This window comes from Vigna unguiculata, chromosome 3 (assembly GCF_004118075.2).
Source record: "Vigna unguiculata cultivar IT97K-499-35 chromosome 3, ASM411807v1, whole genome shotgun sequence".
Classification (NCBI taxonomy): domain Eukaryota; kingdom Viridiplantae; phylum Streptophyta; class Magnoliopsida; order Fabales; family Fabaceae; genus Vigna; species Vigna unguiculata.
Genome location: NC_040281.1, coordinates 56,735,834 through 56,795,283, shown reverse-complemented (window position 1 = coordinate 56,795,283; position 59,450 = coordinate 56,735,834). Strand labels below are relative to the sequence as shown.

The 59,450-nt window shown below is 31.9% G+C and overlaps 7 protein-coding genes across 9 annotated transcripts; 4 read left to right on the top strand and 3 right to left on the bottom strand.

The window, feature by feature from the left end:
- Nucleotides 1-17,988: 17,988 nt before the first annotated feature.
- LOC114176107 (protein NUCLEAR FUSION DEFECTIVE 4-like) lies at nt 17,989-21,247 on the top strand. The gene is made up of 3 exons (XM_028061038.1): nt 17,989-18,646; nt 18,990-19,894; nt 20,314-21,247. Exons 1-3 carry the CDS (start codon nt 18,323-18,325, stop codon nt 20,798-20,800), a joined length of 1,716 nt encoding a protein of 571 aa, XP_027916839.1. The 5' UTR covers nt 17,989-18,322; the 3' UTR covers nt 20,801-21,247.
- A 125-nt stretch (nt 21,248-21,372) lies between these two features.
- On the bottom strand, nt 21,373-22,564 carry LOC114176108. The gene has a single exon (XM_028061039.1). The coding sequence runs from the start codon at nt 22,486-22,488 to the stop codon at nt 21,580-21,582; it is 909 nt and encodes a 302-aa protein (XP_027916840.1). The 5' UTR covers nt 22,489-22,564; the 3' UTR covers nt 21,373-21,579.
- A 2,091-nt stretch (nt 22,565-24,655) lies between these two features.
- LOC114177414 (calcium uptake protein, mitochondrial-like) lies at nt 24,656-28,235 on the top strand. The gene is made up of 7 exons (XM_028062742.1): nt 24,656-25,236; nt 25,890-25,957; nt 26,086-26,309; nt 26,423-26,506; nt 26,852-27,059; nt 27,371-27,667; nt 27,754-28,235. Exons 1-7 carry the CDS (start codon nt 24,903-24,905, stop codon nt 27,958-27,960), a joined length of 1,422 nt encoding a protein of 473 aa, XP_027918543.1. The 5' UTR covers nt 24,656-24,902; the 3' UTR covers nt 27,961-28,235.
- A 766-nt stretch (nt 28,236-29,001) lies between these two features.
- LOC114176282 (protein ALP1-like) lies at nt 29,002-30,761 on the bottom strand. The gene has a single exon (XM_028061264.1). It carries the CDS (start codon nt 30,693-30,695, stop codon nt 29,433-29,435), a length of 1,263 nt encoding a protein of 420 aa, XP_027917065.1. The 5' UTR covers nt 30,696-30,761; the 3' UTR covers nt 29,002-29,432.
- A 5,198-nt stretch (nt 30,762-35,959) lies between these two features.
- Nucleotides 35,960-38,723, top strand: LOC114177892 (UPF0051 protein ABCI8, chloroplastic). Its single transcript, XM_028063482.1, has 2 exons — nt 35,960-37,482; nt 38,128-38,723. The coding sequence occupies exons 1-2, from the start codon at nt 36,082-36,084 to the stop codon at nt 38,344-38,346; spliced, it is 1,620 nt and encodes a 539-aa protein (XP_027919283.1). The 5' UTR covers nt 35,960-36,081; the 3' UTR covers nt 38,347-38,723.
- A 3,462-nt stretch (nt 38,724-42,185) lies between these two features.
- Nucleotides 42,186-46,614, top strand: LOC114175723 (protein PHOX1-like). Its single transcript, XM_028060506.1, has 3 exons — nt 42,186-44,753; nt 44,841-45,080; nt 45,758-46,614. Exons 1-2 carry the CDS (start codon nt 42,776-42,778, stop codon nt 44,987-44,989), a joined length of 2,127 nt encoding a protein of 708 aa, XP_027916307.1. The 5' UTR covers nt 42,186-42,775; the 3' UTR covers nt 44,990-45,080; nt 45,758-46,614.
- On the bottom strand, nt 46,433-56,269 carry LOC114175724 (F-box/LRR-repeat protein 14-like). 3 transcript variants are annotated; one of them, XM_028060508.1, is made up of 16 exons: nt 56,084-56,269; nt 55,281-55,581; nt 55,055-55,183; nt 54,733-54,940; nt 54,232-54,378; nt 53,815-53,889; nt 52,813-52,884; nt 52,502-52,573; nt 52,161-52,232; nt 51,972-52,043; nt 51,050-51,121; nt 50,394-50,465; nt 49,551-49,694; nt 48,280-48,351; nt 47,394-47,540; nt 46,433-46,970 (listed from the first exon to the last, which is right to left on the bottom strand). In XM_028060508.1, exons 2-16 carry the CDS (start codon nt 55,476-55,478, stop codon nt 46,786-46,788), a joined length of 1,737 nt encoding a protein of 578 aa, XP_027916309.1. In that variant the 5' UTR covers nt 55,479-55,581; nt 56,084-56,269; the 3' UTR covers nt 46,433-46,785. The 3 variants fall into 3 exon arrangements, with proteins under 3 accessions (XP_027916309.1, XP_027916311.1, XP_027916310.1); XM_028060510.1 differs by lacking the exon at nt 56,084-56,269 and adding an exon at nt 55,963-55,984; XM_028060509.1 differs by lacking the exon at nt 56,084-56,269 and adding an exon at nt 55,667-55,936.
- Between the last annotated feature and the right edge of the window lie 3,181 nt (nt 56,270-59,450).

Here is a 59,450-nt window from a genome sequence, read left to right as displayed (position 1 = left end):
GGACCACCAAGTGAATTTGTCTTATCTCATCTCTCACCCACCAACTTAACTAGTCAAGCAAGACAGAACAAAGCAATACAAAAGTTATGTTTTAATATATGATAATTTATGTGAATATTTTTAAAATAAATAATTTTATAATTCAAAACTTTAAAGTAAAACTGGGATTAGAACATTATTTTTGCAACATTAAATTAAAAAAATATGAAATATGAAGTGGTATATAAATGTAATTTTTTATAAAAAATCGTGTTTGTGAATAAGGAGTAAAGAAACATGCAACAAACAAGAATTGGTATTGAAGATCTCACATCGACTCAAGATACAGGTAGATGCAAACCTCACCTTACAATCTGATTTTTGTAAAGTTGAGTTAGGCGTAAAGTCTAATTCTTAACAATTGATAGTAATATGTATACTCTCACTTCACACCATGAAGTTCTAAACTCTTTTAAAAAATATATATTTAGCTAGTTGAAAAAAAAAATAATGTTAGTGGTCAATTTAGAGACAGATTCTTAATAGAAAGTATTTTAGTTACAAAATTAAAGAACAATTATAACTTTTTGAAACTATTTTAGTTACCAATGACTTTTAGTTCACAATTTGGTATCTAAATTAGTTACTATAGTAACTAATTATTTTTTGTCATTAAAATTGATCATTATTCAAGGATTAAAGTGTGATTAATAGGAATGACGATTGTAGTTAATACTGATTGTAGATATCAAAATGGATTTAAACCCATAGGTTCAAGTCGGGTTGGGGTGAGAAAAAAATAATTTTTTTTAAAAGTGGGTTGAACTCAACTTGACTCACTTAACCCACGGGTTAAATGAGTTCGAGCAGGGTTGAAGGTGGGTTAACCCACTTAACCCACAAACATTTTTTTACAATTTTTTTTTTAAATTAATAATTATTTACTACTCTTAATTATATAGGTTTACAATTTCATATTTTTAAATGGTAGAATGTTGTTCAATAATATTTGAATAATGATTGTCATCTCATGGATTGTTTAAATAATTATTTAAATATTTGAATATTTAAAAATAAATAAATAAATAATTGTTTTTTGTGGGTTGATGAGCCAATTCATTTAACCCGTCAACCCATGGTGGGTTGAGCCGGGTTGTAAAATTTCTGTCTCACCATAAAGTTAGTCAGGTTTGGTTCACTTGTTTTCAACTCGGCTTGTGGTGAGCCAACCCTTGTGAGCCGGGTTGACTCACTTTGACATGTCTAATTGATTGAATACTAAGTTCAAGGCTAATTGGGTTAGTGTTTGAAAAATATTTTTTTAGCCTTTGGCCTCTTTTAGGCTAAGGTTAAGGAGATTATGTAGTGTTAAGCTCAATAATAATTGGATCCTAGGTTCAATATCGATTGAGTCTAAATTTAATATAATAGAATCATTATACCTATATAATGATATAATAAATTAGTGGTAATCGATCAAATAATTGTTCAAGACAATGAAAAAGAAAAAGAAATTAGAGGGTTGAAAAAAATATGATTAAAAGGAACATTGAGGAAAGAAAAAAAAAAACAAAACACAATTTCAACTTTTTACCTTTTGACTAGAATAATGATATTAAATGTTCAAATTATTGATCATAATTTGTCCATTATATACTGATTTTCATAATAAAAAAATATATTAGGAACATCGAAGTTCATTATAAAATGTTATTTTTCAGTCTTCTTTAAATTAAATACATTTGCAGTAAAATATTTATTGATATCTAATTTAATTTTTAAATAAATTATAAGAATTAGTTCGGAAAGTTTAGAATAAGAAATCTATTAATAAATTATTTTATACTGAGGTTTTAAATTAAAAATAGCATTATTATTATAAAATAACAAAATCTAAATGTTGATATAGTTTTTAAATTATTTGATTTTTGTATATCAACAATCTAAAGGAAACATATGTCATTTTACTTTTTATTTTATGCCTTTGTTACCAACAATTAAACGAAATATAGAAAATATTTATCCCTATATTAATCTCCAATATTCTTTTGTTTATATTGTTATTTATTTTGTATCATTATTAAATCTACGAGCCGAAATAACCGATAATAGATTCTAAATTTCATAAAAAAAATGAAGGATTTTTTACACATATTTAGCAAAACAGTTAAATTATGAATATTACAAACGGGAGGTAATATAAGTAGAAAAAATTACATTATTTGAAAGACTTATCGTTTAAAAATTACTTTTAATCACTATTATAATTTATTGAGTTCGCTAATTCGAGAAAAATTTCATATTAGGAATGTCAAAAAAATCTATACCTGTGGGTATACGTGAATAAAATCTGCAACGGGTAAGAGACGGATATTAAAAATAGATACCCGCTACCCGCAAGTACGAGTATTTTTTATACCCGCATGTTAACGGGGCGGGTATAGGTATCATAGTATCCGTACCCGCTAAACTTTAATTCAGAAAAAAATATCCTTATATATATATATATATATATATATATATATATATATATATATTAGTAAAAAACATTTTGAGTCTTCATTCAATAATGGTGGTCAGATTCTTATCCTACATCGGAGTATATTACTTCCAGATACTATGGAGGCATTGATGTGTCTCCAAGACTAAATATGGACCAACATGGAAGGTAATGAAATTAACACTTTTACTTAGATATTTTAATTAAGTGATTGTTATAAATTTTTAATGAACTTCTTATGTTTCTAGGCTCTTCTAGATTAAAATTGGACAACATGAAACTTTATACAATGTTGTAAGATGTGGACATTGATGAAGTTAGTAATTTCTTTAATATTTCATTCAAAAATGAACTATAATATAAATCGTTAATGATTTATTATTTGTTTGTTTTTCAAGAATCAATCGGTAAAAATGGAGTGGTTGATCCAAACACTAATTATGGTTAAATATTTGTTTTTTAAAATATTTTTGTAAATATCAGCGGGTACTTGTGGATACCCACGGATATAAAAAGAAATAGATGGATACCCGCATAACGGATACCTAACGAATATGGATACAAGTACGGGATGAATATTTATCCGACGAATAGGGTACGGGAAAACTATTACTCATACCCTACCCGCCATGTTCATACTCCTTTTTATTTTAAGTTTCATTACCATAAATACCATTTTATAGAAATAAAAAAATAATTACAAACACTATTTTTCAAACCTTGTCCTCATTTTTCTCTGATTCTTTGAACTAATTTCCTCTTTCCATCATTTTTCTTTGTCGAAGGTATGGAATTTGGCCTTCATCTTGTTTCATACAATCTTGTATTGAAATTAACCTAATTTTTTTATCAGATTATTATTTGGCGATTAAAAAAAAAAACTTTGTATTACTACTTTAAAGAATAATCATAATGTTGACAGAAAATACTTTTCAAAGTAGAGATAAGTGTTTTCCAAAATCCTTTTAATAAAATTTGCATTACATATTTGTTTCTCTGTAAAAAATAATCAAAGACGCAAATGATTGAAGTGAAATCATTATAGAAGTGAACTAATGTAAACACTAATGAAAGAAAGTGAAAGAGTTGGATATTAATAATCTACAAAACAAGATGATGAATATATTTTAAAACAATGTTATCATAAACAGAAGAAGAGTACCAATTATTAATGTCTCTCATTTTGAAATTTAATAGTAGATATAAGATTCCATACGACTGTTTATATAATATAGGCAAAGAGTTGAAATTTAGTGCATAGTTGAAACCACTTAATTTGATAATAAAAAATACCAACATATTCATGTAATGATAACATTTTTTTTTCTAAAAAATTATGATTCATTTGAAAATAAAAAAAATATAAGAGAGACAAATAAAAAGAAGATAAATGAAATTTATTTAAATAAAATAATGTAGATTATATGAGAGAATTTCTACTGATTCTTTTATATATAATCTAATTTTAGTTATTTTTTTCTTCTTTTCTTTTTTTACAGAATTGCTTCCTGTTCCTGAATGCTTTCTCTAAATATAAATAAATAATAAATTGAGAATAAAAAGATTGGATGATATTGGAAAGAGAAATATTAGGTTTAAGTTAATAAAATGAAATTTGTATGTTTGAAATAATTAAGTTGGGGTAGAAAAAAGGGATATAATATAATAATAGTGACGCCGATTGGTACAGGAGTCAGCAACGGCAATGTGAAGGTATTCATTCATTGATTCATTGATCCAATCTCTTTCAAAAATAAATGCGTGCCTTCTTAATCACTTTTTCTTCTCTTTGGTTTTTATTTTTTCTGTTCGTCTTTTGTATTTCTTATCTAAGTTTTTGTCTTTCACATTTTATATTTTTCAGAGTTTAATTGTATTTCGCAGAGATAGAGGAATTAACGATATTTTTATCTGACTAAAATTTTAAACCGGTTTATCCATTTGCCACTGTTATGATTAAGATGTGCAGATTCGACATTCCGGTTATGTTCAGCCTATGACTTCGGTTTACTATGACCCGAGACAGAAAATCAACCTTATGGCTTCGGTTTTTTTACAACCGAGACTAAACTTTTGGCCTCGTCCCAATATGCCTCGGTTCCAAACCCGAGGCAAAATGAGGAAAATAACTGCTGTCAAATCTCCTTCCTGTACTGGTGTCTCTCTCTTCCGCAATTCAATCTTCACAAGTGAACACATCCTTAAAATTTTGGATTAAAGGTAGTATCGATCCCTTATGTATGGGTTAGACTCATGTCTCATTGGTGTTATATGTCATTGGTGATCCTTTATAAAAAAACTCAATAATAGTAGAGCTTGGGTTGTCTTGGTGGTCGACTCAGACCAGCTTTTGTATTGAAAGTCTTTACTGTGAGAGGTTAGACAAATATGTCTTTTTATGATAAAGTGTGATTGTTGTATTTGAATGAACTTGAATAATTAATATTTGTTAACTAAAATGTCCATTTTTCTTCTTATTAAAAATATGTTTAAATAAGTTAATCGATTGTGACGGTTGGGAATATAAGTGTCGGTCTAAGTTCCACATTAAGTAAAATTAATAAAGTTGAGCATCATATAAGGATGAAGACCTATAAACTCATTATCTTAAGATTTTTGGTTAAGAGTGATGTCATCTCTTATGTATGAATTGAACTTATCTCTCATTTGTATAGATTGTATCTCCTCGGTAATCATTACTCGAAAGACCAACAATGTTAGCAAAAATTAAGTATAATTAGTAACTATTTATTTTATAATAATTTGTAACAATTTATAAAGAGATACATATTTTAACAACTTTTTTTATGTACATATTTTATTTTTTTAATTTTATATTTAACAATTATTTTAAAAAGGCTTAAATACTTTTTTGGTCCTCATTTTCGTAGTGTTTGTTGCGGATGGTCCTCATTTTGACAGAATGTTTAAAATGGTTTTCATTTTTACAAAATGTTTAAAATGGTTCTCATTTTCGCAATTCGTGTTTTATTTGGTCTTTTTCTGTAATGTCGTTTAAATCATTAACGAAGCATTGTACATGTGACACGATTTGTATTTGGGTGTGTTATGTGTACTGTACATACAAACTGTGTCACTTGTACAATGATCCGTTAATGATTTAAACTGCGTTACAGAAAAGGACCAAATAAAACAAGAATTGCGAAAATGAGGACCATTTTAAACATTCGGTAAAAATGAGGACCATTTTAAACATTCTGTCAAAATGAGGACCATCCGCAACAAATACTACGAAAATGAGGACCAAAAAGATATTTAAGCCATTTAAAAATTAATTATATATTTCTTATTAATCTTAACTCAAATTTCTAAAAAAAATAAAAAAATATGATTTTCCCTAGTTATAATAATTTGTTTATTTTTTATTGTTAACTAAACTTACAGATAGTTTACTTGAATACACTACTACCTACCATTAATAGTTAATTTGATTCAGTCTTGCAGAATTATTTAAAATTTTTATTTAGTTCGATTTAGTTTTTTCTTTTAATTTAAGCAACGAACAATAAGTATTCGGATCATAATCATACTTTTGAATTTAAAAATACTGAGATTTTCATTATCTCCAAATGAGTCAAACTAACATTCTTTTTTAAATTCATATTAATTCTCCATTGACAAAACACACCAAGTTAGATAATCTATATGAACTAATTAATATTTAAAATATTTGCAGTGAAAACTATTTTAAATAACTTTTATTAACTACTGAGAATGGATTTACGAAACGGGGTTAAGAGTTGTTGGTTTTGAAAAGAAAAGAAGGAGGGTCCCCATGGGCATGCATGGCACAGTAAAAGTTGCAGAGGGAAGAAGATGATCTGGAACAAACACAAGTGGATAAGCTGATAAGGTTGAACCTCTCAAATACGACATGTCTTTATGGACATCGCTTTTGTTTCCTTATTTGGATACTTATCTTTTCTGCTATTTCTCTTTCAACTTCTGCATCTTTCTATTATCTTCATTTCCTAACTTTCAAATCTTACTATTTCAAACACCATTCTACCAAGATCAATTCACAACTTCTAATTTTTTATATCATGAGAAACAAATGTCATACATTGTTAGTTTTACAAATTTATTTAGTTCCACATTGTTCAGTTGTGGCATTGTGAAAGTGTTTATATACAGTGACTCTCAAAACAATTACAATCTTCCAAAATGCACAGTAAATAAGCCTTGTGAGGAAGACTGTGCAAAAACGTTGAGGAGGGCATTTTGGTCTCTCAATAATTGAGAGTACATGACAAGCTTCACCATCATTTGCTTCGACACGAACCTAATTAACAAACTATTTGTCGTACTATGCTTAGAATGGAACCCTAAAACTGAGTTTCGTATGTGGTAGTGTTTTTTTTACATGGTGGGGGGAAGGTTTAAAACGAAAGGTGGAGTGGGTCCCTTCCAATGTATATGTTTTGGGATTTCATGGGTCACTATGTGACAAGGCCATGTGAAGATATGAGTAAGTCGGTTTGGATATGATGTGCAGAAGAAGACGGTGTTTCTGTCTTCTTATTAGGCCTCTGTCATTGCACACACACCATGTTATAACAATTTTCTTTTTTTTTTCTTCAAAACAGTTGGAGATGCTATTTATTTTACTAATGCAACCAGTTGACGCTCCTAATACTTATTCTATTTTATTTTATTTTCTATTACATGATTGTGTTAGGGACTAAGTATCTACTGTAAAAACTCAAATTATTCTTTAACCTTTTTTATCTGTGTTTTTCTCAATTAGCTCGTCGAATTCCTCGTCCAATGTAACCTTTTTCCTCCACCGTTCGGTCACTCAGATGATCGGTGTACATGTCTAAAAGACTCTGATGCTTAAGTTACTTAAGGTCGATCGGTAGGTAATAATAACTATGGTAATAAATGTGAGTTAAAAGATCCTCACCAATCTACCTTGAACCCCTATTCATAGTTTTTGGTGTAAGCCTATGATTAAGATTTCTTAATCATGACCCAATTACTTTTTAAACTTGATTACTAACTTGTATTGTCTTAACCTCTGATCCAGGTTTTGGTCCAGATGCTCGACCGAGAAATGAAGATAAATGAAATTTATTTAAATAAAATAATGTAGATTATATGAGAGAATTTCTACTTATTCTTTTATATATAATCTAATTTTAGTTATTTTTTTCTTCTTTTCTTTTTTTACAGAATTGCTTCCTGTTCCTGAATGCTTTCTCTAAATATAAATAAATAATAAATTGAGAATAAAAAGATTGGATGATATTGGAAAGAGAAATATTAGGTTTAAGTTAATAAAATGAAATTTGTATGTTTGAAATAATTAAGTTGGGGTAGAAAAAAGGGATATAATATAATAATAGTGACGCCGATTGGTACAGGAGTCAGCAACGTATTCATTGATTCATGAAACTAAATAAAGTCGCTGCTGATTGATCCAATCTCTTTCAAAAACAAATGCGTGCATTCTTAATCACTTTTTCTTCTCTTTTCTTTTTATTTTTTCTCTTCGTCTTTTGTATTTCTTATCTAAGTTCCTGTCTTTCACATTTTATATTTTTTAGAGTTTAATTGTATCTCGCAGTGATACACGAATTAACGATATTTTTATCTGACTAAAATTTTAAACCGGTTTACTTTTTTCTTTCTTTGTTATAACTGTCATTATTGAAGGAAAGATTTCGGCAAAGAGTTATTTTAGTCATTTGATTTTATTTAAGACATGAGATATATTCATTCGAGACAAAAAATGGTGAATTTTCTGTTTCAATTTATAACTGAGACATATTTAACCTTTATTATCTCAGTTATGAAAGTAATCGAGACAGAAAATCGAGACTTATTATCTCAGTTATAAAATAACTGAGGTCAAATAGGCATTAAAAGTTAAAAAAAGAAAATAGATTGCAAGTTTTAGTCATTTTATAGTTTTGTTGTACCTCACTTTTCGAAAAATTACAACACACAATGAAGGAAATTCCATCCACAAAGAAATTGAATCAGGTAACCAATTTATAACGTCTAAACAAAAACACACCACGACTCGCTTCATCTTAACCAACCAACCAAATGAAGAAATTTCATACTACTGAATCTTGTTTCTCTCATTTTGTTCGAAATGAATCATTTGTGCAACTTCATGCTATAAACGACCAAGTGGCTTGAATCATCATTTCAACTATCTTCACCACTTCCACAGTTGTTCATGCAGATGAACCCTCCGAAATCAAGGACAATTTGATAATTTTACTTTTTTTCATTTAAACTTAATTTTTAATCTATCACATTAATCAAATCACAAATTTTACTTCTAAATCCACTCACTTTCTCATCCAAATCTCTTAAAAAGAACAACGCAAACCTCACTCTCTAATCCACTCAAATCCATCATCTCCCTCTTATGCAAATCAATCTTCACAAATGAAGACACCCTTAAAGTTTTGGGTTGAAGGTGGTATCGATCCCTTATGTATGGATTTGACTCATGTTTTATTGGTGTTATGTCACTGGTGATTAGGGATGGCAACGGGTCGGGTCGGGCACGGATAGTATGATACCCGTACCCGACCCGCTAAAAAAAAATCCGCCCGTTACCTGCCCGTTTACCCGCCGGGTATCCGCTTAAAAAATACCCGCGGATATCTTTAAAACCCGCGGGTACCCGTGGATACCCGATACCCGCAAATATTTAAAAAAATATGAATTTTATAAATTTTTTAATATAAAATTATAAAAATAAAATATAAATTAAATTAAATTATAATTATAATTATAATTAAATTTGACATAATAAAATATACTGTTACTTCTAATTTCAATTAATTTAACTTAATAAAATATAAATAAAATATTAATTTTATTTTTTTGCGGATAACGGGTACCCGCGGGTACGGATAGTATGATACCCGTACCCGACCCGCGGGTAGTAACTATCCGTCGTGGATTTTATCCGCGGATATCTGCAGGCACGGGTATTTTTGTCATCCCTAGTGATACTATATCAAAAAATCCAATAATAGTAGAGCTTGGTTTGTCTTGGTGGTGGGCTCAGACCAACTTTTGTATTAAAAGTCTTTACTTTTGTATTGAAAGTCTTTACTGTGAGATGTAAGACAAATATGTATTTTTATGATAAAGTGTGGTTGTTATATTTGAATGAACTTGAATAATTAATATTTGTTAACTAAAATGTCCTTTTTTCTTCTTCTTACAAATTTGTTTAAATAGCTAACATCAATTGTTGACGGCTGGGAATCAAAGTATCTGTCTAAGTCTTACATCATGTAAAATTAATAAAGTTGAATATCATATAAGGATGAAAATCTATAAACTCATTTTATTTTAAGGTCTTTTGTTAAAAGTGGTATCATCTCTTATATATAGATTGAACTTATGTCTCATTTGCATAGATTATATGTCTTTAGTGATCATTTCTCAGAAGATCTAACAATGTCAGCAAAAGTTAAGTTTAATTAGTAATTACTTATTTCATAATAATTTATAACAATTTATAAAAAGATACATATTTTAACAACTTATTTTATGTACATATTTTATTTTTTTAATTTTATATTTAATAATTACTTTAAAAATTAATTATAAGTTTTTTATTAATTTTAACTCAAATTTCTAAAAAAATTAAAAAATATGATTTTCCCTAGTTATAATAATTTGTTTATTTTTTATTGTTAACTAAACTTACAGATAGTTTACTTGAATACACTACTACCTACCATTAATAGTTAATTTGATTCAGTCTTGCAGTATTATTTAAATTTTTTATTTTATTCGATTTAGTTATTTTCTTTTAATTAAAGCAACGAACAATAAGTATTCTAATCACAATCAAACTTTTGAATTTAAAAATATTAAGATTTTCATTATCTCCAAATGAGTCAAACTAACATTTCTTTTTAAATTCATATTCATTCTCCGTTGACAAAACACACCAACTAACTTAGATAATTTATATGAACTAATTGATATTTAAAACATTTGCAGTGAAAACTATTTTAAATAACTTTTATTAACTAGTGAGCATGGATTTACGAAACGGGGTTAAGAGTTGCTGGTTTTGAAAAGAAAAGAAGGAGGGTCCCCATGGGCATGCATGGCACAGTAAAAGTTGCAGAGGGAAGAAGATGATCTGGAACAAACACAAGTGGATAAGCTGATAAGGTTGAACCTCTCGAATACGACATGTCTTTATAGACAACGCTTTTGTTTCCTTATTTGGATACTTATCTTTTCTGCTATTTCTCTTTCAACTTCTGCATCTTTCTATTATCTTCATGTCCTAACTTTCAAATCTTACTATTTCAAACACCATTCTACCAAGATCAATTCACTACTTTTAATTTTTTATATTATGAGAAACAAATGTCATACATTGTTAGTTTTACAAATTTATTTAGTTCCACATTGCTCAGTTTTCGCATTGTGAAAGTGTTTATATACAGTCTCTCAAAACAATTTTAAACTTCCAAAATGCACAGTAAATAAGCCTTGTGAGGAAGACAGTGCAAATGAGTCTCTCAATTATGATGAGTACATAACATGCTTCATCATCCTCTGCTTAGAACATTTGCAGCATGCGTACCTTTAATCACTCTCATTATTTTGATATTTTGTCAAGATTAACAACAGAAGAACTAGAACAACTTCTCCGTGATTTGTTCCGAAAAATCATCTTCAAAAGACAATTTCTCCTAAAGTGAGAAGGATCTTCTGCTATGACTAAATATTTATCTGATGATGGACCAACATTTAAAATCAGTCACTCTATCTTTTTCTAAGAGTGGTAGAAGATGCAAATCCCTGAAAAATTGTACGGCTATGGGCCCGTCAAAACGGGGAAGTTGGTATCTATAAATGTTCTTCCGTTGTCTAAACTGGCTACTCATCGGGCAAGGGAATTCCCGAGGTATTGTCCGCTTTGGAGCATTTTAGCTCCGTCATAGTTTTGTCTTTAAAAGGCACCTTAGAGGGTGGAGAAAGGTAAGAGTATTTAAACTTCGATTGACCTCGACTCCTAAGCAATGTGGGACTTATTGGGTGTACCAGAACATTATCCTTAAAGCCTAAAACGAATACTTTACTCGTTTTATCTTTAAGCTGACCTGTATTGTGTATGTGTAGTTATAATACTCATGTCAAATATATATAAAAATAAACTAATTTCACTTAAAACATTAAACACAGAATATAGATTACATTATAATATATTCATTAACAATTTCCTCAAAACACGTTATTAGTTTTACTATCCAACTCTTAATAAGAAAAAGAATATTTACTTTAAAAAAAACGGTGAGTTGGACTTTTGTTTAACTAAAAATATAAGAATTTCTTTGTGTTACACGTTTCATTGAACATTTACGTTATTGCTCAAGTGATGGTAAATAATGCGTATAATAATTATTACGTAGCCTAGGGATACCTATTTTAAGGAAACAACGATTAATGGATTTCCATTCACTTCCAATAAAAATAAATTATTTAGCATGCTTAGTAAAAAATGCATTTAAAAAATTAAAAATTAAAAATTAAAAAGAAGCCAATTACTTGCATCGTGGTGATGTCTTTCACGGTTAACCTATGCTTCAGCGCTTAAGAGAAAAAGGTAAAGCGTGAATGTAACGTTTAACATCCTTTTTTCGTTTTTTTTTTTTTTTGTATATTCTTCTAATATTTATATGATTATTATTTTAATAGTTGATTACAATTTTTAACTTTTTTGAAATTTTATTTTAACAAAATAAGATTTTTATTTGAGAGAAATTCTTATATATTTAAATTTGACAAAATAAACAACTGCGAAAAACTAATTTTTTTAGTTGAGTTGACCATCCCCTGCTTTCTATTTCTTTCTCGCAAAAATAATTAAATTTAAGCTTATAGTTTATGATGATGTGTACTATCTTAGTTACTATATGCAACAACTATTTATTATCGTAAGAATATCTTTTATGTAAAATATTTTTTATTTATTTTGTCAATTTAATATTTACTATAAATTAAGATAACATAAACAATTATTTATGATAGATAATTCAGATAGTGAGTTTTAATCACTATATATCACTTTCATATAATTTTTGTAAAGAAATCTCTGGTCATGATTGGAAATATAACTAATTCTAAGAGATATCTCATCATACTCAAAACTAACTTCAAATCTGACATACATATCCAAACTTTTGAGCCAGAAGTATTAACTAGCCCAAGATTTGTACTTGGACCTGGCTGTTAAAGCACAAGAATAGGGCTATTTCTTCCTGTACCCCTCTTTTCTTCCTGCACCTCGTTGTAATCCCAACCTACCACTTATTAAAATTATAATAAAAATCTCTATACCTCATTATTTTTATATTTTTTGGAAGGTATTTTAAAATCTGAAAAATGTTTTTGAAATATTGAATCTGAAATTTTTTTAAAAATACAATTTGAATTCAATATTCTACAAGTCACTTCCGGAAATGGAGGAACACTTGCAAATAAAATTTTGAAACAGTCATTTTGAAATGTTAAAAAAAGAAATTCAAAACATCTAATTTAGAATATGTTTGAAATTTTATTCCAGAACAACTAATTTAAAATATAAAAATATTTTTCTAAAGTTGGAGAAATATTTCTAAATCCAAAGGCATCTTCTGAAATGAGTATTTGGAAATCCAAAAATATCCTCCCAGCTTCTTCTAACACCATTTTTCTTCTATCAAAATTCCTTTTCGTCCACTATTCATCATATGTTTTTATAATTGAATTGAGGGGTAAAATGAAGATTAAAGATTTGACGGGTGCAGGAAGAAAAAATGGGTGCGAGACGAAATGACCAACATGGGTTATGCAAAATCCAACTTTTAACTGTCCAAACAAACCCTACACCTTACTGAAAAATTGTTTAAAACAATATTACTTTGAATTTTTTATGGTGACTTTGGTAGGGTGAAAAAAGAGGGAGAGAGAAAAGGGAAAAAATCAAAGCGATTAATTTTCTTTTTTTATTCATGAAAGTATAGGTCATAAATTTTAAAAAAATGTGGAAAAAGAAAAAGAGGATCTCAAGTAATAATTTTTCTCTTAAATTATTAAATGTAGAAAAAAACAATGAAAATTGTTGACGTTGAAAAGAAGTATTTTCTCTTAAAAATAATTTATTATAATAAAATAAATAACAAATAATATTGACAGTAAATCATTTTGATTTCACTAATTATTTATTTTTGGTTTTTTTTTCACATCTTTTCAACCAAATATCCACTATTTGAATAATTTTTCACTTTTTACTATTTCTTAATTATATGTCATACTTTTTTTCAGTCATTTACTTTTACTATTATTTTCACCCTTCTTTTGAAATAAATATCTTATATTATGAGAGTCGTTTCCTTTTCAACTTTTTCTCTTTCTTTTATTGTTTATCATTTCTTTGCTCTACACAGAGTTTGAAGCAGACAAATGCATCCACTTTTAGAAATTATGACTTTGAATATTCACATTGAAAAGGATAATGCATTTGAATTAGTTCGTGGATGCAGTAAAATATATATATGAAAAATATTTATAAAACTATTATTTTATGACCTTCAACCAAAGAGTTGGTGGTCCTGGGCGGTGATTTCCGGTGGAGGTTTGAACCAGAACGAGTTGCATGTCAATTTTGAAAATCGTGCATGAAAAAGACTGAAATCTTACAATAAATAAAAATTATTTAAATCTTCATATAATGTTTTCATGTATTTATATCTATTAATTATTAAATTATCTATTAATATACTAACAATTTCTAATAAAATAATTAATATAAGTAGTAAAATATAATTTTATATTTGAAACTATATAGCCTAGTCATTTACAAATTTTTATGAGACAATTTCAATGTTTTATATACCTCATAATAATATCTCCGGTCAAGTGATCTAATAACTATAGCAAATATTTTCACATCTGTGCACAATCTTAACCATTATTAATTAAAATTAATATCATAAAATTATAAGATATAACATTGTTTATAGTAATTTTAAATTTAAATTTTATACATGATTATGTATAATAAAATCATTAAAATTATTGAACAAAATCATAAAATAATTAAATTGCATATATATATATATATATATATATATATATATATATATAAGAAAATAATATTTTTCTTAAAAATTCACAATGGGAAACAAAAAGTGAATGATATAGCCAATTAAAAATGATATAGTTGTTGTGCAATTAAAGTTGAAAATGAAAGCATATAACTACTATAATTGAGTTAAAAAAAATGAAAATAATAGTTGATATTGTTATTGTACTACAGCCAAATGCTACTGTCAAATTACTTGCATTGAAAATATCAAAAGGGTGATTGAAGCATTTAACTCATTCCATTGAAATGTTTAACTATTCTCTGTCATACTTATCAGAATTTATTCTATTCAGGTTGTTAAATCAAAATTCAACCCCACTCACTCAGAATTGGCTTTTACCACGATTTTTTTTCTTCCTCATTTGTTTGCGGTTTTCAACTTCACGCACCTTTGGATATCAAAGCAAGTACACAATTCTAACAACACCAAATGATTATATGTAAAATGATAATTATAAAAAACGAAAACTCATCTTAAAATTTATGTAATTCTGAACAATATTAGAGAAGGAATATGAGTATATGAAAATATTATTTAGTGTTTATTAGATATTGCCATTTAATAGTTTTTTAATTTAAATATTTTTTATTTCTAATAAAAGAACTGTTATTTTTTTTAAATAAAATAACCTTTCTATCTCCATTTTTTTAATTTATTTATTGATTTATACTAAATGGACAATTAAATGACCAAAACAATTACTGATTTGATTTAGTTACGTAAACGATACCTTACCACTTGATTAATATGAATAAAAATAGAAATACCACTTTCATGTGAAATCATATTCTTTAGAATAAGAAACAAAATTAGCAAACACATTAATCCAAAAACTTATCTTTAGAAATTGGCATGATGAGTTAGCCAAGTGATCCCTTAATAAGCTAATCATTTATTTAAAAAATATTTATTCAATAAATAAGAGCAACTTAAAAAATTAACGTTTTCACAAAAATTAATGGAAAATTATTTATTATCAAAGAAAAAATCCATAAAATTATTAGAAATAAAAAATATTTAAGTATAGTATTCTTTTGTTAGTATTTATTGTTTTGTATGTTTATTTAATTTTTTTTATAAATTACGAAATTTAATAAATACTTTAAAGATTCTGAAAAATATTACATTTTTTTTTTATTTGCAGTCCATATTTTTTACTTTGTTCAATAATAAATAATTAAAATATAAAAAAAAAACATTTGATTGTAACCCCTTGTGATTGTACTATTAAATGCAGTGTGATTAACATAAAAAAATTGTCCAAGCCAAGCTGAGTTCAAAGATGACAACTCCTAGATGGGAACATATTTTATCATTCTATACTCATGTTTTGAATTAAAATTTTATTTTCATCTCTATTTCATAAATGTTTGTATCATTATAGTCTTTATCAAGTAAGTATGATTATACTCATATACTTTATTACTATTTTAATATTAACTAATTGTTTTTTATAAAAAAAAAACTAAAAAACATAAAAAAGAGGATAACATTCGATATATTAAGGGTCAAGTAAGTTTTTAGTTCCTGAATTTTGATCCAAAATGGGGATTCGTCACTGTTCGAAACTTCAATATATTTTGGTCCCTAAACTTTAAAAAAGAATGAATATAATCATTTTAACTCAATTACGTTAACTTTTTCTGAGGTGTTGTTACATCTCTTAGTAGATATTGGACCAGGAATGTGTCAAACAGTGTAAAAAATTCCAATACTAACATGAAAAACGTTCTACATGTAAAAAAAATTAATATATCGAAATGTAATTTCTAAAGTACTACATTTATTCATTTCTAAAGTTTAGGAACCAAAATGTATCGAAATTTCAGATAGGGACGAATTCCAATTTTAGATTAAAGTTCGGGATTAAAAACACACTTAACCCAAATAATAATCAAGGTTAACTATTTAGAAGAAAAATTATAATTATATAAGTTTTAAATTAGAATATAAAAAACATAAAAGTGAAATAATTATATAAAATATTTTACATAAATATAAATAAATTTTTATGACAACCAAAAAATATATTAATTTTGTAATCATTAATTAAACAAAATTAATAAATTAAAAAATAATTGAAAAAATAATAAAATAAATAAATATTCAAGTTTAAAAATATTTAAACTTTTTTTAAAATTTTTTCAAATTGTAATGAAATTTTATTAAACAAAATTGTACATAAAAAATTATTAAATTAATAATAATTTAAATTTACACATAAATCTTTAATCTTTTAAAATGTAATATATATTGGATGGTGTAAATAAATTTTATAACAATTAAATTATTATGTTACATTAAAAGAAACATTTTTTTACAATTATACAATTATAGTGGTAAAGATATATTTCTGATAATAAATTAAAAATAAAAATAATTATATAAGAAACAATTGTTTCGAGAATGATTTGATACAGTTTTAAAAAAAATTGCATAAAAAAACAAATAGTTATGAATATCATTAGATGAAAAGTACTTTTTTGAGAAAATTTTCAAGATATCATAATAGTAGAAATGTCGAAAGATAATAAAAATTATTTAGTTAACCTTTTATATTAGTAAATTAGGGATTTGAGAATCAAATATTTTTATAAGAAAAATATAAACAATAAATAAAATATATTTTATTTACTAAAATTAATAATATATTATTTGAGCAATATAACAACAAAAAAGAAAAAAACATTTAATTAAGATTATGATAAAAGATAAAATACGTTAAAGATATGAATGAATTTTATAAATATAAAATAAATCAAATAATTAAATCAGAGAAAAAAAATAAAAGAATATATATAATACTATTTAATAAATTATAAATACTTTAATAATTTAAACAATATCAAAATGAATATTATCTAGCTTCATTTTCTTATTTCTTATTGTATAAAAAATTGCCCGTTAAAACAGGGATATTTTTACACACTTTGGATTCATTTCCCTCTCTTAAGTGAGCCTGAAATGTAAAACTTTAGACCAAAGGAAAGAAAAGTTGCATTATCTTTTAAAAAACTGCATTCTTTAACCAATAATGACCCATCTTTAAGAAATTGAAGTGTGTTGATGAAGAAATGTGTCTCTCAACCTCACAAAAACGCGATTGATCACACCACCTCAAAGAACCACCCATTGTATACGAATACGAAGCATCCTAAAAGCACTTTACACATCACATGAGACGTGTTAGTAGTGCCCCAAAAAATAAAGAAACCAAATTAAGCACAGGAAAAACAGCTTCCAAGGAAGGTGCATTTCACCAACACCATAACCAAGTTTAAAACACTTTTGTATCCAAGCCAATTAATTAGTACAAACACGTTCTCTCCACAGAATTTAAGGAAATTTTTAATTTCTAAAATCGATAAGAACCGTGAAAGAACCACTGTATCAATCCTAAACCGAACCAGCTGAGAGAATATTTAAATCATGACTTTCCTCAAAATAAATTCATCAAAAACCTTTCTCCGACACAAATTGTATAAAATATTAATTTTTTACCTTTGTAGTGGTGATGTTTTGGCCCGGTTTTGGTAGTAGACCACAGTGACCATCACAGATTTATCTCGTTCTCTGACTCTCACACTGATTTATTCTGACCATATGCTTTCTTTTTGGTTCTCCATTTTGTAAAGGAAAGGCCTTTGGTGTTGTGTTGTGTGTGTGCTGTTGTTAAGCTGAAGTGAGGGAAATGTTGAGAGTGAAGGGAGGGAAAAGGCCACCTTGGGTGGGACTTGGAGCTGCGGTGTGGGTTCAGATTTGTTCAGGAAATGGCTACACTTTCCCTCTCTACTCTCATTCCTTGAAATCCGTTTTGGGTTTCAACCAGAGCCAGATCACTCTGCTTGGTGTTGCCAATGATATTGGTGAGAACGTTGGCATTCTTCCTGGTCTCGCCTGCAACAAGTTCCCCCCTTGGCTCATTCTTCTCATTGGTGCTCTCTTATCATTCCTTGGTTTTGGTGTTCTCTGGCTTGCTATTTCCAAAACATTTGATTCCGTTCCTTTCATTGTGGTAACTTCTTCATCTTCATATCTTTTTCGCTTTATATAAACAATTTTATGTTTTCAGTTCTGTTTTATTGCCTTGTTGTTTGCTGGGTATTTGATATCTTTAGACAATCATGATCTGAGACAAAGATGAAAGGAGTTATGTAGGATAAGGACTTTTATATGAGAATAGCTACAGTATTGAACATTTTCTATAGCTTGTTTGAAATTGAGATCTCATGATTGTTTTTTATGTTTCTCAATCTACAGTTTTCCTTTCAATGTATTGTTGTTTGGTTCATTTAACAATTGTTATGGATAGAAAGGGCTTAGTTCATAATCATCTCTTTTTATGTATGGTGTTGCAGCTATGGCTTGCACTTGCTGTAGCGACCAACAGCTGTGCATGGTTATCTACTGCTATTCTAGTCACCAACATGAGAAATTTCCCTGTCAGTAGAGGCACAGTTGCAGGAGTCCTGAAAGGTTATTCGGGGCTCAGTGCTGCAGTTTTTACGGAAATTTACAGCGTGGGTTTTCATAATTCTTCACCCAACTTCCTGTTGTTCCTTGCCATTGGTATTCCTGCTCTATGCTTCAGTACCATGTTTCTTGTTCGGCCTTGCACTCCGGCTTCCGGTGAAGATTCTTCTGAAAACATGCATTTTCTGTTCATCCAAGGTGCTAGTGTAGCCTTGGGTTTATACTTACTTGCAACAACAATACTTGACAACTTTGTCCCCATGAGCAATACAGTATCATTTGTTATGTTGGCCGTGATGATTCTCCTTCTCCTGGCTCCCCTTGCTATCCCTATAAAGATGACACTGTGTCCCAGAAAAGCATCTGCATCAGAAACACCAGAGCAACATGTTGGATCTTCCGACTTTCTGGTTCAAGATGGCAAGGTGGACAACACAGAACCCTTGTTATCATCTTCATCGACCAGTGGCCTTGGAAGTTTTAATGATGTGGATGGTTCAGCTGAGGTGGCCATGCTTCTTGCTGAGGGTGAGGGGGCAGTGAGGAAGAAGAGAAGGCCCAAGAGAGGGGAAGATTTTAAGTTTACCGAGGCTCTAGTAAAAGCAGATTTCTGGCTACTGTTTTTTGTTTACTTTGTTGGGGTTGGAACAGGGGTTACTGTTCTCAATAATTTGGCTCAAATAGGCATTGCACAAGGTATGGAAGACACCACTGTTTTGCTGTCATTGTTCAGCTTTTTCAATTTTGTGGGTCGGCTAGGTGGAGGAGTTGTTTCAGAACATTTTGTCAGGTAAGTAATTATTCTCTGTTAAGTTAAGATTTTACTCTCGCGCCCATATCAGTTAAGAGATCATTGTAATCATCTCAGAAAATTCGATGCCGTGCTACTTTTGACTAGCACCAAAAATTTACTGTTTTGCCCACCACAAGTAGGTAGCAATTGTGTTGAGGTGTATGTTTATTTTTAGATGCTAAATAAAGTAGACTTTTCTAATTTGTGAAAGTAAAAGTAGGTAGTGATGGTGTTGAGTTGAAGTGGATGTTTATTTTTAGAATTTTATAGTTGCATATCAGTCATTAATAAATTGTTTTGATATACTTTTAAGACAATTACTATAAAACTAAATACACTTGTAATTTATTTTATACACATGTAACAATGAATGACCTTGCATGAATAAAGTAGAATTGTTTTTTGACAATTTGCAGGACAAAAACGATTCCAAGGACAATTTGGATGACATGCACGCAGATAATTATGATGTTCTTGTACCTTCTCTTTGCATATGCTATCAAGGGAACCCTTTATCCCGCAATTGCAGTTCTTGGAATCTGCTATGGCGTGCAATTCTCCATAGTGATTCCCACTGTTTCGGAGCTATTTGGTTTGAAACACTTCGGTTTGTTGAGCAATTTCATGGGCTTAGGGAATCCACTTGGTGCATTACTTTTCTCGGCTCTTCTAGCAGGACACGTGTATGATAACGAGGCAGCAAAACAACATGGCGAAGGCCTCATTGGTTCAGGTGTCGCATGTATTGGTCCAAGTTGTTTTCAGCTAACCTTTTTCACTCTGGCTGGTGTGTGTGTTGCGGGTACTCTCTCCAGCATTATCTTGACTTTAAGAATTAAGCCCGTTTACCAAATGCTTTATTCTGGGGGTTCGTTTAAGCTACCTCAGACTTCAGGCCACTAAAAGTACTCAACTTCAATAACAGATACAGCACCCCACACAGTTTATTTTATAGACAAACCTGTGTAGCTGCTTTTTTCCTGGTCTGCCATTACATTCTCAACAATGCTGATAAACAATCTAAGACATCAGGCAAGAGATGTTGGTTTCAAACGTGTGAACATGTTGGGATATGACTCTGACCACTGAGAATTTTCATAAAGTGAAGGATATGTGTGATAACGTTATCTGTAGGGTAATTAATCTGTCATATATGCTTGGAACAATCGTTTATTTCAATATATGTGATGATAACTATACAACGAATGAGCTTAATTTGTGTCAGTTGTTATTAAATGTAAGTTTTTAGGTTTAGTTTGGTGCCGCCTGAAAGTGATATCTGGACTTTAGCTTTAATTGCTTTGAATGAGAATAGCTACCAGGAAATAAATTAATTACTTTCCGGAGATACATTACGTGATCTCAACATTGTGTTGGTGACGGTAAATATTTTCCTATTTATATATTTACCCAAAGACAAAACCATAGCATAAATAAACCTAAAATGTTGGTCATCTACACATGGGACTGTTACCTTGTAATATGAAATTACGACCTTGGATAACAAAAAATATTAACTAGTGGTCGGAGAAGCAGGGACAAGGCGTTTAAGCGATGCGGCAAAACATGAGATAAAATTTCATATGATAATAGGTAGTTGCTAAGTTTCTATCATGAGATACCTATGAAAGAAAAAGAATGATAATGTAAGCGGCACTCACCATCGAATGGAAAAGACAAAATCAAGTTGGTTTCAGATCCTGAAACAGTGAAGGCCAGAGAGTGTGGTCATCGTCATAATCAAAATCAGCTCTGGGCTTGTTATAAGGACTGTAAGCCATTGGGCTTTCGTTGTCGGGCCTTGTTGAATCTGAAGGCCTAGGCGGTCTTGGGCTTTTGCTCTCCGCGGGCATGGGTCTTGGATCGAGATGCCCTGACAGTCTTGGACTCTTTGCTGTGGCTACAAATCTTGCATCCAGAGACCTGGGTATCAGAGGGCTTCTGTTAGAGTTGATCATCATCATTCTCTCGTGCATTCTTCCATCGAGTGGTCCAGATAGCTTCAAGGCCCTGTTGTGGACCATTTTGTCATGCATGATTCTACTACCATCCAAAGGTCCTGAAAGTGCAATGGTTCTGCTTCTGTACATGGGAGGCACAGGTAGAGCCTTCTCTTCTTCTTCGCTCCCTTCTTGTTGCTTCCTCACAACCGATGACCCTCTCACTTTCCCTTCGTACCAATTAATCTCAGGTGGCGCCATTGAAACAGGCATCAAAGAGGGCACGCCTTTCACTACGCGATCATCATCACCATCACCGTCATCCTCACGAGAAACAAACTTGTTCATGCACTTCCTGAGGCACTTCTTGATGACCCCAGAGAGGTTTTTGGGCCGTCTTCCTCCTCCTCTTCCTTCCCTCTTGACAAGCTTGAGAATTTCTAGTCTGTGCTTGGCAATTGAGATGCCCATGCTCTGAAGAAACTCGTGGTTGAAGTAGCAAGCGTCTTCCAATTGAAGCTCATTGCGTGCGAAGGTGAGGCCGTAGTCGTAGATTAAGGAGGGTTCTAGAGTGGTTCTGGATAGCCAGGAGAACCAGTCCATGTGGGTAGTGCGAAAAGGGTAGGATATGGTAAGGTTTGAGGTGGGCATCACATAGATATAGAGAGATAGATAAGGAGAAGTGTGGAGTATGAGAATCAGTGTTTAAATGATAAATGTGGTCGGTATATGGCTATTTATTTTGTTTTTTCAGACCAATTGCTTCCACTACCTGTCTTTTTTTGTGATGATGAAATTTGGATGGTAGTTGAGACTGAGAGTGACAACAGACACCCAATAATTTCGTGTGTGGAGATTTTTGACATATTATAGTAAGGAAGGTTCACGGGCATTGTACAGTAGAATACTACAAAAGGTCCTAATCCTCAAAGTTAGAAGCTATTGCAGCCATGTTACGTAGGTAACAAGAGTGAACATGAACTGTGTTGAAAATATCCAATAAGAGTGTGTCTTTGTGGTGCTTAGTGAGTTAGATTACGACAGTGGTTGGCTTAGGATTTGAGTAACATGGGTTAAAGTTAATTAAAGCCATGAAGGGCCCATGAAATGGAAAGTAGTTAGGGCAAATGAATTTGGTAAACCTACTACCAATTAGCACATACCTGCCACTTTAATTAGATAGCAGTAATGTATAGAAGAAAAACAGGAGGGGAAGAGAAGCCATATAAATTGACCAGGAATAATTATTTTTGGTAAGCTTCCATGTCGGTCTTGGCTATGATGCAGTGAAGTAATGGGTTGAATGAAGTCACAGTTGGTGGGGCGAGTGTCCTTCCACACATAATTGATGACAGAAGATGGATGGTAAAACCACTGTAGCAGCAAACCAATGGCATCCATCAACTTATTTCAGAAGCCGAAGAACACGGCAAGTTAACAAGTTACCTACAAAGTACGCAGTTACATCCTCTGGTTTGGTCCAAATCAAGGTATTGAGCTGCACATGCTTCAGTCCTTAACAACTGATATGACATCATGCGAACAAACATCAGAACAGAACACTGTTTGTTTTGTTGTCTCAAAAAATTGAAATGCCATGAAGTATTAATAAAACACCTAAACATCATCTACTTTGTTTGGTTTCCTTGAAAGCTTGTAGCCATGGTTGGTCTATGATCATGATTTGTAAATTTTATGGCTTGGCAGCAGGGGTTGACAGAGACCTACGAATCCAACCGATATCACGTGAGATATTAATGGTGAATTGATTGTTTAGAGAAATGGACCAAAATTGTGAAAGGGGAAGGGGGCGCAGCACTACTACTTTCTTAACGTAGACCTATACTTCTCTGCATATTTACTATCTCAAAATCTGTGCATTATTAATGTCAATATTATCTTGGATTATTTATTAATAATATTATTGACATGTGATATCTACTCGTTGAATTACACAATAGTAGATGCATGTACAACAAATAACTATGTAATTCATGATTTATCAATTTCTTAAATAAACCAAAGTGGTTGTAACTTGTAACTTGCATGTATAAATATATACTTAATTTTTAAAATAATTGTTAGATGTTAGTTAGAAAAATAAAATATATATACAAAAAATGATTTTTAAATAATTGTTAAAGATAAAAAATAGACTTTTTTATATTTCGGAGTTCATTTAAATTCAAATTTGAAAAAATGGTTAGTTGATTTTTCTTTGTAAAATAAGATCAAGTCGTCATGGTAAAAGACTATTACATGTGAAATCATCCTCCATCATGTCGGTTTTCTTTTTCTTTTTTTTTCCCAAGAAAACGAAACCGTGTTGTAGGAGGTCGGTTTCTATTCACTCTAAAAGTGGAATCGTTCTCGTACATGACGACTTCACTTTTTAGATCTTATGATAGAGGACGACTTCACTTTTAATGTCGTCTTCCTTCACGACGACTTATCCTATTTTGCAAAAAAAAATAATAATAATAATCAACGAACTCATTTTTACAAATTTAACTTTAAATGGACTCCAAAATACAAAAAAGTCTAAAAAATATTTTTAAATTATCAGTTAAAAAGAGATAGTTAGAATAACGGATAAATTATTTATAAAATAATTAATTTTTAAAATAATAATTAAGAGTAAAAATAAAAATATGAAATGTGAATATAAAAGAAAATATTATATATTGTTATAGATAAAAGCAACACGATACTTTTATATAATATAATTAAAAATAATGAGATTTGAGACATTACAAAATTAGAAAAGAGAGTAGTTTATTAAAAATGATGAATTGTGCGAAAGAGGATATTGGGGTTTCCATGTCCATGCATGAAGGGAGAAATCATAACCAACCATGCAACGAGTCAAAGGAGCACAAATTTCGCGCTCCATCCGTACACAAACTACATCCTTGTTCGATGTTGAATCAGTTCCTTTCCAACGTTTTCTGATTGCGCCCTAAAATTCCTCTTCCAACATTTTCAGCGACATAACATTATGCACACTCCATATATCGTGTGTTCTCGTTGTCCCAATTTCACATTAGTCCCAACTCAACCTTAGCATGTTTTCTTTGGGTAGGAAAATTCAACTTTCTCTGCGGCATAACGTAAGGCCGTTCTGCAGCCAATCACAAGGCTCCACCTCATCATCATCTTCTTCTTCTTTCTTCAGCTCCTTTGTTGGGCCCACACATGGTGAGAGGATCGGAGACTTTGAGGCCTTTCTTAGAGCAATCACTTCTGGGGTTGTGGTTGTTGCCTCCACCTTAGGCTTTTGGTATTGGTCCTCTCTGTCTTCTTCTGCTTCCAATTCTCTTCAGTCATTTTCTGATTTTGCCAATCAGGATCAGCTCCAACAAAAGCGTCAGAGCAAACCCTCCAGGTTTCTCTTTAACGGTATCCTCCTATTCATCAATCATTTACGTTGCATATTGCATCTTTATTACATTTGTTTTCTGATTATAGCTCTTGATTTCCCTTTTTAAATTTCAATTTGCAATGTCACGATACCATGTTCAGTTGGTGGAGCAAGATGTACAAGAAACTAAACTCCCTGACATGTATTCATTTCCTGATAAATTTGCAACGTTCAATGTTTTCTTATTGATTTAACCTTTAATATTGGTATAGGGTAGAAGTTGAATTTAATTGGAATATTTTGATATCGAAGAAAACTTGAAGATAGTTCTCACCGCAACTAAAAGCAACTAAATTACCTACATGTACATATCTTTTGACAGATGTTTTTTTTTAACTAATATATTATTAGTTATTAACATAATAAATATGTAGTTTTCAATAAACTTTGTAAATTCACGTGCTATACGGGTACTAAAACTAGAATACTGATAATTTAAAAGCTTCTTTACACAGCTGTTCAATCATGCATTGACGTATAATTGGAAATTGTTGTCTTCAGTAATAATTAACTCAAAAGTCATATCTACAGTCAAGTTTAATCAAAAAGCATAGGATTTTTGTAGTTTAATTGTTAATTTGTTTGCTTGGTTGCAAATGTTTAGATTTGTTATGCTTCTGATTTGATGCAGATGACTATAGAAGAAGAGTATTCTTTAATTATGAAAAACGCATTCGCTTGCAGAGCCCTCCTGAAAAGGTAAACAATCTTGCCATCATGTGTTTGTATAATTATGAGTCATGTTGTTGTTTTTCTTTCTTCAGCTTAAAAAGCAGCGAATTGTCACTGTAACATGTTTCATTTATCTGGCACCATGTCAAGTGCAGGTTTTCGAGTACTTTGCATCTGTTCGATCCCCTAGTGGTGAAGTTTTTATGACACCTGCAGATTTGATGCGTGCCATTGTTCCTGTCTTTCCTCCTTCCGAATCAACCCGTGTTAGGGAGGGTTTTCTAAGAGGGGAGCAGATTCCGGGAGAGTTGCAATGTGAACCTTCACAATTTTTTATGCTCTTTGACACTAACAATGACGGACTCATTTCCTTTGCAGAGTGAGTATTATGTTGTCTTTTTTATTTGCTTGAAACTTCTGTCATAACAACTGCTGAGTGAGTACTAATGCCATGTTATTTGGATAACAAAAGCTCTTCTTTCTTGACATCAGGTATATATTTTTTGTTACTCTCCTCAGCATACCAGAGTCCAGCTTTTCAGTGGCTTTTAAAATGTTTGACATTGATAACAATGGGTAGGAACTTCTCTTTTCCTTCTACTTCCTTCTACATGTCATAAGCTGTATTTACAAATTGCATGAAGCTTTGGCCTTCACATTCCTCGATGGAATTTCCAATGAGCTTCGGCATGTTGTGTTGTGTGTATCAATGATTCTTTTTACAATACACACACACACTAGTGAAACTATCCATAATTTAGATATGGATCCTTTTACAATAGAGTCCACTATCACTTGGTTAAGAAATCAAATTCGGACATCCATCTTTTGATTACACTAGTCAGATCTGTCTGTATAAGAATTTGGATTTTTGTTTTAAGTTTTGGGCATCTGAATATTTTAAGAGGTGTTTGTCAACAGTGAAATAGACAGGCAAGAATTCAAGAAAGTGATGGCCTTGATGCGATCACAAAACAGACAAGGGGCCAATCACAGAGATGGACGACGTCTTCGCATCAAAGCTTCCGTAGAAAATGGGGGTCTCTTGGAGTATTTTTTCGGCAAACATGGAAATTCATGCTTACAACATGAAAGATTTGTTCAATTCTTAAGAGAGCTGCATGATGAGGTATGTGAGTTCACGATATGCTACTTTGCTGTCTTTGGAATGTTTCATTGTTGTCGTAAGTGTTGGAGTGGTAAATGTGGCTAAGAAGTCTTGCATTAAGAATAAACTTCCCGTTGTACGAACTACTTCCTGTTTCATTGACAGCGATCTCTGTTTTAGAAGGTCCACTGAAAAATTGAACTAAACTTCAACAGAATATGTTGACAACTTGATGAAAATTTTAGTTTTTGAATCGGCGTGACTGTGCATCCTTAAAGATAGCAAAATATTTCGTGATTAACATTGTACTGCCCTTCTAATTTAATTTACAGATCCTAAGGTTAGAGTTTTCCCATTATGACTACAATAAAAGAGGAAGCATTTCAGCCAAAGATTTTGCTCTGTCCTTGGTTGCATCTGCAGACGTCAATCACATAAGCAAACTGTTGGATAGGGTCGAAGAATTGAACAGGAACCGGCAACTAAGAGACTTGAGGATTACATTTAAGGAGTTTCAAGATTTTGCAGAATTGCGCAAGAAGTTGCAATCCTTTTCTCTGGCCATATTCAGTTATGGAAAAGTTAATGGGGCGTTGACAAAAAATGATTTTCAGAGAGCAGCATCTCAAGTACTGATATCTCCCTTTGCCAAATTAAATCAAAACCATTTTGAATTTACGAATAACTTCTTGCGTGTTATGTTCTATTCATGCAGGTTTGTGGTGTCTGTATTACAGATAAAGTGGTTGACATAATTTTTCATGTGTTTGATGCTAACCGTGACGGAACCCTAAGTGTAAGCGAGTTTGTGAGAGTTGTACAAAGAAGGGAGGATATTACATCAGGCTCTGGCTTCATGGGTTTAGTATCTTGCTGGTCGAACTGTGTAAAGAACTGTTCATCAACCAAGCTTCAATTATGATGCAACACATTCAACCATGCGCAGCATCATTTAGGGAATCTGGCAGAAGATTCATTCCCGTAGAAATGGAGAATTGCCATTGCTGTCACATCATCACTGCCTGCAATCTACACATAAATGTACAGTGTAGGAGTTTTTCGGATTTGGTGCCCAAGTCCTCTTCTATTTGTACATTCTATCTCCAGCTATCCCTTAAATTTAACTGTTGCCTTTCACTGTTAATGCCAGTAATACGAGTTAACATTAAATGAGTAGATCGATTATGAAAAGTTTAATTATATCTCGCTCTTTATATATTTCTTTCCCTTGGTCAATATCAGTGTATAAAACAGCAAATTCATTACAATTTTTTTGGAAAGAAAGGAAGTAAAGAAGAAAGGTTTAATTATTTAAGGACCACAAGTATTAAGATCTAGACAAATTTACACTGTTTCTACAACTAAAGTTTAACGTAGGACTTCACCTAAATTATTTGAAATTTTGCCAACCCTGGTGGGTACTCGCTAACTAATTCACCCATTGATCGAAAAATTACACTTAGCAATGAGTTTTTCATAATTAGTTCCGAGGGTGGTTTGACGTCTTTTCAAAAGTTGGAACAATAACTTGCATGAACTTGGAATTGACAACTAACTTGACAAAGTCACATTCTCCCATTTGAAACCAAAGCGACAAATTTGGAAAGAGTCCCTCTTCTACTTCCTAGATTAGGCACACTGAAATAATTCAATGTGACACACAAGTGACACAACAACTTGTCAGGTTCAACGCCCTTTTGTTTGTGGACCTCTACAGCAGAAAAGTTAACTTGCTTTTCTTTAGTAACCACCCGTGTCCTTTACAACTGACACGTATGATGGGAAAAGAGTAAGTAAGGCTGAGCTCATGAAAAATTTTATGAGCTTTGCAGTGTTTTTATAGGTTAACCTTAAATGTAATTGCAGCAGTTCTATAATTTTTTAATCGCTATATATAAGTAGCGACCTTGGTTTTTACCCCTTCATCGGAGACAATTCTGGTAAGTTGTCAAGAGGTGGAAGGAAATGACAAGTACAAATCTGAATGATGGTTTGCTAAACAGGTTTCAAATCAAAAAGTGTCAATCACTAAAAAGATTTTATGCTACTTACTAACCATGGTTCCACTAACAAACCCAGTAATTAAATTCTAATTGGCTTCCACCGAAAGGAAGAGAATTTTTGTGACAAATTTTAAAAACAGCTCATCAGTAATATGAGAAATCTGAAACTTGCGGAGCCAACAACTGAAAAATTTATGCTGATTGCAGATTTCTTCCTACTGAAGCTATCCTTCAATACTACAGGAAGGCAACGAATCGAATATGATGGAATTGATGCCATACATGGTTTCCAAAGTGCAAGTGACACTTGCCAATGCCAACAATTCCCAAAAACAAATTGACCAATCAAAATACGTATACCATATATTAATATTCCACCCACACCATTTATTCATTTTCTGGAACTCATCCTACTCAAATGCATAGCAAGTGCATCCCTCACCCTCACTGCATTATCATCCCCCACCCCATCAAAAGCAGGAAACCCCTCTTCCTTTTCCAAGCAACAACCCTTTCCAACCCCTTCATCCGGCATTTTCTCATTGCACTTCACAACAAAATTATGCAATAGACACCCCGCAACAACCACAAACGGCAAATGCTCAATACACTCTAGCTTCCACTTCCTCGAGGCCGCCAGAAGCTGCCACCTGGCACGAAGCCCCCCAAAGGCATTACCAACCAACTCCATTGCATTACCGTGAGCACAATTGAAAGCCCTCTCCGCCGAGCCAAAACTATCCTCCTCATTCACTCTGTTATAAGGAGTCAAAAGCCACGGCAAAAGGGGAAAACAGGATTCTCCCAGGATATACTGAGGAATCAAATTACCGTCGTTGAGATTATAACACGGTCCATTCAACAATTCCTTGGATTCCTCAACCTCGTGATAAATCTTACTCTCACGCAAAATGGTTTCGGGATTCATGGTACTTGGCCACCCAGCTGAGACATCCAAGAACCTCCCTTCGGAGTCCACCAACGCTTGAACCATCAAGCAACCATCTTCGCCCAACAACGAATCGTCAATTCTGAACCTAGCCAGCCCTAAAACCCCGAAACAATTGGGGAGAGAACTCCAGCCGAAACCCACCACAACCCTCTCGGAACCGGTGCGGAGCTCGAAGAGGTATCCCAGGTTGTCGACGACCGCCTTGCAGAGGGCGAAGAAGGCGCGGCAGGCCTCCGACGGCGCGATACCGAAGCGTCGGGCGATGGCGGCGTAGGGGGCGGCGTGGGCTAGGCGGAAGAGAGCGGCGGCGAGAACGCAGTCGGGGGCGATGTGAGGGAATGAGGGGGCGAGGGAGGGGGTGAGAAGGTGGAGGAGGTGGGAGAAGGAGGGCTTGGACATGCGGAAGGCGTTGAGCCATTGGGAATCGGAGAAGGAGCAGAAGCGGCGGAACCAGCAGTCGCGGTGTGGCGGAGAGAGAAGGGGTGAGGGTTTGGGGTGTGGAGAGAGGGAAATGAGGGATGAGATTAGGGATTCGAGACGGAGGGATTGGGAAGGGAGGAGAACGACGTCGTTGCGGGATAGAAATGAGTGTGCTGTGTGTGTGACTTGGGCGATTAAAGCGGCGAGGTTTTGGTTTTGGGTTTGGAATTGGTGGTGGTGTTTTACGTTGGGCGGTTTCTTCCCCTTCCGCTTTTTGGCCATCACCTACCACCTCTTCTTCTGTTGCTGATTTCTTCACTGTTAATTTTCAGTACACTCCTTTCTACATCTTTTACTTTAAATCTTTTTTTTTTTTGGCAACTTCTCATAAATATTTATACACAGAAAATTTTAAATAAATGACAGCTAAAACAAGACTTAATAAAAAAGTAAAATGGGGAAATGTCACTAACCAAACAATCCATAATTAAATCAATTTAACTTGTATTAGCAAAACCTCTAGCTCTCAGGTATAAAAGCTAAAAAAAGAGGAAATTATGAGAAACTGAATTTAGAACAAAATACAGAGTTATTTAATTATGAAAAGTTTTAGGAAAAAATTGAATTGAATTTCAATTTTAGTTTTATATTTTAATTGAGAATAAAATTTTGTTATTATTATAATAGTTTATAAAAAATTCAATGAAAGATAAAAGAAAAATATATATAAAATTGTTCCTGGCCCATCGAATAGAGTAGCAATCTCTTTCCCGGGAGCACATAACATTTTCTTTTTTTTTTTTTTGACGATACGCAATTAACTTAAAATAGTTACCCCCACAGAGTACTTTTCAGATTCAACCTACCCTTTCTAGCTCCTATTTTTTTTTCTTCCAATCAAAAAGAACCCATCAAATATTGAATGACTGAGCACTCAAATCCTATCGCGAGTCTTGATACATAGTATCTTAAGTCCTTTCCACAACTCCTAATTAGAAAAATTGTCAAAATTGATTATTAAAGTGTGGTGAAACATAGATCACATGTAAATGTTTGTTGAAGATGACATTGTAAGGTTCAATACGAATAAATTAGAGAAAAAATAAGTTGAACCGAGCAAATGAATTTTTTATCATCTGTAATGCAAATATCATAAATTTTCTAGCTCTAATATCAATAATGATTTTCATATGATAGATCATAATTGTTTCTAGTTGTGAATGAGAGTGAATGTTGTTATGTTTATAGATCTTGCGAGAGTTATTACATTGATAAAAAATATATAGAATTAACATTGATAAAAAAATATATAGAATTGATCATGTACCATTATGTATTCATAACTATAATTAGATATCGATGGTTGATGACCAAACAAAATTAGTTTACCACAATTAATTTTATATGATCATTGTGCTTGTCTTGTTAGGCAATTTTTGTTTAACCATCATTTTATGTTAATTTTGTGGAACTAGAAAAAAAGAATATCTTAAAATCAATAAGTTTTCAAACTCATTGCAAACTCTTATAAAAATCTAAATCCATCATCATTATTATGTAAACAATAATTTACTTGAGATGTCTTATCCAATAAGTTATCATAATAAAAAGTTTAAATAATTATGTGTTACCTTACCTTATACATGTTGTGATCCTAGAAGAATGGCAATTTGAGGCAACTAATCTTGGAATTCACGGTTTTATAGTATACCAAAGTATTAATCATCATATTCTCTCTTTTATTTTGTTCTATTCCTTTCATTATTATTATAAAAATTCTTGATGAGAAAACAACCACTATATTTTTAAGATATTATCCGTTTTGAAATCGGGTGAAGTTCAAACGATGTTAGACTTATTGACTATACCCAACCATCGTTAGAAACGACCATTTAGTTGGGTTGGGTATACTGAAACAAAAAATAATATTTCTTTATCATATAAAATACATACATTTTAATCAGATATAATTACATTATAAATACTTTAAAATTTAATTACAGTAGTATTATAATTAGATAACGCTGTTTGTAATAGTTAAATAAAATATGAAAAATTAATATATTATTGTCAAAATTATTGTAATATTTATTTATATTTTAATTAATTTTTTAATAATATAGATCGAATTCCTTAAAATATTAATTAGGTATTTTACAGATAATTATACAATAAATAATAAAGCATACATATTTATATAACCTTTTTACTTGATTAATTTACAAGTATAATAATATTTTTAAAAAATGAACTAAGAATAAAAATACTATATTTATTAATTATTACAAATATTAATAAAATTAATAATGCCTTATATTTTCGATTTAAAAAAAAAATAATTAAACATTCTTACTCAATTAGAATGAAAAACATGTTACAAAGATAAGAGGTTTCAATAAATGTAAATAATTAATAATTATCACACTTAAGAACTACTTTCATTTAGCTGTGGTCACAAGTAAACTACATAATATAAACATTTTTTTTTATACAACAAACCAAATCATATAAAAATCTTTATGACTTACCAAGCACATTTTTTATACAACAAATAAAGTTATATAAATCTATTAAACTCTCATCGCATGATATTTTCATTTATGTGGTTTCAATACCAATAGAGTTAGGATATATCCTTCACGAATCCCAAATTTAATACACAATCTAAATATTTCATCATTGAAAATAATTATATTTAATATTTCACATGTTATATAAAAATCATAACATCACACATTTTCATTCATAAAAATACATCAAACTCAATTCAAATGTTATAACTAATTATCAATTACTTTATAATAATATTTAAATACAATATATTAACCATATATAACAAATAGTGAAAGATAAACAATTTTCAGTATTACAAACATTTATAAGTTTATTTTTTTAAAGTTCACAAAATACTTTTTCACCTAGTCATCACTTGGTTCACTCAGTGAATTAAACACATGTTGGATTCGTTCAAACATTTTGCTCATCCAACCAAATGTGTTAACACACTTAATGAATTTGGTTCTCTCATTAAAAATTTTGCTTATCCAACAAAAATCTTTTAGGAGTTTTCAAAATAATTCCCCCAATGAAATTTAAATCATCTATTGATCAAACCTCACAAATTTTTAATTAAATGAATTTTAACCCAACAACTTTGTATAATTTATAAAATTTACAAAATATAACAAAGAGTCTAATTGCTTCAAAATGTTTCTTCATTTCTTATATCTAACATAGACTATTTTGTTTTAAAATAACATAAAATTAAATCAATATGATTCACTTGTAATATTTTTATTTTTCACTACTGAATAAGACATAACATATTGATCTCAACATTCAAACAATTTTAATATGTTCAAATAACAACAATTCTTAGATAAAAACAAACACTATGACCATGCCACCATCACTTCTAAATTATTTATCCTAACTTACTATCATAATTTAATTAGCTAAAAGACTTTTTCTCAAGCTTAAAAACTTATACATAGAAGATTACGATAAATAATTTGAACATACTCTTTATTATCCTAAACAAACAAATATCTATCTTTAGTCTAGAAGGACCACATGCAATGCAAAACTCCCAACCTCCAATCTCCATGTATCAAAAACTTTTAAAAACCAACTAAAAAAAATGGACAAAAAAAACTTACTTTAATTACTTTTTATAGACTAAACTTACTTTGTTCTCTACCAACTTCTTAAAATAAACTATGATGCACAAATAAGATAAAAATAAACTATTGTTGGAGAGACATAGATTTTTGTGAAATGATTTAAGTTATTTCTTTTCTCTGCTCATACATTTTATACTTAAATTATAAAATATTAATTCTTTATCTCAATTATATAACTTTTACTCTTAAACAATTTAACGGCGGTTATAATTTTATCTTTCCAACGTATCACTACAAATATTTAAAAATTACATTCAATTTGTTTTCAATATTGAAAAAATTAATTATCACCAAAGATAATTAACAAAAATTACTAAATTAATAATAATTTATATTTTACATTAGTTTACACAATATTAATTAATATTTATTTTTATTCAAACCATTATATTTGTTTACTTTTTTATAATGGAAAATTAAAATTCTACTTTTCCTCATAAATTTTAATTTAAAAAATTCCTCCTCTTTCTTCTTAGAAACAATTACAAAGGCAGAGAAATCAAATCATGAGTCGGAATTCAGAAAATTGAAGTTCAACCGGTCTATACTAGCGTTGTGCAAAGAGCTGTCAAAACGGATAATCCGATTCGGACTAACTCGATCTACCACGAGTTGATTATTTAGTGAACCAATCCAATATGGTTCACTTATTTGTGAACCAAAAAAATTTGAACCCGACCCGACTCACCACGGATTGGTGAGATTAAACGGGTTGACTCACAGGCTCACTTAATTAAAAAAATATTTTTTTAAATTTTGTTTAGTCAAAACTAAATTATAATTATAATTAAAATCTAAATAAACTTCAATATAATCCAAATACAAACTAAAATCACAAAAATACCAAATTAGCTATGTGTTAACTAAAAAAATAACCTAACTTAACTTAAATGCAAAATCCAACTTAACAAATAATATTTGTGTAACCCTTTATTTACGAGTTGGTAAATTAACCCGGCTCACCACAAGTTCAATCTGAATAAACTAAATAAAAAGTTAATTATATTAAAATTTATAAAAAAATTTCCATCCAATCCAACTCAAATCGAACGTCGGTGAATTTTACTCGCGGATTATCTGGTTGTGCATATTTAAAAATTCAATCCTAATAAATACGTCTAAAGGAAAATAAAATAAAGTGTGGAGGTCTATTCAGGAATTTTTTAATTAGATTTATTTTCAAAAAGATAAATCTATATAAATTCAGCACAGGCATCTCCTCTGGTCCACAATTGAACCTTTTATTTTTCTGGAAGCAACTCTCGTCTTGTAACTATTGGCAATTCTCGTCCATGTCTTCATGAATTTCTTCTTTTACAAGAAAACATGTGCAACAGTTGCATTCAACATTTTGACTTAAGAATTTAAATAAACAATATTATTTCCGCCAAGAAGAAAAATAAAAAAACTGTGGCAAAAAAACTACTACATCTCAAGGGTATTTTTAAAACAAATAAAAAGATTACCAATATCAAGGTTAAATATATCCAATAAACTGATAGCTCACTGCAACAAAACAAAACTCATAATAACTAACTGTTTCTTTCTCGTTCACCAAAAACACAGCTTAAAATATGAACACTGTCTAGTTGTCTCTTACCACAACAACAAATTTCTGCTTCTATATGATGGTAACAAACATGTTGTTCGATTCATCTTCAGACACATATGGAGTAAGTTTGTCGGATAATAGAGAAATGATTAAAAATGAAAACAAGTAAAAATAAAATAAAACAAAAATTATTGGAAAAATAGCAAGTAAAAATGAATGAAAAACAAATTTTAGTTGTGTGCGTGGCGCACACGAGACTTAGAAGAGTGAATGGGCATAAAATTTCTAAATATGAATTTGATGATTTTGGAAAAATCAAAGTTGCACGCTGAGGACACACGACACCCACAACACAAGTAAGTTGGAGGAAACAAATTCCCAATTTTCTTTCTTTAATTTTCATTAATTATCTGTCACAAACCAAACCTCATCCATGGCGTCTCTTCTCCGCTGCAACGGTCTTTCCCTTTCCCCCTTACCTCCGCAACCCACGCGCCGCCCCAAATCCCTTCTCCCCCAAACCCTAAACATCAAACCCCCAAAACCTTCGCGCCACGTTACGGTGCGCGCCGAGGTCAAAGAGACCGCCGCAGCAACCGCCACTTCCTCCGACGAGAAGATCCGTGAAATCCTCCGCAACCGCGACTATGATAAGAAGTTCGGATTCAGCATGGACATCGATTCCTTCTCAATCCCTAAAGGCCTCTCGAAAGAAACCATTCGTCTGATCTCGTCCCTGAAAGAGGAACCTCAATGGATGTTGGAATTCCGCTTGAAGGCGTTTGACAAATTCCTGTCCATGAAACTCCCTACCTGGTCCGACAACAGGTATCCTCCCATCGATTTTCAGGATATCTGCTACTACTCGGCTCCCAAGAAGAAACCCTCTCTGCAATCCCTCCAAGACGCCGATCCCGAACTCCTCCGCTACTTCGACAAGCTCGGCGTCCCTCTCAACGAACAGAAGCGTCTCGCCAACGTCGCCGTCGACGCCGTCCTCGACAGCGTCTCCATCGCCACCACCCACCGCAAAACCCTCGAGAAGGCCGGGGTCATATTCTGCTCCATCTCCGAGGCTATTAAGGAGTACCCCGAGTTAGTCCGCAAGTACTTAGGGAGGGTCGTGCCCTCCGATGACAACTACTACGCCGCGTTGAACTCCGCCGTCTTCAGCGACGGGTCGTTCTGCTACATTCCCAAAGACACCAAGTGCCCGATGCAGATCTCCACCTACTTCAGAATCAACGCGCTGGAAACGGGGCAGTTTGAGCGGACTTTGATCGTCGCCGACGACAGGAGCTTTGTGGAGTATTTGGAAGGGTGCACTGCGCCGTCTTATGACCGGAACCAGCTCCACGCGGCGGTGGTGGAGTTGTACTGTGGGGAGGGGGCGGAGATAAAGTACTCCACGGTGCAGAATTGGTACGCTGGGGATGAGAATGGGAACGGTGGGGTTTACAATTTTGTGACGAAGAGAGGGGTTTGTGACGGGGCGCGGTCGAAGATATCGTGGACGCAGGTGGAGACGGGTTCTGCTATCACGTGGAAGTATCCGAGTGTTGTGTTGGAGGGAGATGACAGTGTTGGGGAGTTCTATTCTGTTGCTTTGACGAATAACTATCAGCAGGCTGATACAGGGACCAAGATGATACACAAAGGGAAGAACACAAGGAGTAGGATTATCTCCAAGGGTATATCGGTTGGACATTCCAGGAACTGTTATAGAGGGCTGGTTCAGGTTCTGTCCAAGGCGGACAATGCGCGAAACTCGTCTCAGTGTGACTCCATGCTTATTGGGGACAAAGCAGCTGCCAATACCTATCCTTACATTCAGGTTTGTTTTTGCTTTTCTTGTGTTTTGTTTGTCTTGCTGGAATGATTTTAGGTAGGTTGTTTTGATAAACAAAGTGGTATTGTGTGATTTATGTTGCTGACTTTACCTACTGGAATAGGCTTTTGTTGTAGCTGTTGGTTGGAATCAGAGGAAATGTTTATTTATTTATTTTTTTGGATAGAATAGGAAGGGGTGAATGCAAGAGGATAAACAATAGTCTAGAACTAAGGAAATCATTATTTTGGACTTTGATGGTATTAGAGTTTATATCTAAGCTTGTTGTTTAATCTATCTTAACCGTTAGTAGAACCCACACTAATGTGCGGTCTTGTGAAACTTCACATTTAAAAATGTTGAATCCTCAATGAGAAGGAATGTGCCGGAGATTTGATATAATCAAACTAAAGTGGAGAGAGGGTTTGTAACGTTGAATTAGACTTACACCAGAGTTTTGGTTACAAAACCAAACAGAAGGTCATCAATTTTTTTGGAGTTATTCTTTCCAAAAGCATATTGTTATGCAGTTTCCCTGCCTCACCTAACCCGCATCACTTCCCATTTTGTTTTGTCTTTCTTTATTTTCTCCTGCTTCCATATTTGCCATGATACTTTTGTTTTGCTAAAGCAACCACGATTACTTTGTAGGTGAAAAATCCAACGGCAAGAATTGAACATGAAGCCAGTACATCCAAAATTGGGGAAGATCAACTGTTCTATTTTCAACAAAGGGGAATAGACTATGAAAAAGCAATGGCCGCAATGATCTCCGGATTTTGCCGTGATGTCTTTAATGAGCTTCCTGATGAATTTGGTTCCGAGGTGAACCAACTCATGAGCTTGAAACTGGAGGGCTCAGTAGGTTAAACAGTTTGTTAAGCACATTATTTGGAATTTGCTCAGGCCATTTGTTCTTGAAGTTGTACAAGGCCATAGAGGTGCTGCATTCGGAAGGATGTGTACATGCTGTATATAGATGTTGTCTTCAAGTTTACCACAAAAGGGCCCTCAAGCATTACCAATTTTCTACCTTAATAAGTAATCACTGTAATCCTATAATTTTGTTTGTGGATTTACTCTGGATTACCAGTTCTTTAATGTAACTCAGTGTTTTAGAGGTATTGACAGAATCTGTTAGTATCATGGCTTCAGCAGTTACTGGTGGTACATTGTTATTTCCTTTACGAGGGAAAGACATATCCCACGTTGTCATAATAAAATAATATATTTCTACATTCACAGCCTGACTGTTCAGTGTCCAGTAATTCTGTCAAACCATAATATCAGAATTAGTTCTAAATATGCAGATCCTGACAAACAGGCTGGTGCTTCTTTTTCAGATATTTGGTAGAAATATTGCACACTTTAATTCATTTGGAGCATGTCAATCTGTGTCATTCTACGTTGAACACAATTTCAGGATGAGTGGTGGAAAGTGAAATCTGTAATTAATTCCAGTCTGTAAAGTGAATTTTCAGCAACCTCGTCCCTTTCGTTTTATATCTTACTTTGCAGTAAACAAATGTTCATCAATTAATGCATTCAATTGTTCTGATAAGGTAGCTCTACGTGTCTCATAACTTACCAAAGTTTTACTTAAGCTCTTTCCTAGTGATTTCTTATTATTTTACACTATGATTTCTTATTATTTCCAGGGACTATTAAGTGTATACATAACTCTGATTCTCTGTTCCACGTGATGGTTGTCCTTCTTATTCAGGTCAAATAGATTACAATGGCAGGATTTGGATACTTCCATGTGCAATTACTCTTTCTTCTCTTCTCTGTTTGTTTAAATATTGTAGCCATGTTAAGGTTGGAGATGTTAAAATCCCAACACCCTTTTCTTTTTTAATCCACCCTTGGTTAGTTCACCTTTGCAGGACCTCAACACACATTTAACCACAAACAAAGTGCCATCACAAAAAACAAACAAACAAAAAGATCACTCACCAATCACACATGATTTGAGAAACAGAGACACAAAAAGCTAGCCATAGTGAAAAAAAAAAATGAAACTCAAGTATTTCATGATATTTTGAAGAGAATTTAGTGAAGAGATGCCATAATAATAAAATATAAGAATGAAATATGAATTAATTTTATATAATAAAATAATAATACTTTCAACTCAACTTTAAAATAAGAAATTTCTAACTTCTTTCCATATTATTTAGTTTTTTTTACTCGATCTGAGATTATATTTAATTTTGAATTCTATAAAGTCATTGATATAAGATGAAAATTCACAAATTTATTTCTTTAAAGTTGAAGTTTCGAGTTTTTATGTGAGTTGAAATCACATTATGGGTATTTTTTTTTTCGTTTTCTCTTTTGAAAGACCTTTCACTTTCACTCAACTGATATTTTATGAATTTAGTTTCTTAGAAGGACCTAAGTAATGACATGTTTCATTATAGTAAGATTGTAATTGTTTTTATGCCTTGGAGTTTAGAGTTGGCACTTGTACACTAAATAACCCACTTCTCATTAAATTAATAAAGACCTTGATGGAAGGACCAACATGCTCAATAGTGAAAAAGTTTAGAAACTTGAATGTCATGTTTTTATTCTGAATCTACCTGGTACAATGATCCACTTTTTTAAATTCATTAAAATTATTAAGAATAATATGGGTGATTACCTTCCTTCTTATTAGAATTAAATGTAATTAAACTCCAAACATTTGATTTTGAATTTATTAAATATTTATTTCCAATATATTAATGACTTTTTACTTTATTAGTTAAAACTTAATTGACATTTAAAAATACTTCCAAACTTAAAAATGTTGGAAAGAGAATACCCAATTGAAGTTAATCTTAATTAGGCGTTTTTTAAACTCTTCCTGTAACGTTGATTGAGTAATTATAATTATTAAATCATAATTAATTGTTTGCAAAATTAATAAATATGAATCTTGTCACACGAGCAGTTTATTTTAACTGAACTTTCAATTATGGCTTTTTAATTGTTAGCTTATATTTGTTTAAAAAAACTATTAACTCTCCATGTATTGTTGGTATTTTTTTTTTGGATGTTTTACTTTGGTACCATGTAGCAGTTCTCTAAAGATTAATAAATTATTAAATATATTAATATACAACAGTTGAATTTAAAATTCATGTTACCAGCAACGATAAAGGACAATGCTAAATTATTCACATCTTTAATAAGACAACAATAGTTTAAACTCTAAAAAGAAACAATCCTAGGAAAAAGACAACATATTCAACTTCCACATTGAACAAATTGCAAGTCCTCATAATTATTTAAAAAAAAACGATTAGTTCAATGCATATTAAACCTAATTGTAATTAGTTAGGCCATGACCTATTGTGTAGATATAGAATCTAGGCCAAAGAAAAAAGAAGAAGAAGCAATTATTGTTTATGAATTCACTTTTAATTCGAAATCTCAATACATTAAACTTATAATTTTTTTATGATATTTAATTTTATTATTTTTATATAATGTGAGATTTAAAATTATATTTTTGTATTATTTCCAAGAATCATTATACGATAATATAAAGAAGACTTATACAAGATTACTTGTGGTACTGTCTTTCTGATTTTGTTTTTTTTTTTCAAGTGTAAGAGTTGTGAAGAATGACGTAGATGAGTTGTACAAGATCTCTGTTATTCATATTTAAGTCTTACTAGTGAAAAAAAAAATGAAAGTTATTACTTTAGGGGCAAGAAAGCATTGCCACACACAGAAATGTGGTGTGTAGTTACCAGCTTTTCTTTCTTTTTCTATCCCCGACATGCTTTTTCACTTTTCCTATCTACCATTTCAGTGCACTCGAATCTTTCTCTACCAACCGATCTCTCTCTCACTCTCACCTCTAATTTTTTTTTTATAAAAAATTCGGAAAATAATTTTTGATAATTTTTTCTTAAATTTTAAGTGTCATCTTCTAAGTGATTTTTTATTTTTTTTTTCATTTTCAATATTCAAAAACTACGTAGAAAATGACACATCATATTGTAAGAAAAAGTTATCTAAATTTAGTAGTCAAAATATCATTGTCCAAAAATTTCAAACCAAAACTTATCTACAAATGTAAAACAACGAGTGGAGAATGATGTTTCGTGTTTTTAAAATTTTATGTGGGTGGCTATAGGTTTATCGTTTTGTTCAATTACTCTTATATTGTCATGTTTTTTTTTTTTTTTTCTACTTGTATTCGTTTGCTTGTCTTTTTACCTTGTTCTCTTCTGTGACATTGTTTTGTATTTGATTTTTAGTTATTTTATCTCCTTTGCGATCTGAGCATGTTTTGTTGTCCTTGTTTACAATTTAATGATTTTTTATGCTTTAATAATGTAACTAACTATCTAGTATCATTCTTCTACTCTAAATGTGACAAATTGAGTGTTTACTTACCAGATGGTGTTGAGATCATACTTTTTCAGAAAATCATACCAAAATTAGATGAGAACTTTTGAAATCATTATTGCTAATTAAGTTGGATGAGGAAAGGAACAATCGTACACTTTATGTGAAAGGTGAACTTGTAGTTGTTGTCGCTTCGCATGATTATGAAGGTTGTCAATTAATGGTTAATTCATTAGCAACACAGGAATATAGAATGGACCCACCATATACAAAAATAAAGAAAAAGAAAAATACTTGTCATGGGATATATCAGATTCTGAGTTCAGTTAAGAAGCTCACGTTATGTGATTTTTTTTTTATGACAAATGCTTTAGTGGCGTTAACGTGAAGGCTATGAAAAATCATTCTTCCACATTACAAAAGAGCAGCAACAACACGACTTCGTTTTCTTCCATTCCAAACTTCCTTGCTGTCTGTTACATTGTGTTTTGGTTTTCCTTGCAGTTGCAAAGTTTGAAGCTTTTTTACATAACTCGTCACCCAGATAAGTTTATTTCTCTTCCCAAATCCTGGGTTTTGTTTCACCTTTTCTGAAGTCTGTCTCTGAAATAGAGTTTGTATTCGCTCAAACAAATAATAATTGAGAGAGAAGGATGCGTCTGTGTTGAATATCTGTGTCACTTGAACCATTGTGACAAGAGGACAACCCAGTCAATTTTCATTGGCACCACTTTGAGATTTTGAACTTGTTCCGGTCAAAGATTGCTTGATTTTTGTTATATTGTCCACCATTTCCTTGGGTTTTGGATGATGCCATGTTAGTTATATCTGAAGGTCTTTCATGTTAGATTGCCTCTATATTTCTTTTCTTTTTGGAATACCTTGTTATTGGTTTTCTTGTGTTCTTGGTTTGACTGGAATAAACTGAGTAGTGTGGTGTAAGAGTGGGAAAATGGGAAAGAAAACGAAGCAAGTAGGAGAGACAAGGGAGGATACTAAAATGGGAGATAGCAGTCCCAAAGCTTATGACAATGATACTATGGTGTTCATATCCATGTCTCAAGAATTGAAGAATGAGGGAAACAAGCTGTTCCAAAAGAGGGATCTAGAAGGAGCAATGTTAAAATATGAGAAAGCCCTGAAGTTACTTCCGAGAAATCATATTGATGTGTCCTATCTGAGGAGCAACATGGCTGCATGTTATATGCAGATGGGGGTCAGTGAGTTTCCAAGGGCTATTCATGAATGTGATTTGGCTCTTGTAGTGACACCCAAATATAGCAAAGCACTGTTGAAGAGAGCAAGGTGCTATGAAGCTTTAAATAGGCTGGATTTAGCTCTAAGAGATGTCAGCACTGTTCTGAAGATGGAACCAAATAATGCCATGGCATTAGAGATCTCAGAAAAGGTGAAAAATGCACTTGAAGAGAAAGGATTGAGAGTTAACGATACAATAATTGAGTTGCCTCCAAATTATGTTGAAACTCCAAGTGCCTTGACTCCAGAAAAGGTAGTGAAAGAGAATATGCGGAAGAAGGGCTATGAGGAGGAAAAGAAGGCTCCGAATGACAAAATTCTAGAAAGGAAAACCGAGGAGAAGAAGATCAACACATCCAAGAAGAAGAAGGCCAAGGAAAAAAATGATGAGAAGAAGGCTGATATAAAGGAAGTTATAGAGGAAAGAAGTAATGGTAGAAGGGAACATGTTCCTAACAAAACAGTTAAACTTATTTTTGGTGATGATATACGGTGTGCTGAACTTCCTATCAATTGTAGCCTCTTCCAGTTGAGAGAAGTTATTCAAGATCGATTCTCGAGCCTAGGAGCTGTTCTTGTCAAATACAGGGACCAAGAAGGTGATTTAGTCACAATCACTTCTGATGATGAATTAAGAAGGGTTGAAACAGGATCTCATAGTTGTATCAGACTGTACATAGTAGAAGCCACTCCTGAGCAGGATCCACTTTTTGAGAAATTTAAAGTGAAGGAGGGGGAAGTTGTTGGTATTAACATTGCAGTTGAGAATGGTTGTGTGGGAAAAGCAAATGGAACTGTTAGCTCTTCTTGCATTGAGGATTGGATAATTCAGTTTGCCAAATTGTTCAAGAACCATGTTGGTTTTGAATGTGACAGATATTTGGATTTTCACGAACATGGTATGAAGCTCTATTCCGAGGCTATGGAGGAGACTGTTACAGGCGAAGAAGCACAAGGCCTATTTGACATGGCAGGAGATAAGTTCCAAGAGATGACTGCTCTTGCATTGTTCAACTGGGGAAATGTGCATATCTCTAAGGCAAGGAAAAAGGTGTATAAAACAGAAGACTCTTCTAAAGAGCATGTATGCGAACTGATCAAGAGTTCATATGAATGGGCGCTGGAAGAATATTCAAAGGCAGGAGAAAAATATGATGCAGCCATTAAAATTAAGTCAGATTTTCATGAAGGATTTTTGGCTCTGGGGCTGCAGAAGTTTGAGCAAGCAAAACTTTTGTGGTATCATGCACTCAGTAGTAATGTAGACTTATTAACATTGCCTTCCTCTGAGGTTCTCCATCTTTACAACAATGCTGAAGAAAATATGGAGAAAGGAATGCAGATATGGGAAGAATCTGAAAAGCAGAAGTTGAGTAAAATGTCTGATTCAAATTATTCTATATTGGATTTGCAGAAGATGGGGTTGGATGGGGTTTTTCAAAGTATGTCCTTAGAAGAACTTGCAGCACAAGAGGCACATATGAGGTCTCAAATAAATCTCCTATGGGGTACCATTCTGTATGAACGCTCAATTGTGGAGTTCAAATCAGGGCTACCTGTGTGGCATGAAACTCTTGCGGCTTCAGTTGAGAAATTTGAACTTGCAGGAGCTTCTCCAACAGATATAGCTGTAATTTTGAAGAACCACTGTTCAAACAATACTGCAGTAGATGGTATGTTTTCAAGACACTAGAAACTTTTGATATAGCTACTTAGATATAATGCTATACATTCATATATGTTAACTTTTTCACTGTCAGGTCTTGCCTTCAAAATTGATGAAATAGTACAGGCATGGAATGAGATGTACAAAGCTAAAATGTGGAAGAGTGGAGTTCCATCATTTCGTTTGGAACCCTTATTCAGAAGGCGAGTTTCGAAAACTTATCATGCCTTTGAGCTTGCATGAGTTGAATATGTTTCTTCAAGCACTTGAAGAGTGACACGGCCAACAGTCACCATAGCTGCTTCTGTGCCTGAAATGCTATTGTCATCAGAAGGTAACTGGTTAGTTACTTATGTGTTTATTTGTGTAGGAAGAGTTTATGGCTGCATCTTTCAAAAGTGTCTTACAATTTCAGCGTTCATGAGTAGCTGTAGAAAACATTTTCACCTGCATAAAATGTTTTGCTGCTAATGGTTTTAATTTTTACTAGCTAAACTTTACTAGAGCAGCTTCTTTTGCAAATATATTTTACAACGCACAATTTCATGCCTATTTCTCGACCCCGTGACACTTCCTTGTAGTCTTTGGAATTTGTAACTAAACACCACAACAATGGAAACTCCATGACTAGTCATTATTCACCATGAATTTTAGATTTCTCTTATCATATAATGAATGTTGATATCATGTTGTATACACTGTCAATTTGTGCTGTTGTCGTTGTTTATGACCCCGTTTGTCTTAGTGGAGGGACCGATTATTAAATAACTAGTTAAATAATTAGATACATTGAAGTTCTCCAATTTGGTCCTAGAATCACATCATGTTTGTAAAAAATGATGTTTGGTATTCCACTGCAACTTGATGCTCGCAGAGAAAGGTTTAGTTATCTACATGGTTGTCATAGCTTAATTATATTATTCACCCCCCTTGAGTTCTTTTTGTACTTACTCTGTTGATAATATGATTATAGTCGTGTTTGATGACAACCTTGGTTTGTCTATGCTGCAGGTTATTCATACACATTTTAAGAATGTGGGTTCACCAATATACTAGAAATATTCTTTCAATGGTGTTTACATTTCCAAAATCAAAAGGGTCTAGGAGTTTCTATACACCTTGGGAAGATGGCGTTGCAGGAATTACCTTTTACTTAGTTTCTGCTTTTCCTCATTTTCTTTGCCCCTCAATCAGTTCATAGATTTGTAGGATGTTAAATTTGTACCAAAAGCAAGCAACGGGAGATGCATGTTTCTTTATCTTCTGTTATTTATCGAGGTAGTCTCTTTCTGAAAGAGTTTTCCTCCTAGTGCGTTAAACTTACCCGTTGCTGTGCATTTTCTATTTAAATATGACAGATACATATATGTTTCTAATTTCTTCAAGAGTATGATTTGAATTCTAATTGATTAAAAAAATATTCATTAAATATTAATCTGATTTTTCCCTCCCTCAAAGTATGCTATTCTTGTTATTTTCAAAGAATATTCTGCATTATTAAATCTCAAATATTTAATTTTTCGCTAAAAGACTGGCATCGAATAACTGATTTTGACAGGGTTAAGTTAACAACACGAGCAGAATTCTATTTTCACTCAGCTGTAATTCCAACATTGCTATGCCCGCGGCCTGAGACATGGCATGACAATGAAAAACAGTAATATGAATTATAAAACATGGAATGCATCCCACAAATATCAGATATAAACATTAGTCAGTAACTAAAAGCCAGTCACAATTCATTACTTTACGATACAGTAATGAGCATCATCACTCTGGTCCAAACATCCACATACATGAGAATATGCACAGACAATATAGATAGCCCCATCAGGCATCTAAATTCAGGAGAGAAAGGGGGAAAGAAAGATATATGCACAATTATTCTTGGACGGGATAATACAAACATGCAAAATAAGGCATAATTACATTCTTGCATGCCAATTTTATGTACATTTTTCTTAACTATTCAAACAGTGGCCATAAATATGTACAGAGAATTGTTCACCAGATAGATAACAGAATTCTCTCCTTCTGGTTTATTCTGGCCGAAAGCTTATCAAGTTTGGAAGATCAGTCGACTGAAGCTTTTTAATTTCAGAAGCAGTAACCTTGCAAGACTCCAAGGTAAGACTGCGTAAATTCTTTAAAGGCTTCAGATACCGTAGTCCTCCATTGGTTATACGAGAATTTGAAACATTTAGCGACCGCAGTGCTGTCATGCCTGTATTCAGATATAAAAAGAAACATAAGATATATGGGTTAACAAAGTAAGACAAATTTGTATTTGATCCAATTACAGGGCAAGGGGAGGAAGTAAAAAAAAACTAATAGATCCAATTTTCCTTATTTTTCATTTTCATACTTAATTATGATTATCCGGGCACTAAGTTGCCAATGATCAATATGAATTAGGTGTGTTTCAGTAGTGCTTACAGCTAATAACACCTCTGCACAAAAATTGAGCGAAGCGTGCCAATTGCACGTAACATGTGGTGCATAATTAAAATCCAAATTGAACTTGCAAGAGGTAATATATCATTGGCTATCCATTCAAGTTACAACTTTGTGTCTGTTTCCGCCAAACATTTATTTTTGGAAGATGTTTATTGGAATATATAAAGCAATGAAGGGAAGCAGAAAATACCAGATATCAATTCCAAAGTTTTATCTGTCAAGTTGCAATTTTGGGACAGGTTTAGCTGTGTCAGGGAGACGATTTCTCTTATATTTTTTACGCCATCATCAGTTAATCCTCCACCACATATTTCAAGGGACTGCAGGTTCTTGAATGCTGCAAGATGGAGACCAAAATAGGAGCTAAAATTTAAGCCGGCAAGATACCCAGTAATCTTAGCACAGGGTCGTAAACCAGTATTTTCCCATTATTTTTAATCAGTGCTCATTTCTAACAATACACAACAAATGAGAAAAAAGGTGAGTAGGTGTTGAATGGTGTTTCCAAGTAGTACTCCCTCCATATATGGGTGTTTCGGTGTTTGCTCTCAAAGTATAGGCATAAAGAAATGAGCATGGATTTATTGCAGATTCCACTAAGTAAATGGTGTCATTAATTAAGTTAGCAAAAAGAAGAGAAATTAAAATATATACACACACACATAAAGAAACCAAATGTTCTATTTTACATCAATTCTAGAGGGGAACAGGTAAAATAAGATTGCCATCAAGGTCTACAGGCAGAGAAGATTCAACATCAAATTTGTATGTATAAGTGAAAACGTCAGAAAAAATAATCGACTTGCACTAGATAGCTAGATTTTCCACCGCTTGTTTCTCCAGTTAAGCAATTTTAAATTTATTTTCTTGACTGATTACATTTTCATGAAAAAAATCAAAGTGTGCAGCCCAATACCTACGTGATAATCATCAAATTTCCTAAAAAGAAAATGGCAAGAACCCCAATTATTACTGATGCACGTCCATTTCAAATGTAGACTACTCAGTTATATCTTATAAGTTAACAAAGTCAACTAGCAATTAGGTAGGTTAGAGAAATATACTGTAAGTCGTACATCGCAAATATGCAGTTCCATGGTCAGAAATGTGTGCTCCAAAGAGATCCAGTGTTACCAATCCACTCAGACCTGTTAAAGACAATTCCAGTGAGACAGCTAGAATTGAAGCAATCAAGCAAAATTAATCACATAGCCCCAAATAGAAAAGGATCAATACCCCAACTTTTTTCAAATATTTATTTTACTATAACAAACCATCATTGGCGGATGATTTTAAGGGGGGTTTAAGGGTTGGAAAGATGCCGTGAACCCCAAAATATTTTAAAATTCTAATTTTTTAAATTTATACGTATGTAACAGTGAGGATTAAATTAGGAGGATTTCCAATCTCTTTTAACTCACGTCATTTAAGTTTAATAAATATTAAAACATAAAATTAATTGTAATAAAAAATAAAAACTGATGAAATGGATAGAATACAATAGAAGACTTGTTTGTTTTCCTAGCCTACTTAGTTCATTCCCTTTCCATTAAAAAAACAGACTTGTTTTCATTTACAATCTATTGTATTTCATTCCTGAAAAGAAAAAGTAAAACAAACTCATTGTTACCAGTCTTTTATCATCTGTTTTATTTCATTTCTGAAAAAAAAAAGTAACACTGAAAAATTATAATAGTATTTTAATACATGACCTTTCAAGGTTTTTCATGCAATTATATATATATATATATATATATATATATATATAATATCCTAAGAATGTTTGGAATATAAGAAGTTGAATAATTATATTTTATCTTCTTTTCAAGTTCTTTCCCTATGACTCTAACTAATTTAGGTAATGTGTGGTTTTGTAATTTAATTTTTCAATTTCTGTAATTACGTCAATTAAGCTCCTCTGTCAATTTCCTCTTACTTAAAACTTTCAAATTATTTACTAGTTGAATCAAATAAATCCTTTCCAATAATATAAACTCCCCAACTAAAATACAAAATTTCACCAAAAACCAAAAAAGAATCCAAAATTTCCTTTTCTTCAAACCCTCATATCCCATTACCTACCGAGTCCTTTTATGCTTAACAAATTTTCACTTTATTTCTGACATCTAAAGTTTTAAATATTCCATATCCTAAATCAGTCATAAACCCCTAACTGTTTGAATATAAAATAAGATTTGAGGATTTTAAGTTTTAAAATTAGAGGAACCTGATTTGTTTGGAGAAAGTCTTGGGAAACTAAAATCACAAAGTCTCAACTAGAGGGATAAAGGTGTAGTTAAGCCCAAAGAAAAAAAATAAGTGGATAGATGAAAGTGAACATGCTTACCGATAATATTCGAAAGTCCGTTGTCAGTAATCAGTCGGGTGTCCAGGTTAAGTGATTTAAGTTGTGTCAACCTTGACAACCTTTTCAGGCCATTATCAGTTACTGTAGTAAATGACAGATTTAAATCTTCGAGTTTATTTAAACCTGGAAAAAAGCAAGAACCACATAATCAACACATGCATTTTATGTATTGTCAGTAAAGTTCTCCAACAGCACACTGCGTGAGTGTGCAATTGTAGATGTAACTACAAAAAACCTACACAAAACAGACATGCATTTTATGTATTGTCAGTAAAGTTCTCCAACAGCACATTGTGTGAGTGTGCATTTGTAGATGTAACTACAAAAAACCTACACACAAACAGATAAATAAATTTCATATTATGACAGCGTTTAGTTTTAATGAATGAAGTCCTGAAACCATATAATGTTTTGAATTAAATTAAAATCTCATAAACAGCAACCTCATCCTAGTAATGCAGGGCCAGATTGGTAACACTTACGATTTAAATTAAAAAAAATCACTCATATTTGGGTAACTCAAAAGGGATTTCTAAAATTTATCTTCCAATTGATAATAAAACAGTCTCAGATTCCAAGACAGTCTCAGATTTAAAGCAATAATGGTATTAAAGTAAACAGTTTAAATTTTCTTACTAAAATCTGACATGTACAAACTAAATAAGGGGTTATGATATATAGAATACCTCAGACATAGCATTAGTAAGTCGATATTTTCTAACCATGAGGATAGTCTAATTTGAATTTGGTCTGCCAAAAAACTCAAAAATAAAATTTGTATTTTAATTTGAAAACCATATATACAGGATTGTATCAACCAACCTGATATATAACGCAGCCCGCTATTCCCAATGTCAGTGTCAGACAACACCAGACTTTTCAAGAGTGTGAGGCCTGAAAGAACAAATAACTAATAATTTCACACCATAGGTGATACTTCAAATAAAATTATTTAATTCCTAAAATCTCATTTTCATAACCAAAATTTTCCCCCCTCAAAAAGCATTTTGATGGAACAAATTGAGGAAATTAAAATAAAAATTATAAGCAAAACTGAATTAAAACCACCGGTGACCAGACCAAGCACGTGTGTGTGTGTACACACACACACACACACACACACATTCTAAACACAATGTTAAGGCTAAATGCTAGCTTAAATCCCCACGACAATTTTATAAGTGCAATTCAGATATTCAAGTTGGAAGATGCAAAGTTTCACATACATGGATCTTACCATCTCAATTTTTATTGTTTTACAAGATACTTGGGTTTGAATCATCAAAATATGCCATTCAATCATTCAGCTAAAAATGGCAAAAAGGTATATAAAGCCTCAATGCCTCTTGTCAAATCGCCAGGCACAGATCAAGAAAACTTTGAACTAGTATGACAAATCTATTCAAACTTTGAACAATGCAATGACCATATAAATCTAACAAAAGGAAAATGGTTAAATACTTAAATATAGTGCAAACCTGTCAAATTTGCAAGCCCATCATCGCCTATCCTGCAAGAATCCAGATTCAAATACTCCAAATTTGTTAAACCTGTAAAAAGAAAAAAATATTTAGGGATAGTGAACATGCTGTATAAACGATGATTGATGATATTCAACGTCCCAGTAGCAACAATGTGGAATATAAAAACTACTTGTTGAAGGCCCATGAGCACTTAAAAATTTTAAGAGTATAAATATTATGCACCTAATAATTTCCAGGTGCTTTCCAATTTTCAGTTTCGTGTGCCCATTTATATGACTTTTATTAGAAGTTACAACATGAGAGAAGGATAAGATATTATCGAAAAAGGATTTTGTGCAGATGCTATTAACAATAATAACTCATGTACCACACATTAACAGCTACTATAATTTATGATGAATAATGAAGCGAGATATTTGCAGCTAAGATTAGACTTTCGTATTTCCTTTATTTACAAGGACAATGATACTTTAACCCACTTTTTTTGACCCACTTTTAACCCACCACTTCAATCACCATTAGATCATCACATCACATCACTAAGAAAAATAAAAAAAGATGATCTAATGGTGATTAAAGCAATGAGTTAAAAGTGGGTCAAAAAAAGTGGGTTAAAATATCATTTTCCTATTTACAATACATTCACTTCAAAAATTGAATTAGTTCATTAGACATCATCAGTGTTTGATGGACTCTTTAGGAAAATTCAAAATGTATAAAAAGTTTCTCACCTCTCCTTTTGGTTTGTAACAGTCAGGACATTGCAGATAGAAAAACATGAAGATTACATAAAAACACAAAGATAAAAGTCTGCAGAAATAGTGCAAAAGCACTAAAAAAACGAGTTTTTATTGATTTAGGGAAGCAGAATGTGGATAAAATAGTCACTCTTATGAGATATTGATATTTTAAGTACCTTTCAGATGAACTAAAGATGAGTCGGTGATCCTGTTAAAAGCCAGGCTTAACCTCTTCAAGCTTTTAAGACCTGCAGAAAAGGGACATGCTGTAAAACCAAGAATCCAATGATTTGCCGTCCTTAGAGCGAGAAGTAAGAACATGACACCCTAAGTCCTCAAACTGGGTCATTTTATATCAAAATTACCAGCAATTTTCTCAAATCCATCATTGGAGAGACCACATCTGCTGAGATTTAAGCATGCCAAGGAAGCCAAGGCTGTATCAAAAAAATATTGTGTTAAAGATCTAATTAAGAGAATGTAACCATTGGAATACTAAGAAAATGAGTTTCCAAGTTCAAACATAGTCTTTGCCTTTAACAGCAGTTGATTGCGTGCTGGACTAGTCAAATCCTTAATTTTCCAAATAAAAATGACAGGAAGCTCATCAATTGCAGAGTAACTTCCACAAAACAAAACAGCTGTCTAAACTTGAAAAATGAAATGAAATGTCACTTCAATGAATAAATTGAGAATCGATTTTTACCATGAATAGACTCCAAGCATGCACCAGTAAGATTGCATCCTTCAACATTTAATGTGGTAAGCTTCCCCAAACCTGTAAGTAGAAAGAAATGCCTAGATAATGTATAATGTGGAAAACATAATAACCTGGAGCAAACAAAGTCATGAACTTATTCAACATACTAAAACTCTATTTTGGTGATAGTAATGATATGATATTTTCTTTTGAGAATGGATATTGACAACTACAGATGTTATCATGTGTGCAAAATAGCAGCAACGGTCATAGTGTCTTATGACACTTGTAATGGATGACAAAAACTGGAAATATACCTTTTAAATAGGAAATCCCAATATCAGTTATACTGCTGTTGGAAATGTGTAACTCCTTCAAATTTATAAGCTCTGAAACATTATATGTCAACAGTCAGCACAAAAATACCAAGGCCTAGCTTCCTGATTCTAGAAGTAAAAAGAACTGATGATAAATGCGGCAATTGATTTAAGTTGCAAAACCACATGTTTCAGTATAAACTCACGGGTGTATTTTGCATGTAACTGTTGGGTTTGGGTGCAATTGTCATCCCTATTCTGAAGTTATGCATTGGTGAAGGATAGTATTTTTCAGTAGATAATTTCACATGCATCCCCACTAACAAAAGACAAAAGAAAAGTTGTAGAAGTCCTTTTTATAAGAAATTTCACCCCAATCCAAGGCAGCCAATCTTCCTCTAACTCAGAACTTGTAAGTATTTACAAGTACCTCAACCGAAGGAGACAAGTGGGTCCTTAAACCAGGAACTAGTCAAATGCTAAACCTTGTGTTGTCCCATTCAACCAACCCATCAGAGTTAAATTTTCTAGAAGTCTAAACCAAAAATTTCAGGAGAAATATTGCTGCATGTGCAGTTTAAAAGTTTGTCTGGTGTATTCGCTGAAGAAAAATACCATATTTATCCGTGCATTTTTTAATCACCTGAGCAGGCAGACACATAATAGATAGGTTTTTGCGTAAGGCTACTCTTTGGTGTTCCACTCATGATAGCTTTAAGGGGGGCTTATTACTAGAGTGAGTGGAGAGCCCAGAGAAAAAAAGCACAAAAGAAAAAAAATAGAAAGTCAAATTTGGAAATCAATGTTCCCCCGACCCAGTTTTTGGTTATTTGCTAACTAGAAGTGAGAATAAATGCAAGACACTAGATTACAATGCCATGAAAAAGCTGAGGTCACATAACTAACAAATGAACGAGACACAGTAATACTGCCTTTGTACAACATAAATAAACCTGAAATGCAATAACTATGATAAAAACCATATCACCTTATGATCAGTACCTGAGATAGACTTCATGTCTGAATCCGTAACACATTTACAGCATCCAATATTGAGGTACTCAAGCTTTTTCAAACCTGTATTATTGAAACACAAATTAAACCTATAACTTAGTAATTTCACAATCATGCTGTATAAAAGGGCATTCTAAGTAGGATATCATTTGCCAATATCTGAATAATGAGCTCCTTAACTTATACCCCCCTCCCCCCATAAAACGATTAAATGAAGTAGAACTTGTCATCACCAATAAGCACAGGCAAGGCAACAGCAACCACCCCAATTAACCAATAACGATGAAAATCCATCATCACCTTAACTTCAAAGTCATGTGAGATTGATTATAAAATATCAATTACATCAGAATTAAGTTAACTTGCATTGCATATAAATGACCAAAAATGAAGGATAGCAGCAACCTTTAAGATGAACAAATCCACCGTGAATTTCTGAACACCTCTCAAGGTCCAACTTCTCTAAATTAAATAAGTTGGAGAAAGCGCGCATTCCATCAGGCTTGACACTGCTGCTCTTCCTGATACTCAAGGTATCCAAGTTTGAAAGACCTACAGAAACAAATTGGCATTCTTAATCGTTTATATTAATCAGACAGAACTCTTAAATTAATCCATTTGTTACCAAAGATTCAGAACAAATAATGTTATTCAAATCATAGCGCGCAATTCCAATTTTACATAATGTTCAATCAAGATTTATTTTCATCATTTATATTCTACAGCCATTATAAGGAAAAATAACATTAATTAATCTAAGAATAATTATGCAGGGTATACCACAAGCAAAGACGCAAAATAAAAATACAGAAATTTTACTTTAACTAATTTGAATGATTTGTATGTTCATAAAAAAACTATACGTGTTCTGGTCAGAAAAACTGATCACAAGAATAGTAACTATACCACTAATGTGCTTGAGCCCATATTCTGAAAATTGATCACAGTAATTGAGAGTCAATGCTTGAAGATTTGAGCAATCCTTTAGGAGTCGTAGTCCATTATCTGTCAACTGAGAACCAGAAACATCAACTGAAAGTAAAGACAACCCTTGGGAAGAGATGACATCCATCCAATTATCATCCACTCCACTATATTCACCCAGGTCAATATCCTGCATGCAGAGCAAATAACATATAAATAGGGTCATATTTGTAACAGAAATTTGTATGCAGGAAAGTAGGATCAAGGCAACGCTTCCAATTTCACCAAGCATCTAAACCAGTACCTGAAGAGCACAATCTCGGAAAGCTTCGAGAGAAGCTTCTGTCAGGCAGTGAGAATCGACCAAATCATTGAAGATCTGCTGGCTAATGTCTCTTGGAAGAACAGAAAAGGAATCATATTTGTGAAAATCCTGTTATAACTCAAAACATGTGAATCAAGTAACCATGTAAGGTTAAAAAATAACAAAATCAAAAAAAAAAAAAAACAAGGTGAAAAAAAACATGCACCTCGCGTATCCTGTTTATGCACAAATCCATGAGGGAGGGACAGGTTCCCACTCCGGGACATTGATTGGACTTGGAACGTAAACTCCTGGGCCTCGACCATTTTATGCTGCCACTTCTACAATACCTTCCCGAAATCCCTCTGTGTAAATCATCTTCCACCACGTGTTGATCTCTCTTCCTAGAGCAGATACCCCCCATCACTCAACTGCCGATAGATACCCTCCGATCACATACGCATATAAAATATGCCAAAGAAAGTCAAGCTCCCATCCCACTTCAACGATTTTCTGGTGTTGTCGGACTGAAATGCATGAACAAACACATCAAATAAATAAAACAAACTCTGTCAAACTAACCACAGTTAATGTTTTGGGGGAAAAGGTCACCGCAGAATTACTCATGTTGATCATTGATCCTTGATCAAGCAACCACACCACAATTAATTTCGACCAAACAGAATAATATCAAACCCACAAAACACTAATAGTAACAGACAAAAAAATAAAAATAAAAAACACGTCGATTAACTTTTACGGCAACTGAAATTAATTTATAGGTACTACTACTACAGTGACGACCAGGAAGAGAAACAACACTGAAGAAAAAACTACTTCACGATCAAGATGATTCCTCCGTTATTATTATTATTTAAATTGTCAGTGTACAGAAGCAGTGACTGCACCTTCTTCCAGGACAAGATAAAGTAATCTTAAGGTTTATCGATTCTTTAGCATTATTAAAAACACGAAATACGAAAGAAGAAAAAAGAAAGTGATGGTGTAGCGTTAGGTTTGATGAGAGACCTTTGAAACGGAGAAAGAGAGAGAGAGAAGATTGAGGTGTGTAACAGAATGGCGACAGAAGAAGGATTTTGTTGAGAGAGATGAAATTTGGAGAAGAGAAAAGAAGAGAAGAGAAGAAAAGCGTGAGGAAGTGAAGCAGGAGAAAAGGAGGGTGATAGAAGACACGTGGCAGTAGGAGCGAAGTGAGAGAGTGTAGAGATAAGAATAGAGGAGAAGAGTGGGGTCATACTCGTGCATGCGGGTCCCACGTCCGCCCCTTCCGCTCTCTCACTCTTCCTCTTTCTTCCCTTCTATTATTCCCATAAATCCCAAATAATTATTTATAATAAATTTAATATATCAAAATTTTTAACATAAACATATTCTAATTTTACGTTAAAATTCATATATTAATAAAAACGTACTTAACCTTTATTTTTATTTATAATTGATTTCCTCTTCTTTAGAAAATAATACACATGGAGAAGTGTAGCTTCAAATGCAAGAAAGTCTCCTAATATCTTGATTTTCCTACAAAACCATGACAAAATCAAAGCTTAGATTTTGGTCCAAATTCAATGGATCATAAACAGTGATGCATCAAATCAGCTTTTGGATTCTGAAAATGTCTCACTCTTTTACACTGCAAATTTCAATGGCTCCAAAGGTCAAACTTTCAAACTCTTCATTATGATCTTCCTTATATTTTATGCATGTCTGAAATGTTTTATGTTGTAAATCTAAAGAATCTTTTCAGTTTGTATTGATCATTAATATTAAATAAACAAAAACTACTTAGTATCTTTAAAACATTATTGATGGTTTTAGGTGTTATTACTACTGTGTTTTTTATTATTACTAAAAACATTGTTAATTAATAATATATGAATCTTGGCAAAAAATAAATAAATAAATCTCTTTCCAAAAGGGTAAAGAAAAAGTCATACATAAACTACAGAAAATATCACTGTGGTTGAAATCACTTTCCCAGTTCATTGTGCTTCAAGTCACATTCAACTAAATCATTATTAATTTGTGTGATTAAGCATGTTCACACACTTGGCTTGAATACTAATGCTTGTAATTAACGCTAAGATACTATTAAACATTTCTTTTCACATAAACACCAGAAAACATCTCAGAGTTAACTTGACAGAAAATAATGATAAAATAAATTATAGTACATATGAACCCTACCTTTATAATCCTTCATCTATTTTAATTTGGTATTTGTAAGGTTTGGACTATTGACAGAAGTTGCATGTAGTTTTATACATATGTTTCATATTTTTTGGATTGAAATTTAAGTTTTATTTCAATAATATAAATTGATCTTGGTATATATTTTTTTTATTAAGCATGATATGGAAACCAATGTCTAATTTTATTTGAAGAATGAAAAATAATCCGTGTCATTTTTATCTTAATTTTCTAAAAATATCTCTTATGACAACAATGACAGCTTACCTCGCATTTATTGTTTTCTTCATCTGTCTCTTCACTTCATTAAAGTGTCCATTATCATTATCTTATCTTTTTCTACTGATAAAATCATATTATAAATTTTACAAATAAATTTAAACTTTTACAGAAAACGTTCACCTGAAAAAAACTCATATAAAGTTTGTTTGAACATATTTTCTATAAGGACTTTTAAAGTGGAAAATAATTTTTTCTTGAAGTTAAAATGAACATAAATTAAAAATAAAAAATAAGGAAAATTATTTCATTTTGTTATATTTTTTCTTGTAGAAAAGGTTGAGAAGGGAAAATATTGAGTTAACTTCTTATAAATCGTTTCAAGCAATGTAAATAGTTAACCTAAATTTGCATGACAGTAAAAATAATTTACATTTAAAAGGTAGTCAAATTGATGTTGTTTTGTGTTTTGGAATCTGTTTATGTTTATAAAGATGAAATTATGAGGCAATTACAGATAAGGTTGAGTTTAATAAATTAAATTAATGAATAAAAAATATAATAATGTTGTTATCATGTCAGATCATACGGATAAAACATTTTTTTTAACTGGATAATAATTGAATATCGTTTTACATTTTTTTAAATTACATAATATGACTAAAATTTAACTTGATACTAATAATCATGAAATTATGATATATATACCGGTAGTTAATAATCATTTAAAATGTTACGTTTATCATTTGTACAAAAACAAAGCCAATTAAAAAAAAAAAAACTACTTAGTTGCTAAATTAAAAGAAAAAAATCTATTAATAACATCGCACAACAATCACAATTCTAAATTTTATTAGTGAATTGGTAAAAAATAAAACTTAACCATAGAAAAAATAATTTACCATATACATTTTATGCATAATACTAATCGATTTAACTTAGCTTTCTAATCCTTTCCAAACAAGTACATGCACATGGCAGCTAAATATAGTCATATTATATTTAAATCAAATTGTTACATATACAACAAACGTTAGGATAAATTGTCAAAAAAAAATTATGAAAAAGCCATGAATTTTAAATTTAGTTTTTCTAATAATAAAATTCATAACTTTACATAGTCCACCATTTTTTTTTTCCATCACATACACACATAACAAATTACGTGGGGATCTACATATTAACAATATTTATGAAGAAATATTTATAAACACCTTCAAGAAGAATAAGATCTGTTAAGTATTTTTAACTAGAGATTTAACACTTGATATATTTTAGTATCACAAATCTCAACTATATAGATCAAGATAAGTTAAAGGTATATTGAAATAAGTGTTTTACTTCACTTTTCGAACTTCAATGTTTATTTTAATGATATAATAAACTTTTCTTCTACGCTCCTCAATATTTAATATCTTAATTTACGCAACTTAAATCATCAACAATAGAGAATATTTATTTTAATATAGATCTCTTGTTTAGACATACATTCATCCATGCATCTCATATTTGTGACATAAACATGTCATTAACATTCACATTGTATACATATTTTGCAATTCACTTAATTAAAGTAATAAATTCTTCAAACATATGATTCAATAATTTCTTCGTATAAGTACACATACACATAGTATGTATATTTGAATAAAGTGTAAAAAAGATAAATACTTGAATATAGACATCAAAAGATACTTGTATTTGAATGAAAATAGTTCCACTAAGCAAAGATATCAAATAATACACTCATTGAGTGAAGTATCTGATGAAGCACTTGGTGAAGTGAAGTGACTCAGATGATACATTCGCTTAAACATGTATATTTTTGCTGAGTAAAAATATCAAATAAAAAACTTATTGGAGTGACTCAAACAATACTTCCAAATAACAATTTTGATAAAACCTCCTACACTATCACATAAACACTATTATAAATAATCATCTCCCTTATTTCAAAACACATTCCAAT

What these genes read in the sequence shown, in the direction of transcription:
- LOC114176107 (XM_028061038.1), top strand. Translation starts at nt 18,323, where the DNA reads ATGTTGAGAGTGAAGGGAGGGAAAAGGCCACCTTGGGTGGGACTTGGA. An exon ending in ATTCCGTTCCTTTCATTGTG is followed by an intron (nt 18,647 to 18,989) that starts GTAACTTCTTCA and finishes ATGGTGTTGCAG; the next exon opens with CTATGGCTTGCACTTGCTGT. An exon ending in GTTTCAGAACATTTTGTCAG is followed by an intron (nt 19,895 to 20,313) that starts GTAAGTAATTAT and finishes GACAATTTGCAG; the next exon opens with GACAAAAACGATTCCAAGGA.
- LOC114176108 (XM_028061039.1), bottom strand. Translation starts at nt 22,488, where the DNA reads ATGCCCACCTCAAACCTTACCATATCCTACCCTTTTCGCACTACCCAC.
- LOC114177414 (XM_028062742.1), top strand. Translation starts at nt 24,903, where the DNA reads ATGTTTTCTTTGGGTAGGAAAATTCAACTTTCTCTGCGGCATAACGTA. An exon ending in TAAGAGAGCTGCATGATGAG is followed by an intron (nt 27,060 to 27,370) that starts GTATGTGAGTTC and finishes TTTAATTTACAG; the next exon opens with ATCCTAAGGTTAGAGTTTTC. An exon ending in TTCAGAGAGCAGCATCTCAA is followed by an intron (nt 27,668 to 27,753) that starts GTACTGATATCT and finishes CTATTCATGCAG; the next exon opens with GTTTGTGGTGTCTGTATTAC.
- LOC114176282 (XM_028061264.1), bottom strand. Translation starts at nt 30,695, where the DNA reads ATGGCCAAAAAGCGGAAGGGGAAGAAACCGCCCAACGTAAAACACCAC.
- LOC114177892 (XM_028063482.1), top strand. Translation starts at nt 36,082, where the DNA reads ATGGCGTCTCTTCTCCGCTGCAACGGTCTTTCCCTTTCCCCCTTACCT. An exon ending in ATACCTATCCTTACATTCAG is followed by an intron (nt 37,483 to 38,127) that starts GTTTGTTTTTGC and finishes ATTACTTTGTAG; the next exon opens with GTGAAAAATCCAACGGCAAG.
- LOC114175723 (XM_028060506.1), top strand. Translation starts at nt 42,776, where the DNA reads ATGGGAAAGAAAACGAAGCAAGTAGGAGAGACAAGGGAGGATACTAAA. An exon ending in AAACAATACTGCAGTAGATG is followed by an intron (nt 44,754 to 44,840) that starts GTATGTTTTCAA and finishes TTTCACTGTCAG; the next exon opens with GTCTTGCCTTCAAAATTGAT.
- LOC114175724 (XM_028060508.1), bottom strand. Translation starts at nt 55,478, where the DNA reads ATGGGGGGTATCTGCTCTAGGAAGAGAGATCAACACGTGGTGGAAGAT. An exon ending in TGGGCTCAAGCACATTAGTG is followed by an intron (nt 54,379 to 54,732) that starts GTATAGTTACTA and finishes TTGTTTCTGTAG; the next exon opens with GTCTTTCAAACTTGGATACC. An exon ending in ATCTTTAGTTCATCTGAAAG is followed by an intron (nt 51,122 to 51,971) that starts GTACTTAAAATA and finishes TTCTTTTTACAG; the next exon opens with GTTTAACAAATTTGGAGTAT.